Source organism: Nicotiana tabacum, chromosome 1 (genome assembly GCF_000715075.1).
Source record: "Nicotiana tabacum cultivar K326 chromosome 1, ASM71507v2, whole genome shotgun sequence".
NCBI lineage: Eukaryota > Viridiplantae > Streptophyta > Magnoliopsida > Solanales > Solanaceae > Nicotiana > Nicotiana tabacum.
The window spans coordinates 76875720-76947808 of record NC_134080.1 but is presented as its reverse complement, the minus strand read 5'-3'; the positions used below and the strand labels follow the sequence as shown (position 1 = coordinate 76947808).

Genomic DNA, 72089 nt, shown 5'->3' with positions numbered 1-72089 from the left:
GCTTTTTATACCAGTGCTATTATTGCCCTAGGAGCAGGATTTCTAAGTGATAGACATAAAGTATGGACTAATAAATGAAGTGCTGAAGCAAAAAACATAGGTCCTAAGAACATGGTTTTCTAATGCGTATATGAATCCTAAACATGGTTTCTATTGCACAATTAAGAATATAAACCTAATGACATACTTTCTACCCTTTAACAACTATAGCATGCATATTTCCCTATCTATTTTCACTATCCACCCCAATACTTGTTTACAAATTATTATAGACCATTATAGAATTACATAAGAAATGAAAAGTAAGAAGTTACAACTACAGGAAGCCTGATTTTGACTTCCTCTCTGAGTTATGTAATAAACCACCTCAAATTCCAATATTATTCCAAAGCCTTTCTCATATCTGGGTGTGTCAGAGTTCCCTAAGGACCTCAAGGGGTTCCGGCAGTGCTCACACCCAGATTGCATAACCAAGAGTAAGTGCAGTGTGGAAGGGCCAGCTCTTATGTGTCCAAGTTCAGATGGAGCTTAAGGGTCCCAAAGCAAGGCTCACGTAAGAGGGGCAGAACCTAATGTTCTAAGAGTGCGTGTGAGAGTGCTTGACATAGATTTAAGAGAGTTGAGTTGGAAAATAGTTTTGAAAATGATTGGTTTGAAATAAACTTGTAACAGCAACAGAAGAGCTGCTTAGGGAAAACCGTTTTGAAAGGGACAGGGGATAGGAGCAACAATCAACACATACAGAATATGTTCAGAGGGTAGTACAGCTTTAGTAGTTACAAACAGGGAAGTAGGGGTTGGGGGACATAGAGGACCCAAATTAGAAACACATAATTAGTCATGAATCAAGTGCATTAGAAGACATGCTAGTTGAAGGACATAAATAGGAACAAGTAAACATGCTAATTACATTTGAACAAAGGAGGGAAGAATTTTGAGTATGTTGAGTGAAGTAGTAAACAAGAAGCACCATTTAACAGCATGAGCCATTAAGTTAGTGCAGAAAGAGACAAGGGTTGACAAACAAGGGAACACATAGCGTTGAGTTTCAGTATTTAAACTAAGAACATACCAGTTGAAGAAGCAAAGTGCATAAAAAGGTAAAGCAATCAGAGCTCCACAGTCTACCCTTGGCTTTCAGCCGGCTAGACAAAGCAGTAGCACAAGTAGTAGTAGAGAAAGAGAGAGTTTGAGTGTGTAAGTGTGTGTTCTGAACTCAATTGTTCGTGTCTTTAAAGAAGAGAGGGTAGGGTATTTATAGCTTTGAAAAGAAGTGGAAAATAAGGTAACAAGTAAAGGTTTAACACAAATATGGAAATAATCATCATCAGAATCAATTAATATAAGTACTTCCCCTTAAACAAGATGTTACAGCTCAAACGGATACTATAGGGATAATTAAGGAAAGAGAATCAGTTTGAGAAAGATTGATTTTTACCATATAAGGGGTAGTAAAAGTATAGGGCATATAATTGAGTCTAGGTACATAATATACTTAATTTGGGGAAGGGATTCAGCAGGGGTGAAACATCACAGCAAATAAAGGAAGGGAATCAATCAATTTTAAACAAACGACTAAAATTAGGGGTTTATATGAAAACCTTGCAATTAACCCGTAACTTAAGGAAATCAAGATCAATCAAGAAGGAGTCATGATTCTGCACTTCGACATATAAATAAAAAAGAATGAACAGTAATATCAGACATGCAGGGTCAAACTTTTGACAAAAAGGAGCAAACTAGATGAGCATAAACATTCAGAAGCGATTTGAATAGGCCAAGGACTACTCGAAGCATGGTAATCAACGAGTCAAGTAGTCATGGCTAACACATAGAGCCAGAGTAGAAAGCCAAACTAACAGGTAAAGAAGGTCAGAAACAAGTAAAGAAAGACTTTAAACTTACAGTAATAAGTAAAGAAAAACTTTAAGAAATTAGTGTTTTGAGAAAGTTCAGTTTAAAGCGGTGAGAACTCAGAATCAGTTAAGATAAACAAAGAAAAAGGATCTAACCATAAAGAACACAATCAAACAGGTATACATACAAAATAAACAAGGACAATTCCAGGACCTCGGAAAAAAGCGAAGATACTTAGGGTTTTCAACACGATGAGTCAGGTAGAAGAAAAACATAATCAAACCATTTAAACATAGTAAAATCATAAGATAATACTGAAAATCAGAGGAGAAATCTTTTAAGAAATCCTAATCTTGAAGACGGAGAGTTGCTTTTAAAAATCGGAGAGATCTTTGAGGAAAACACCAAAAGGTTCACAACATACACAAATCTAAGACAGATCTAAAAGAAAATCAAAAAATCTTTAAAGTTATGGTTTCGGAGAACCTAGAAAAAGTGAGAAGAATTCGAAAAGTTACCGATCTAGCCGGAAAAGTCATAGATCTGACTCGAACAGCCATGGATGGCCGGAAAGAGATCATGGATAGAAGTTGAGCAAGGTCTGGACTAGATCTCTCCGAGATTTTCCATGAAATCGCGAAAACAGGCAACCAGTAGACATAGGAGACCGGTATACATCTCAAACAGCCATGAGAGTCCATGGATTGAGTGAGAATCTAAGGGGATTATGGTTGATTTGGGTGGCGGCAGCTAGGGTTTGAGTGAGATTGCAGAGAGAATTTTAGAGAAAAGGGGATTCAAGGTCGGCGGGTCGGTGGGAAATGAATTAGGTTAGGGGGTCTTTTGGGTTTAATTATGGCAGGTGGAATGGGGACCGTTGATCTGAATGATCAATGGTCCAGATTGAACGGGGTAGGTGGGGATCCGGTTTGGGCTTGGGTTAAAATAGGGTTAGGGTAGATTTTAATTAAAAATTGGGCTGGGGAATTGGGGTCCGATTTAGGTTATAATTGAAATACAAAAGGGGCTGTTATTTAAATAGCCAGTTTTCCCTTTCTAATTTATGAAAAATAGTAAATAGTTTCTGAACAAATAAATTAAAGTACTAAATGATTTAAAATATACAATTAGCAATTTAAAAATACAGGATCAAATTTTATGAATATAAAACATAATTAAATCTTAAAAAGGCTAGTATTACAATTATGTGCAATCTAGCTTTAAAAATACTAAATAAAATTATAAAAATATGTAAAATTACTTTAGACATATTTTGGCATATATATATAGAAATACAATAGAAGGGTTATCAAAACAATAATTTTGAAAATAATTATTGGGGATTTTATGGATAAAAAGGAGAAAATAAATCAATTTAAACCTTTAAAAGTATGGGAAAAATAATAAAATACTTGAACATGCTTATATATGCATATATATGATATTTTGAAGTTATTTTTCATATTGAAATATATATAGGGAAAAATTGGGTATCAACAGCTGCCCCTCTTTACCCGGGAAGAATGAGAGAGTTTTCGGGTAAAGAAATGATGGCAAATTTTGACCGAACGAAATGGTTTGAAGAAGTTAGGCCGCACCCTGGCTTCTGAGCTACCTACATATCCGTGGTTTTACAGGAATCAAGCCGCATGTAGTTCAGGATCCATCGGCGGAGTATGCCGATGAAGACCTTCCAAAAACGGACGCAGTATCTAGGGCCGGGTGAGCGAGAGGTCTTACGGGAATGGTTAGGTTCGATATGGCTACGGTCACTGGAGCGGGATCGCTCCTGCCGGGATGGTCGTCGCTCACCGTCTTACCTGCAAATAGAAGCAATACAAGTGTATACAGTGCATAAATTTAAACATGATGCAAATTCCCGTTGGACCATGAATGTTGTCTTTGGACGGTTAGGATGACGTCCTTAGACCATGATGTCCTGGGCCATGAAGCATATGATATAGGATTCGCAGGCCATGAAATAATGTTCTCAGGCTATAAGGATGGTGCCTCCGAACCATAACGCCTTTGAATAATGATATGCAAAAGATTGAAAGAGATCCTCAAGCCATGACATGGTGTTATCGGGCTATGAAGATGGTGCCTCCGAACGATGACGCCTTTGGATGAGTTGGTAATTTTTCAGCCCATGAAAGATGCAGTAGTATGATGCGGACAAGACAGAGCTTAGTTTTGCGAATTGAAGGGCAGAGAAGGCCCGTAAGAAAAGCGAAATAAATAGTACTTGAGATGGCGCTTAGTTTCGAAGAAAATTGGAGGCAGAGCTTAGCCTCGGAAGGCAAAATGATAGCCTTATGCAAAGATGCGAATGTAGATGGAGGTAGAGCTTAACCTCGCCCCTATGCAAGAATGCAGATGGAGACAACGTTTAGTCTCGGAAGGCAGAATGGTAGCCTTATGCAAATTGGAAGGCAGAATAGTAGCCTTATGCAATGCAGATGCAGATGGAGACAGTGTTTAGTCTCGGAAGGCAGAATGGTAGCCTTATGCAATGCAAATGCGGATGGAGATAGCGTTTAGTCTCGGAAGGCAGAATGGTAGCCTTATGCAAGAATGCAAATGCAGATGGAGGTAGAGCTTAACCTCGGAAGGTAAAATAGTAGCCTTATGCAATGAAGATGCAGATGGACACACCGTTTAGTCTTGGAAGGCAGAATAGTGGCCTTATGCAAGAAATCAAATGATAGCAGAGTTTTCTTAGCTGATAGAAGATTGCAGCATTGTGATTACTGGGAGCATTGTGACATACGGGACATCACTAGTGCGTGTTGATAGAAAATGTTGGCAAGTGCAACGGTTCGGAGAGTCGTATTCTTGAACAAGTTTGTTCCATGGGCGTACAGTATGTATAATGATTTTGCAATCCTAGTGCTTGCATCCAAGGAAAAATCGTGAGTTTTGCAAGGGGGGAAGTTAGTTAGTATCCCCTCCGGCCTTGCTTGACTCGTTTGGCTTTGATCTGGTGATACCGTCTGTATTATTGGGGTAGCATTGACAAAGCAGTTTCAATAATAAACGTGCATGATTTTGTAAAAGTATGACATAACTGTATAATTCAAATAGCTTTTAGATTAACCGACGACTGTGACGCAATTCAGGACATTGCAACCTCTCCTGCTATGGAATTTTGAGGGTCCTCCTCAAAATTCTACCCCAGTTTGATGGGTTGACATTTCTGACTGTTGTTCGTGCGGCGATCGGCTGAAATTACTTCGGAATTTTGAGGGTCCCCCTCAAAATTCTGCCCCAGTTTCCAATTGCGGGGGGAAATGAAATTTTATTGAATTGTGACCAAACCCATAGGGTTGCCTACATATCCCCTCTTAAACGGGAATTAGGTCAAGCGTAGTTCAATTTACATCATATAAGGAAAGCATAAAGATTACACATAGTAACTCTTGACTGCATCTGAATTAATCGGCTTTGGCCACACTTTTCTGTCCATTTCTGCAAGTATGAGGGCTCCTCCTATCAAAACCCGGTGAACCATGTATGAACCCTGCCAGTTGGGAGAGAACTCCCTTTGGCTTTGTTACACCCCATATTTTCGTACATGAAAATACGCCATAAATAAATTAATGAGAGCCCGAAAGTGAGATGTCACGTCCTACAACATTACATTACGGTGATGTCACGTTTCACAGTATTAAGTTAGACGATGTTTCACCCTGAAGTATTGTACGTTAAAATTTCGTTTTCAGTTAACCGATGTAAGACTCGAGGATGGGATCATCTTGACGTTAACGTACTTACACTATTTATAACAAGCGTTAAATAAGTGTTAGGAAGGATAAAGGGGTACACGGATTAAAGAAAACGAGTTTCGTTGAAAGTGGCCAATTTGGAATAAAATATAGGTCGAGCGATAATACCCGATAATTATGAACTAGTACCATGCAAGGTACCATATGACAACGGTAGTATAATAAATAAAGTATATATTAAGTATTTTAAAAATAAATAGAATTTATGAATTTTTTTAAATTATGCGGGTAATTGATTAATTACCGGGTAACGGAATATTACCCAGTTATCTAATAAGCGGACAAAACTTAACTAATTATGCCTAAAGAAACGTGGCACAAGGCCACTAATTAAGGAATGACTCACTACACATAACTAAGTCTTATCCAACTAGACAATTTGTCTTAAAGAAACATAAGACTTGGAAAGTCTTAGTAAGAAACATAACCAATTAGACCATTTGTCTTTAGCCTTTAATTCATGAATTTGGTTTGAAATCAAGTCCTAAGAAAATTGAAACCAAGAACGTTAAGTTCTAAAGCAAGAAACATTTACAAGGTAAAAGCTATTGTTATACTACACCAAAGACGTGAAGAGCAGGAACAAATTCGTTTCAAAAATTTCAAAGGATTCCAGTAAAATCTTATTCAACATGTTTCACTGAAGCAGAAGTTTCATTTCGTTCTAAAATTTCGCGGAACAGGTATGTTAAGGCTATCCCTTCTTTCTTTTGGCATGATCCATACGATATGAACGAAACGTGCAAATGCACAAATTCCATAAGTGACTCTACTCATAGTAGTAATAGAAATATCTATGTTCTTTAATTCCCATGTGTCATAATATTTTATCATTTGTTCATGGGTCTTAGAAAAATACGAAAGTTGAAAAGAGTTTACTTTATGATATTACTCAGAGGCAAAATGGTCTTATGACATTCCGAATAATTTTATTGACGTACTTTTTATGCACTGCATTCATGTGCACTGACCCATGACCAGATGGCGTTATATACGCGTATATATGTAAATACAAGTATACGGGATATGGGAAAAGGTTATGGCGTTATATACGCACCACCACCTGATCAGCTGGTATATGATGATGATGTTGCCCACAGTGGCTGAAATACGATTCAAACGGCGTTATATACGCATATATGGGTATGTATTCAAATGGCGTTATATACGCATATGTATGTATGTATTCAAACGGCGTTATATACGCGTATATACGCATATATATGTATGTATATATATGTATATGGGATATGGGAATGGTTATGGCGTTATATACGCACCACCACCTGATCAGCTGGTATACGATTATGACTTTGCCCACAGTGGCCGATATGATATGATGGGATGCCCTCAGAGGCTGATGATGTTATGGAACATATACCTATGCACGATATGACATTCATATGCATATGCATGATGCTGAAAGTAATTTATGATTTACAAAGTTATTCAGACTTACGGGTTGAGTCATGTACTCCATATGTCTTCTATGTCCTCTATGTATTTATTTATGTGCCTTACATACTCAGTACATTATTCGTACTGACGTCCCTTTTGCCTGGGGACGCTGCGTTTCATGCCCGCAGGTCCTGATAGACAGGTCGAGAGCCCTCCAAGTAGGCTATCAGCTCAGCGAAAGATGGTGGTGCGCTCCATTTGCTTCGGAGTTGCGTATTTGGTTAGTATGATTTAGATGTGTATTGTTTGGTATGGCGGGACTCTGTCCCGACCTATATGACATTTATGTATTCTTAGAGGCTTGTAGACATATGTCATGTACGTGAAAGATTGTACGGCCTTGCCGGCCTATGTTTTGAGTTTATAAATGATTATGTTGGCCTATTAGGCCCGTATGTCACGTGTATATGATGATGTAATAAGAAAGATACGTTACATTGGTACTCGGTTGAGTAAGGTACCGGGTGCCCGTCGCGGCCCATCGGTTTGGGTCGTGACAAAAGTGGTATCAGAGCAGTTCTGTCCTAGGGAGTCTACAAGCCGTGTCTAGTAGAGTCTTGTTTATGGGTGTGTCGTGCACCACACTTATAAGCAGGAGGCTACAGGGCATTTAGGATTGTCACTCTTTCTTCTTACTCTAGATCGTGTGGTAGAGCTCACTTATAAGAATCCAAGTTCTGAAATTCTATTTTATTCGTTATAAGATGATGCCTGCTAACAACACTTGTAATTGAGGCAGAGGAACATAAGCCTTTTGAGTTATAGTCAATGGTAACAGAGGTATATACAATTGGTCGCACCCAATCCAGATATGCCCTATGGGGATTAACAGAAGTAGTATAAGAAGATATGATGGATGAATTGGTTTCGTCAGTTGACATTTCTGTGGGATATTGCAAATATGCTAATAGATCTCTTTATGAGACACCTAGATGGTGCACTCTAAAGTAGTGCAGCCAGATATGAGTACTATAAAGACTTGCACTATAAGCCTTGAAGGGATAAATATTACCTTAGTGTGGCTCGCGTCCCTAGTAAAGCGAAAACGTTAAGTAACTTGAAGAGCCACTGGATGGAGCAAAGGAAAGCTAAAAGCGAAAGAATATCGTATTAAAGTTTTCACAAGAAAAGGGATATGCAAAAAATATATATTAGCAGAGTAATGAGAAGCTAGATAAGGAAGCATTATGAATAAGGTATGACACGTGGATGAAAACGGTAGAGTGTTACAGAACCTATGGTCAAATGAAGGAAGAGACGAAAGGTGATGGGCCTTAAGACAACAAAAGAGTATAGGCCATAAGGTTATATCCTCATTTCGAGAAATAAGTTCGTGACTCCAACACGACTACCAGAGGGGAAAGTTAATCCCCAAAGTAATAGAAATTAGTATGGGCTGGTAAACAAGATAAACTAAATATGAATTAGGGACTGAATGATTGGAAAGTACTCAGCATAATGGTAATTTTAGATTTCGTTCCGGCGGTAATAGAGTGGACAACAGAAGAAGATTCATGAGAAATTCTGAGAATGATCATTCAGGAAGACGCTTCACTAAAGCAAGCAATGGAAGCAAAGTTAATATTAAGGGAATGTATGAGCCAGTTACACTAAGTGTCACCGTCGTGAGTATGGAATGATGTGGCATTAAGTCAGAATTAAGTGAATGATAAAGGAAGAATGCGATAAAAATGAGAAAGGGATGATATGATCAAATGTTAAAGATATTCTATGGTTCCAGAACATTATGTAAGCACGACGTCAAGAAAAGGAAGTAGGGGTTCCTGCCCGGGATGCCGTTGATAGATAAGGAGTCAGTACGTGAGGTAAGTCAAGATAGAGGAAATAACCCAAGAAAGATTACATGAATATGGATATGAGAATAGGCCAATGAATAGTTAGTAGTTGATTTAGGAAGAGCCTAATAATTACTAGACAAGAAGTTACAAAAAAAATCAATAGATCGTGCAAGATAAACAGAATGAACCCCAACATAGGGAATTCAGCCTCGCAGTATGACATTATAATACTTGAGATATGTTCGTATGGGGAAGTTAAAAGGATATTGTACGAGTTCTATGGAAATAAAAGAGAGTGCCACTGGGAAGACAATCAAAATATAAGTTTAAAAGCAACCCACAAGCTCCAGGGCATGGAGGTAAGTAACTACGGATAGGTATAGGCAAGAACGGACATTAGGAGGTCCGTCGAGTATACAATGTAATAAGCCCACAGCTATACAAGAGTCAGAGAATGCTCCCTAAGTACTATAATGAAGGACTAGCTGAGGAAATGAGGAAAAAGGCTTCAACCTAAGCATAGTGACCTAAATAGAAAATGGTCTTGCAATAATAATTTCACAACAACATTGTACGTCCTCCATAAGAAAAAGGGATCTACCGTGGGTAGTGAACGAGAAGTAAAAATCAAAAGAAATATTCGAAGATCATATGAGTTGTACGGAAATTCCAGCAAGCGTGGGAGACTAAGCTAAGCAAAGTATACACGCAACAAGGAGGAAAAAAGATAAGGAAAGGTAAAAGCTTACGTTAAAAGAAAGATGAGAAGGAACGAAAGGAATTATTTGATCAATGATCCCAAGTTAGTCACGTTATTATGCACTCAAGATTTTAGAAAATTATCCATGGAGCATATATATGGCAATCATACAGCCGTAAAAGGCTCTAGTATAAGTTGAAGAGAAGGAATTAAGTTCAGGTTATAGAAAAGGATTGAATTGTTGGATGATGGTATCATGGGTATTCCATAACACCCATGAAAGGCTAAGGTAATAACTAATACCATGAGCCACAGATCGGAAGATAGCTTAAGCCTATGTAAAGACTAATCAGAAGGAAGAGGAAACTAAAGAATTACATCACCGAAGTAAATCAGGAATCTGATTATTGGACCTAGAAAAATTATAGAAGTTGTGCTGGAGAAGATGACAGAATAGCTCTTAATAGCAGAAGTTCAATAGAAACAACACAACGACTATAATCTATAATGGCTCTACAAGGAAGCCAGTTAGAAGAAGTACCAGCCTCATAAAAAGTCAGTACGAAGCTCCCACCGGATTGTGTATGCACCAAAGGTGTAAAAAAATTATAATAGAGCTTCAAGTATAGACGTGAATTGTACCTATGTGGAAGGGAGGTCATGAAAGAGAGAGAAGATACAATGTGAGATTTTAAGGTAAGAAGGAGAGGTGAACAATGTGTGAGATACTCAAAGGCAGAGTATGTGAATAGTCCATACATCGGATAAAAGGCTAGATGTGTTGGGATTCAATATCCAGGAATGACAGTGACATATCTCACAGCCTATGGTTTCTCAAGATCGAGAAACCTAAGTAAGGGAGTAAAAAAAAGAGTGAGAAATGATGTAATGTTTTGCCTGATATCCAGAATAACATAAGAAGATCAATGGTGCAAGCAAGTTGAATAAAAGTTGCGAGTAGTATAAACAGATATCTGTAGGTCGCAAGATAAGGAATGGTAAAGATACAGAGTTCTGGAAGACAAGAACAAGGATAAGAAAAGGCGAGTAAGAAGGTGACGAGAATGGATAAGTCCTCGGGATTAAGCCCATGAAAACAAGAAGAGCTTGATGGTTTCTATAAGTTATAGAAAGCTCAGTATAGCCTGAATAAACTCAAAGGAGTCTAAGACTAGTAGCATTTAGAAAAGATGGAATGCTGCCCTGATAGTACAATGAAGGTATAATTGTGATGGATAAAGGATGACGTTTAGGCTTTCGAGTGAGTAATGATTGAAGAGGCTTTCATGGATTGTACGAGATTAAAATACCTACATCAGTAAATCACATTGGGATGCCATGAGATAAGGTTATGAAAGCAGGGTATCGCCCCAGGTGGATCAAACTAATCATTTCAGATGTTCCTCGATAAAACATGAATCCTAGCAGTAATATTACATAAAATGTTAAGTTATCAAGGGTGGACTATGGATCAAAATTGGGTGAATCAATAATGGATTGATAAAAGTCATAAAGTATGAGAAGAGATTAAGCCTGTCATTCTTAAAGATGAACAGTAATGTGGAGGCATTAGAGGACATAGATTTATATGTACGAGATAAGCAATGAAAGTAACCTGAGATATGGTAGCAGACCTCAGTAACAAGAAATCGAGGTAAGTGTTATGGTATAGTATGACCTATGTAGATGCAGTAAAGTCATACGAATGGATAACCATGTCTACAAAATAAGATATAGCAGTATTCGTAAGTTCGACAAATACCAAGAAAAGAACTTCGGGATTGGCTAAAAACTAGAGGAAAAAGGAAAGAAGAGTTGCATAAGGACACGTACATGGTCTGTATCGTAGGAGCTGCATGATGGGAGGTAGCAACAGTTATGAGATTGGAAAGTATTTGATCACAAGTCATGGCATGGGAAAGAGGCCTAAAGGGGGGAATACCCTGGCTTTTGGACTTATTCACAGAACAGTTGCCTAGATGGCAAGAGGACTACTAAAGTATTCGCAAGAGCTATGGGATATGAGAACGATAAGCACATCAGTCAACATTCGAGGACGAATGGTCCAAAGGGGGGAATGATGTTACACCCCATATTTTCGTACATGAAAATACGCCATAAATAAATTAATGAGAGCCCGGAAGTGAGATGTCACGTCCTACAGCATTACATAACGGTGATGTCACGTTTCACAGTATTAAGTTAGACGATGTTTCACCCTGAAGTATTGTACGTTAAAATTTCGTTTTCAGTTAACCGATGTAAGACTCGAGAATGGGATCATCTTGACGTTAACGTACTTACACTATTTATAACAAGCGTTAAATAAGTGTTATGAAGGATAAAGGGGTACACGGATTAAAGAAAACGAGTTTCGTTGAAAGTGGCCAATTTGGAATAAAATATGGGTCGAGCGATAATACCCGATAAATATGAACTAGTACCATGCAAGGTACCATATGACCATGACAATATAACAAATAAAGTATATATGAAGTATTTTAAAAATAAATAGAATTTATGAATTTTTTTTAAATTATGCGGGTAATTGATTAATTACTGGGTAACAGAACATTACCCAGTTATCTAATAAGCGGACAAAACTTAACTAATTATGCCTAAAGAAACGTGGCACAAGGCCACTAATTAAGGAATGACTCACTACACATAACTGAGTCTTATCCAACTAGACAATTTGTCTTAAAGAAACATAAGACTTGGAAAGTCTTAGTAAGAAACATAACCAATTAGACCATTTGTCTTTAGCCTTTAATTCATGAATTTGGTTTGAAACCAAGTCCTAAGAAAATTGAAACCAAGAACGTTAAGTTCTAAAGCAAGAAACATTTACAAGGTAAAAGCTATTGTTATACTACACCAAAGACGTGAAGAGCAGGAACAAATTCGTTTCAAAAATTTCAAAGGATTCCAGTAAAATCTTATTCAACATGTTTCACTGAAGCAGAAGTTTTATTTCGTTCTAAAATTTCGCGGAACAGGTATGTTAAGGCTATCCCTTCTTTCTTTTGGCATGATCCATACGATATGAATGAAACGTGCAAATGCACAAATTCCATAAGTGACTCTACTCATAGAAGTAATAGAAATATCTATGTTCTTTAATTCTCATGTGTCATAATATTTTATCATCTGTTCATGGGTCTTAGAAAAATACGAAAGTTGAAAAGAGTTTACTTTATGATATTACTCAGAGGCAAAATGGTCTTATGACATTCCGAATAATTTTATTGACGTACTTTTTATGCACTGCATTCATGTGCACTGACCTATGACCAGATGGCGTTATATACGCGTATATATATAAATATATGTATATGGGATATGGGAAAAAGTTATGGCGTTATATACACACCACCACCTGATCAGCTGGTATATGATGATGATGTTGCCCACAGTGGCTGAAATATGATTCAAACGGCGTTATATACGCATATATGGGTATGTATTCAAATGGCGTTATATACGCATATATATGTATGTATTCAAACGGCGTTATATACGCGTATATATGTATGTATATATATGTATATGGGATATGAGAATGGTTATGTATATATGTATGTATATATATGTATATGGGATATGGGAATGGTTATGGCGTTATATACGCACCACCACCTGATCAGCTGGTATACGATTATGACTTTGCCCACAGTGGCCGATATGATATGATGGGATGCCCTCAGAGGCTGATTATGTTATGGAACATATACCTATGTACGATATGACATTCATACGCATATGCATGACGCTGAAAGTAATTTATGATTTACAAAGTTATTCAGACTTACGGGTTAAGTCATGTACTCCATATGTCTTCTATGTCCTCTATGTATTTATTTATGTGCCTTACATACTCAGTACATTATTCGTACTGACGTCCCTTTTGCCTGGGGACGCTGCGTTTCATGCCCGCAGGTCCTGATAGACAGGTCGAGAGCCCTCCAAGTAGGCTATCAGCTCAGCGAAAGATGGTGGTGCGCTCCATTTGCTTCGGAGTTGCATATTTGGTTAGTATGATTTAGATGTGTATTGTTTGGTATGGCGGGACTCTGTCCCGAACTATATGACATTTATGTATTCTTAGAGGCTTGTAGACATATGTCGTGTACGTGAAAGATTGTACGGCCTTGCCGGCCTATGTTTTGAGTTTATAAATGATTATGTTGGCCTATTAGGCCCGTATGTCACGTGTATATGGTGATGTAATAAGAAAGATACGTTACATTGGTACTCGGTTGAGTAAGGTACCGGGTGCCCGTCGCGGCCCATCAGTTTGGGTCGTGACAGGCTTCTTCTTGATGTGGAAAAATTTTCTTCAACACCAGCTGCCCTGGTGTGAACTGTCTTGGCTTGACTCTTTTGTTGAAGGCTCTGGACATTATGTTCTGGTAGAGTTGACCATAGAAAACTGCATTCATTCTCTTTCTATTTATAAGGGCTAGTTGCTCATAATGACTCTTTACCCATTCTACATAGTTGAGCTCAGCTTCCTGTATGATCTTTAGGGAAGGAATTTCTACCTCAGCGGGAATGACAGCCTTTGTTCTGTAAACCAGCATATAGGGGGTTGCCCTGATTGATGTGTGGACTATGGTGCGATACCCCAGTAGAGCAAATGATAACTTCTCGTGCCACTCCTTATGCTTCTCTATCATTTTTCTCAATATCTTCTTGATATTCTTATTGGCGGCCTCTACAGCTCCATTCATTTGAGGCATGTAGGCTGTGGAATTCTTGTGTCTGATCTTGAAAGTTTCACACATAGCTTTCATCAAGTTGTTGTTGAGGTTGGAGCCATTATCAGTAATGATTGACTCTAAAATCTCGAATCGACAAACAATGTGGTCGCGAACAAAGTCTACCACAACTTTCTTAGTTACTGCTTTGTAAGATGCTGCTTCGACCCATTTGGTGAAATAATCGATGGCTACTAGGATAAACTTGTGTCCATTGGAAGTGGCAGGCTCAATTAGTCCAATAACATCCATCCCCCAGGCGACGAACGGCCACGGTGAGCTCGTTGCGTTAAGCTTTCTTGGAGGTACCTTTATCATGTCTGCATGTATCTGATAGCGGTGGCATTTCCGGACATACTGGATGCAGTCTGTTTCTATAATCATCCAAAAGTAACCAGCGTAGAGTATCTTATTTGCTAAGACAAAATTGTTCATATGTGGACTGCAGGTCCCAGCATGAATTTCCTCTAGTAGCCTGGATGCTTCCTTTGTGTTGACATATCTTAATAATCCTAAATCGGGAGTCCTCCTATACAGGATTCCTCCACTGTGAAAGAAGTTGTTGGACAATCTCCGAAGTGTGCGTTTCTGAGTAGGATTCGCAAGCTCCGGGTACTCTCATTTTGCCAAATATTCCTTGATATCATGAAACCAAGGTTTTTCGTCTACTTCCTCTTCAACATGGGCATAGTAAGCTGGCTGATTATGGATTTTCACCGGAATGGGATCAATGAAATTCTTGTCGGGATGTTGTATCATAGATGATAGGGTAGCCAATGCATCGATGAACTCATTTTGGACTCTAGTAACATGTTGAAACTCCGTCTTCGTGAACCTTTTCCTCAACTCCTGTACATGATGTAGATACGGGAGTATCTTGGAGTTCTTGGTTGCCCATTTTTCTCGTACCTGATGTATAAGTAAGTCTGAATCTCCAATTACTAGTATCTCTTGAATGTTCATGTCAATGGCCATTTTGAGCCCTAAGATGCAGGCTTCATACTCGGCCATATTGTTGGTGCAGGGGAACTTGAGTTTGGCAAATATCAGATAATGCTGACCGGTTTCTGATACTAGGACTGCTCCTACGCCAACTCCTTTGAAGTTTGTTGCTCCATCGAAGAACATTCTCCAACCGTCATAGGATTCTGCAATGTCTTCTCCTATGAATGATACTTCTTCATCAAGAAAATACATTTTCAGGGGTTCGTATCCTCTGTCCATGGGATTTTCAGGAAGGTGGTCTGCTAGTACATGTCCCTTGATTGCTTTCTGAGTTACGTAAACAATGTCGAATTCACTCAATAGGATTTGCCATTTGGCTAGCTTGCTGGTGGGCATGGGCTTCTGAAAGATATACTTCAAGGGATCCATCCTTGATATGAGATATGTAGTATAGGCACAGAAGTAATGTCTCAGCTTATGAGCTACCCAAGTCAAGGCACAACAGGTGCATTCCAATAGAGAATATCGGGCCTCGTAAGGGGTGAACTTCTTACTAAGATAATAGATGGCTTACTCCTTCCTCCCCGTTTCATCATGCTGCCCATAAACGCAACTGAAAGCTCCATCTAACACTGCAAGGTAGAGTAGTAGAGGTCTAACTGGCTCGGGCGGGACTAAGACTAGTGGTGTTGACAGGTACTCTTTGATTTTGTCGAAGGCCTTTTGGCAGTCATCAGTCCATTTGGTAGTGGTGTCCTTCTTTAACATCTTAAAGATTGGCTCACAGATAACTGTAGACTGTGCTATGAATCGGCTGATGTAGTTAAGTCTTCCCAAGAAACTCATTACATCCTTCTTGTTCTTTGGCGGTGGTAGTCCCTGAATGGCTTTGACTTTCGATGGATCCGGTTCTATTCCTCGGTGGCTCACAATGAACCCAAGCAATTTCCCAGTAGGAACCCCAAATGCGCACTTTGCGGGGTTTAGTTTTAAGTTGTATCTCCGTTGTCTATTGAAGAACTTCCTCAGATATTCCATGTGGTCAGTGGCCTTCTTGAATTTGATAATAACATCATCTACATATACTTCTATCTCCTTGTGTATCATATCATGGAAAATGGTAGTCATGGCCCTCATGTAGGTGGCCCCTGCATTTTTCAAGCCGAATGGCATCATCTTGTAACAGTACACTCCCCACGGCGTAATGAAAGCCATTTTCTCAGTATCTTCCTCATCCATCCAGATCTGATGATAACCAGCAAAGTAATCCACGAATGATTGTAGCTCATGCTTTGTGCAATTGTCAATCAGGATATGTATATTTGGCAAAGGAAAGTCATCTTTCGGACTAGCTCGGTTGAGATCCCGGTAGTCGACACAGACTCTGACCTTCCTATCTTTCTTCGGCACTAGCACAATGTTGGCTAACCATGTCGGGTATTCTACTACCCTGAGAACCTTAGCTTTGATCTGCTTGTTGACTTTTTCCTTGATTTTCAAACTCATATCAGGCTTGAACTTTCTGAGATTTTGCTTTACCGGTGGACATGTTGGATCATTTGGCAGTTTGTGAGCCACGATGGACATACTTAGACCAGTCATGTCATCATACGACTAGGCGAATATGTCCCCATACTCCTTTAGAAATTCTGTGTATTCTTTCTTCTCTGATGGCGATAGGTGAATGCTGATTCGTGTTTCCTTGACATTTTCTGTATCCCCCAAGTTGACAATTTCGGTCTCGTCCAGGTTGGACTTAGGTTTATTCTCAAAGTTCTCAACCTTTTTGACAATCTCATCAGGTATGTCATCTTCCTCTGAATCGATGTCCATTTGTTGCGTTGTCTCATTGCATGTCACAGTCGTTGGTTCATCAAGACAAGTAATAGTAATGATGTATAAGTAAAGTAATGAGATAAAACAATAGCAATAAGTGTTAATTCATAGGAAGAGTCAAAATGCTTTTGATAAATTGAATAACTGTTTTGCACATTCAAGATCTTATTGCGAAAAGAAAATCATTTAGTAAATAAAACAATGAATAATGCTTGTTTTAGCCTTGCTACCCCGAGGCTCGTCGGGCTTTGGTTGTCCTGATGGTCCAATTGTTGAGATATGCCCCTCTGCTCACATCCTGTATGGAAGGGTCTTCCTCCCCCTCCTCCTCGAGAATGACGCAACAGTCCATATCACTGTCCTCTAGAAACAAGTTCTTCACTGCTGCGAGTGATTCTTCTTTATCTAACCTGTAAATAATGTCAACCTGTTGTAAAGTCTGCTCCAGATGCGGTATTGGCTGCTCTAGTGGGTAGTAAGGACCGCGCCATGGTGGCGACCAGTTATTGAATTCTTCCCAAGTGTAATCATATCCCAGACTGAAGGTAGTGCCATGTTTCTTGAGTTTTATGGGCTTAGAGATTCCTTGGAGGTTCCTGCCGAGCCCTTTGCCAGGTTCATACCCACTCCAATTCAGTATACTCTCGATTTTGCTATCCCACCATTTGTCTTTGTCGATAGCATTGACCCGTTCGATGTGGTGGTAAGTTTCTCCACCTAGCTTCCTTCTTCCCTCAAATGCCGGAATGGTCTGGCAACTGTATATAGGGTTGCTACCGTCGCTGTGAATGATCACTTCCTAGTGATTCCATTCGAATTTTACTACTTGGTGCAGTTTTGATGCTACGGCCCCAGCATCATGAATACATGGTCGTCCCAGTAGCAAGTTGTAAGATGCTGGTACATCTATCACCTGGAAATCGACCTCGAACCAGGTTGGTCCCATTTGCAAGCATAGAATAATCTTACCAGTGGTGGACCTCTGAGAACCATCGAAGGCTTTCACATTGATTGCTACATCTTTTATCTCGTGCAGTCCTTTTCCCAACTTCTTGAGTGTTACCAGCAGACAAATGTTGAGACTGGAACCTCCATCGATCAGGATTTTGGTAATGAAATAATCTTCGCATTGCACAGTGATGTGAAATGCCTTGGTGTGCCCCAACCCCTCAGGTGGCAGCTCGTCCTCATGAAAGGTGATTTTATGGCTTTCCAGCACTTGTCCTACCATGTTAGCCATTTCCCCACCAGTGATGTTACTTGGTATGTATGCTTTACTTAGCACCTTTAACAGAGCGCTCTTGTGCTCCTCAGAATTTTACAGCAAAGAGAGAATGGATATTTGTGTTGGCGTTTTGTTTAACTGGTTGATGACCGAATATTCCTTGGCCTGTATCTTCCTCCAAAGATTGTCAGGACTTGTCTCAATGAGGTATGGCCGATTGGAGGCCTACTTGCTTTATTCGGCTAGATGTTTAGGGGTATAGACTCTACCAGTTCTTGTCATACCCTGTGCTACAATGGTTTCTTCAACCCTGACCTTGCCTTTCCTTCTTGCCTCGGCTGTATAGTCCCAAGGTACAACGTTTGTATAGAATGGTATCATGGTTGACATCTCCATTGGGATCGGCGCGACTATCCTTACTCCGAACGGAACATGTGCCTTGGGTGGCAAAACTGCAACCTCAAATGGTGCAGGTGCATTTGCTGGAGACATGAATTCAACCTCAATTAGTGCATGTGTCTTTGCGGATGGTGCTGTTATCACATCTCCTTTTTACCCACACCCCGTAAAGGGCATAAATATAAGGGAGTTTTTCCAATTAAAGGACAATCGAAACGGGATCATTTATTTATTAAAAAATTAGAGTCGCCACTTGGGAGGTTTATGGTTTCCCAAGTCACCGGTTTAAAATCCCGAATCGAGGAAGAGCTTGACTCTGTTTAGCAGTCTGCGAACCAGAAATTCGGGTAAGGAATTATGTTAACCCGGGAAAAGATGTTAGGCATTCCCGAGTTCCATGGTTATAGCATGGTCACTTTGATCATACTTGGCTTATTAAAATTATTTAATTACTGATTTTAGATCTTATGTGCATTTACCCTTTACCACTTTTAAATTAAGAAAATTATATGGAAATGAGTCACGCGCACATGTACCCATTTGTTTGGCGCGTCAAAAATCATGTCACGCGAACGTGTCCACAATTAATAACACATTATTATTATTAAGAAAGTTTGACCAAAGTTGCGCGAATGCATACTCCGGTTTTGTTTTTACAATCATAATCATGTCACGCGAACGTGTCCACAATCACGGTGGTATATTAAACGCGCTTAAAGGCTTTGAATATTCATTTTACGTTCTTCCTTACGAGTTTGAAAACTTTGCAAAGTTAAGGGCTAGCATAAATGAATTTTAAAAAAATGACTGTAGTACAATTGGACCCTTTTTTGAAAAAAAAACGAACAACTAAAGTTGGCTCATTTACTAGTTCACAAGCTACTCCATTGTGCCTCCCTACTACTACACCTGAATTTAGATTCATATAAATCAAAATTATACCTTTGACCCCAAGCGCTCACAATCGAACCAACTGATGATGAGAAATGAAACACAAACAAATCATGGAAAACAACCAAGCACAGAATGATAAAAATTCAAGCCAAATAAAATCAACAAAAAAAATGCGATTAAAAGAGATATGCCATGAACTTTGCTGAAATGGAAAAGAAGCGGACCTTTGAGGTCAAAACCTTTCTTCACTATATTGAATTGCAGAAAGAAAGTGTAGGCTACAACTCAAAGGAGAATAGGCCATCGAACGGAGTTCGAACAGCCTCGACGGAACTGCGACCAGACCTCGAAACATCATCACCTCGACGTACGACTGGAATAGACTCCTTGAAAGACGACCTCCGACAAAATCGAAGCTCGCCGGAAAACTCGAACTAAACCAGAACGATAAAGCCAACAGTCTCTGTGACAAAGAAAGACCCTCATTCCTCTCGTCTCCCTATAGGTGAGTTTTTTTTTGTGAATGTCTGCGTTTCGTCCAGAAGAAGAAGACACGGAGCTGTTGGTTCTCTTTTGGATTCTAGTCAGGTGGAAGACGATGGGGGGGTGTTCTGCGGGTTTATGGCGGAAGATGAAGGATGAAGACGATGAAGCTCACGGCAGCGGCTGCTTCTCCATCGTCTTAGGTCTTCTAGGTCTTCATATGTTAGCTTTGCTGGAGAAAATGAACTTGTGGGGAAGGGGATCTGTTATTTCTTTCAACAAGAAGCCATGGATGGCTGCTTCAAGAAGATGATGAACGAGAGGGTAGGGTTCAAGCCATGGCTGATGTGTGTTCTCGGTGTCTCATGGTAGTTTCAAGCCATGGCTGCTGGCGGGTCCGTTGTGAAGAAAATATTCGGGGAAAGGGGGGTTGTCAAAGAAGACGACGTGAAGGGGTTGGGGTCGTTCTGGTTCGCTGGGAAAATGAAGAAAGGTGGGGAGGGATTGAAGCAGATGGCGCGCGGGGGGGTCTCGTTTTTGCGCAGCTGCTCGTTCTTTTGTTTTCAGCGTTGTCTCCTCCTTCTTTTTAGTCTTAGGCTTTTTCTTTTTATATTGTAGGTTTTTTGGTAGGGTTTTTAAGTTAAGGGGTATGGGCCTAGGAATTATGGGTTTGGCAATTGTGAGCTAGGTCTAAAATTAGGCCTAAAAATGGGTGGCTCGAGCCCAAGTTCTACTCTTTCGCTGCGAACGAGATTAAAAATACGGGCTCATTTATTAGTTATTCCTACTATTCAAATAATTATTAAAATAAAACTAACCATTAAAACAAATCTATTTTTGGTATTTTCAAAAATCATATTAAAATAAAAATACGATACTATTTTTGTATATATTTTTTTAAGATTAAAAATGACTACAAAACATTAATGAACCTATTTTTGTAAATTTTTGTTTTCTTGTAATAAAATAGAGTAAAAGAGTCAAAATTACTTAAAATATCTATATTTTGCCTAAATTAAATATTTTACGCTAATAAATAAAAAATCTTGGGGAGGGTCAAAAATCACATGTCTACAGCTGCCCCTCTTTGACTGGAAACGTGCAGAGTTTTCAGACAAAGACTGACTAGACAGGTTTTTGACCCGACCCTTATTTGGAGAGACCAAAGCTAAGAGAGAAGGGAATATCTGGGCTAGTATCTGGGCTGCCTACATATCCTTGGCTATAAAGGAATCAGGCCACGTGTAGTTCAGAAATGAGTGAGATGACGGAGTATGCCGAGGTGGAGATCCGGTCGAGGTGCCATTCCACCGAGGTTCCGGTCCTCAGTCCTGCTATTACATCAAAATCAAAACATGAAAAAGACTAGCTAAGCCCATCAATTACGAGTTACAATATTCCTATCTATAAGTCTTTTGAAGCTTGATCTTGAGTCTTGAGTGGTTCTTCATGCAGACTTTAGATTTGAACCTTAACGCTAGCCAGTTGCAGGTGCTAGCTCGTTCTTCTTCAGATTTTCGGACCAAGACCGGACATGTAGTGCTTGTGACCTTGGCCATGTCTTGAGCAGCTCACATCCTTCATCAACTTCTGCATTTGGATTAACTTGTTGCCTTTCTCTCTTTTCCTTTATTGATTAACTTCTGTTAATCATCTAGAACTACTGACTCGCATTCTGGACGCAAGCTTCTTTCGTTACTGACTTGAATTGCATTTTGAATTGAATTCCCTTTTTTCCAAGTGGGCGCCTGATTGCTGAACTTGAACCGTCTTACCTTGTTGCTTGACACTGTTTTCCCTTGCACCTTGAACCATTTTCCCTGAAACTTGAACTGTCTTCCTTCGAAACTGATTTCCCTTGAAACTCGAGTTGTCTTCCTTCAACACTGCTTTCCCTAGAAACTTGAGTTGTCTCCCCTTGTTCTCCAGGTGGGCGCCTGATTACAACAAAATAGACAAAACAAAGAAATTTTTTCTGCCCCAGTTTGCACTAGGAAGATTTGTGAGTTGTTAGCAAAGTTGTAAACCACTTGTACTATTTATGCAATGATGAAATTAAACTAAAGAATATAGTAGAAAAACTGTAAACTAAGCTTGACTAAAGTAAAACTGACCCTATTCTCCAGGCGGGGCTCCCTGACTGCTAACTTGAAATGTATTCCCTACTCTCCAGGCGGGCTCCTGACTGCTAACTTGAAATGTATTCCCTGCTCTCCAGGCGGGCTCCTGACTTCAACAAATAGATAAAACAAAGAAACTTTCCTGCCCCGGTTTGGTGGCTGGGCACAGATGTAAGTGTAAAATGGATCACATTGCCAAATATCAATAAGAACTTGAAAGCTAAAACTTGAATTGTACTCCCTTGTTCTCCAGGCGGGCTCCTGATTGCTGACTTGAATGTATTCCTTACTTTCCAGGCGGGCTCCTGATTGTTGACTTGAAAGTATTCCCTGCTTTCCAGGCGGGCTCCTAACTTCAACTTGAAAGTGCTCCCTGCTCTCCAGGCTGGCTCCTGACTTCAAGATAGACAAAACAGAGAATTTGAAAGCTAAAATTTAAATTGTACTCCCTTGTTCTCCAGGCGGGCTCCTGACTGCTAACTTGAAAGTATTCCCTGCTCTTCAGGCGGGCTCCTGACTTCAATTTGAAATGTATTCCCTGCTCTCCAGGCGGGCTCCTGACTTCAACATAGACAAAACAAAGAATTTGAAAGCTAAAACTTGAATTGTACTCCCTTGTTCTCCAGGTGGGCTCCTGAATGCTGACTTGAAAGTATTCCCTGCTTTCCATGCGGGCTCCTGATTACTGACTTGAAAGTATTCCCTGCTTTCCAGGCGGGCTCCTGACTTCAACTTGAAAGTGCTCCCTGCTCTCCAGGCGGGTTCCTGATTTCAAGATAGACAACACAAAGAATTTGAAAGCTAAAATTTAAATTGTACTCCCTTGTTCTCCAGGCGGGCTCCTGACTACTAACTTGAAAGTATTCCCTGCTCTCCAGACGGGCTCCTGACTTCAACTTGAAATGTATTCCCTGCTCTTCAGGCGGGCTCCTGACTGCAACAAAATAGACAAAGAAAATTTTTCTACCCCAGTTTGGTGGCTGGGCACAGATGTGGGTGTAAAATTAAGTCATATTACCAAGTATTACTAAGAATTTGAAAGCTAGGTCCCATTATCCAGGGGGGTCCTGACAACTCTTAATTAAATGTCAATTTTAAATCTATGTTATATCTTCTAAAGGTGCGACTTCTGCTAAATCTTGTTATCTAAGAGGGTTTCTAAACTATTCCCCATTATCCAGGAGGGTCCTGAAAATCAAAAGTCAAGTTTTATCTTAAGAGTGACGACTTTTATGGTTGAATTATACTACCCTACAGCAAAATTTACGCTAAATGTTGCTATCTAATTGAAATTTTAAAGCTAAGTCCCATTATCCATGAGGGTCCTGAAAACTCCTAATTAAACCCTATCTCGAACATGTAAACTTCTAAGCCAACTTATATTCCTTTGGGATGCATTTATGCTAGATTATGCTATTTCTAAACATTTAAATTAGGTTCCATTTTTCTGGAGGGTCCTGAAAATCAAGAATCAAACCTGTTTGTTGACTGCCTTTCTCCACGGAGGGTTTCTCTGAAACAACCGAAATTTCCTGCCCATGTTTCAAATCAAAGAAAAATCTTATCAGTTTAAAAATGTGGTGGTTAGTTTGTGGCCTTGACTTTGAGGGCGGTTGCTCCTTCACTTCTCATGATAACTGATTTCCCCTCGAGAACCTTGCTTGCTTATGGACTAGCCACTTTCTCTACCATCCTTATCACAGAAAATGCCCTTTCTCCGTTCAGACCCAATTCCTTCTATTTGTTGCACTGCTCATGAACTGACATTTACCAACCTTTGTGTTTTACCAAAAATACCTTTGATCCGTTAACCTAACACCCTCCATATGTTGTATCGTGCTCTTGTGTTGACGTGTACTGCACCTTTGTGTTTCTCATGAATTCCAAAGCACGACAATTGCCACCCACTCATTGCGCATGTTGTTTTTCTTGATTTAAACCACTGTCCCTAGCCTTGAGGTCTGTTGCTCCTTCACTTGCCACGATAACTTTGATTTCTGCTCGGAGGACCTCGCTTGTCACTAATTAAACACCTTTTGTTGATCTTACCACAGAAAATACCTTTGATCCGTTCACCAAACCCCTCCATCTTGTTGCATTGTTTATGAATTGATATGTACCAAACCGTCGTGTTTCACCGAAAATACCTTTGATCTGTTCAACTAACACCCTCCATCTGTTGCATTGTTCCTGAATTGATGTGTACCAAACCTTTGTATTTCATAAGGATCCCAAATTATGTTGATTATTACCAGCTCAATGCGCTTGTTGTTCTTTCCTGACTTATGACACTTTGATGTACTGGCCAAATCCCGTTTTGTGAAATTGAAAAGTTGTTGGAAAATTTTGAAGTCATTTCTCACTTATTTTGACCAAACAGACTCAGGAAGAGGAAGTAAACAAGGCAAAAGGAACAGAGTAAAGGGCAAAGGAGAGAGATAATTCCTAACAAGAAAACTACAAAGTAGAAACCTATCAGATGTGGATACCAACTCTAATGACCATGACATGCACCTGTAGCCTATTCTGTTGAGCAAGTCTGATGTTCAACCCATGTTATACCTCTGAACCGTGAAACTGGGCTTCAATGCTCCGATCATCCAATCTGATTCACAATCCTTATTCGACTTGTAGTGCCCGAAGGGTTTTCACCATACCGTCGCCTTACGGTGCCCGCGAGGGTTTTCACCAATAAGACTCTCTCATTTTTGGATTTCTCTCAGCTCTCGTTGCCCTACGGTGCCCATGAGGGTTTTCACCAATAAGACTCTCTCATTTTCATTATTTTTCTGCTTGGACCAGAGTGTTGCCCCTGATATGAATTACCTCTTCTTGCTTGACTTGGCATTCCTCGAAGACTAATCGGAAGGCCTTTCTTTGGACCGTAACGTGGGCTTTTGGATAGGGTTAAAAAAGAAAGGATATCAAAGGCTCAAAACAATTCACGTGGGTTCAACATTACAACTTTCGGAACCAGATTTTCTTACACCAACCATAACTTCTGCCCCAGTTTCTTGCTTGGGAACTTTTGGATTTTTATTTTGATGGGACCGAACCGTGAGGCTGCCTACGTATCCTTAAAAGGAATCAGGTTGAACGTAGTTCATGACATAGGAATTGCTCTGTTGTTGTGATTTTTCTTTTCTCTTTCTCTCTTCTTTTCTTTTCTTTCTTCCTTTTTCTCTTTTTGTTGATTTGTTTTTTTCTTTCTTCTTTTTCCTCTTTTTATCTTTTTTTTTCTTTTCTTCTCTTTTTTTTTCTTCTCTTTCATTTTTCTTCTCTCCCTTTTCGTTCTTTTCTTTTCTCCTTTTCCTTTACTTATCTTTCACGCTTGTGTTTCTGATCTTTGCTACTGATTCTGAAAGAGGGGTATGAAAGAAAATAAATGAGGCTCAAAGGGGTAACTAAGAATAAAGTATTTAGATAGCAGAACAAAATGCCTTCGTCATTCCAATCTCCAAAACATGTCAAGTGCAAACTATACAATTTAAACAAACCAAGGAAAACATTTGTAACATCTTTTGATTGCACTAGATTTGATAACCATACCCACACATTCGCCTTCTACATTTGTTATATACAAAACACCATTGGACAAAATTCTCACTCTCATTACCACGAGCGGTCCCCTACAAATTTGGGACAAACTTGCTTTTATCTTCGAATTGATGCGGCAGAATGCATTTCAATAGGGTTTCTTTATGTTCTATCTGCCCAAGTTTCACATAATTCGGGCTTGAAGTGATCTCAAAATGCCTTTACTTATTTCCCTCAAATGTCCCTAAATCTTCAACATTGTTTCATTGCTTCGTGATTAAACTGACTTTTAAAACCAAGCTGAGAATTACGCGTACATGTCACGTCACTAGAGTCAATAGGCAAAGAACTATAAAAGAAAAGAGAACTAAACGAAAATGACTAGAAATCACAGAAAACAAAAAATTGCATTAGACAGATGGTGACCGGGTTTGGACAATAAAACAAACAAACTAAACTGGGGCTACAAACCTAGAACAAACCTAGACAACACTAAGCAGGCTACTAGACTAAACAAACTAGGCAAAATAAGAGGATAGAAGGGTTTGAGTCACAAGACAATATCTGGATTACAACCCTGAAATAACCCGGACAACAGAAATGACAACAAAATAAACCACCAAAACTCCTCCCTGGCTAACCAAGACAGGAGCGTCTTTCCAATTGACAAGCTCGGCATCTTAGCCACTGAATTCTGCATCAACATTACTAGGACCTGCACAAACTTCCATCACATTGTTCTTAACAAATTGCTTTTGGGTTCCCTTTGCTGGCTCGTTCTTAAGATCAACCTCTAATAGCACTGAAAACTTTGTAGCGCATGGGCCTTAGAGTATCTCAGAAGAATTTTCATATTCCTTTTCAAAACAAATCATACTCACCATATGCGTCTCAGGCGATGGACTTTGGCTAGTGTCTGCTGCATCTGGATTTTGCACGACAACGTCACCTACATCAATAAGCTTCTGAATTGCTTTCTTTAGATTCCAACACTTCTCTATGTCATGCCCCGGGGCATCTGAGCAATATGCGCACCTTTGAGAAAAATCAGACTTCTTTGGAAGAGGGTTTGGCATTTTTATCTGGATCGGCTTCAACATGTCCAATTGTTTCAACCTTTGGAACAAACTGGCGTATGACACTCCCAATGGGGTGAAAGCCTTTTCTTTTTTCAGCAACCTCTCATTCTTAAATTCTTGATTAGGCCGGAAACCTGATCCAGGGGGTTTTCGATAGGCTCGTGGGGGTGGATAGGCATTTTGTGGAGCTGGGTACTGAGAGAGTAATGTACGATTTTGGGAGTTCTGTGGAGAGAAGTGGCATTGAGGAGGAACGCCTGGTGCATCAGGATATCCATAGGGACAATGTCGAGGCTGGAAGTGTTGATCGGGAAAGCCCATCGGATCATCTTTTCTGTTTCTCTTTCTTCCACCCAAGCTTACTGGGATGTTTTGAATGTCTTTCGAACAACTCATGATTTTGCCTGACTTGATTCCCTCTTCTACTAGCTCCCCCATTTTTAACACATCTTTAAAAGGCCTTCCCAAGGCCGGGATCAAATAACTGAAGTAAGTGGGTCCATGGGCTTGTAGGAAAATCTCAACAATTTCTTCTTCACCAATCAGGGTATTGACTCGAGCAGCTTGCTCCCTCCACCTGAGCCCAAACTCCCTAAAGCTTTCCTCCGGCTTCTTTTCCATTTTAGATAGGGAGGAGCGATCTGGGGTAACACCCGATCTGTATTGAAAGTATCGAACAAAATCTTGAGCCATGCCACCCAATGTAGGCCAATTACCAACATCTTGACGATTATGCCATTCCAAAGCTTCCCCAGTCAAGCTCTCACTGAAGTACGCCATCAACAAATCATCTTTCTCGCCAACACTTCTCATTTCACTGCAATAATCCCTCAAAAGGGCTACCGGATCTCCACACCCATCATACAAGTTAAACTTTGGCACTTTAAACCCCGCGGGCAAGCAAACGTCAGGGGACACAGACAGTTTTTTGTAAGCCATGCTACCCTGGTTCCCTCTTTCTTGTTTGTTCTTTAAGGATTGTCTATGCCTTTCAGCCTCCTGGGTATCCCATCTCGCCTGTTTCTTCCTGTGAACTCTTCATTTACAACGTGAGGCCCATCCCGCGGACCGTGCTTGTATAAGTTAGGAACCTTGTGGGCAACCTCTGAGGGGTAATATTGGGCATCATGAGCTTTGAGTGGGTGTTCATTGTTGAGGATGGTGGATAAGACCGGAGGGCAATTTTTGGGAAAGGTAATTGGAAGATGAGTGATGGAGCTACTAAGACGGTTGGAAAAGCTGTGATAAGCGGGTAGATCTGGAGAGTATGGAGGATCATCTGGCATTGTGTTCGGAGCTTGGGTAAGGACGGCATCTAGGAGGCTAGGTGGTGGCGGGGGTGGTACCTTCCCAGTCATCCAAGCCTGATACATGTCAGCCATGTATTGTTTTAACATATTTACCTCTTCAACCAACCCATTGTTCTGTTCAACCAACTGCTTTCGAGCGCCGCTGTCAACCAACTTAGTTCTGTTGTCGTCTGCCATTGCCTTTTGACCTTATGTTGTAGAGAAGAGCTACCACTTTAAAACCACAAACCAACCACCCTTCCATCATGAATATAACAAAATAAAACTATCACGTTTGCGTTAGGGCATTTAACATAAGATAATCTCACTTTATGTGCAATGCACCTAGCCACAGTTATCGGCTCTAAAATGACTTCGAGGGTACAAAAATCAGTTGGCATCATCCCAATTTGTTTATTTCAACCTCTCTTTTCTTTGCTTTTCTAGCACTTGCTGGCTTGCCCATATTCCTTCATTTCTCTTTATTTTTTTATCATCCCCTTTTCTTTCTCTCATATCTCACATCTCACGATTTCACCTCTCTTTTCTCTTTTCTTTTTTTTTCTTTTCTTTTAACAGTTTAAAAAAAATGATTCGATCGAACCATATGTAGGTTGCATACGTATCATGACGCCGCATGAATTAGATCTTTGCGTAGTTCTGAAAAATCCGAAATAAAGTAAACAAACCAACGTTCTTATTATTTTTTTTGACAATCTGATGAGATAAGAGAAATAAAAGAAGCAAACCCCTTTTTTGAATTTTTCTTCTTTTTGAAACAAATACTCTACGGAAATTATTAAGGAACAAACTCTAGAAGAGAATCTTTTTTGAACTTGCATTTGATATCCCTGAAGAAGGATTTCGAAGCGAGAAATGAACAAGATAAACGATATTTTTGGATTTCAGTTTTTGATTACCTAAAGGGAAAATTCTAATGATAAACAAAAGATAAAGTATTTTTTCTATGTACAATATCCTAAAGTTCTAATCAGAATAAAAGAATTTTTTTTCTCATTTTTCACTAATTTCCCAAAGAGACACCTCAAAAGAAAATCTTTTTGGATTTTGGAATTAACACCCTAAAGAAAGCTTTTAAAGAAGTATTAAAAGAAAATTTTCTTTTTTCGAATTTTGGTCCTAATATACTAAAGGAAACTTAAAAACACTTCATTTTAAGTCCTAGATATTAATTGCCTAAAGGAAAAACAACCTCAAAATTTTCTCATTTCTAGAATTAGCATTCTAAAGAAAATTTATAACGAAATATAAAATGCAACATCTCTTTTTGGATTTTTGAGTTACAGCACATTTTTCAAATAGAAAATAGAAAATAACAATAATAAAAGACTTGATATTACTGTACAAAAGTAGAGAGTAAAAGACGGCATAAAGTGAGGAACAGACTCAAAACATAAATAAAACAAATCTCCTTAAGCAACTCCTGACTGAGCGATTCTGACTGGATGGTCACGGGAAATCTGTCATGCTCAAACTCCGGTAAATAAATCTGCATCTTTGAGAAAACTGAAACCATCACTATGTGAGACAATAACATTCCCTACTAGACATATGCAAGACATGGTTGAGGCTATTTTTGGCAAAATGGCTTATTTGGCCAAAAGGTGGCTAGAAGTGTAAAATTTGGCTATGACCCCGAAAAGCCAAGAACCTAAGATTTACTAGGAAGACCGGACCCTATGTGGGTTGCCTACGTATCCCGCCCCGAGAGGCGAGAATCAGGTTCGCGCAGTTCGGGCAAATTGGATACGGGCGAGAATAATCAAAAAAACCACTAATTCATAGAAATCACATTTTTCTTGCTTTTTCTTGAAAAATGATGAAACATGCAAAATCTTTTTGGATTTTCTTTTTCTCTCTTTTTTTTTTGATTTTTGATTTTTTAAAAATGATGAAAAAGTGCAAAATCTTTTTGAATTTTTCATGTTTTTTTTTGTCTTTTTTCTTAAAAATGTAACAAAAAACATAACTAGACCCTACTTGCATTATTTTTACACTCCTTTCTCTTTTTTTTTCTTTCTTCTTTCTTTTTTCATTGTTTTTTTTTTCTTTTTTTTTCACTTCTTCATTTACCCTCAGTTATCATTGGTCCGCCAAATGTCCCTTTTACCCTTGAATAAATGCAACATGTAGCACATAGGATGCATCAAGATGGTCTGTTATTTCGGGCATACCTGTCCTAGACGGACCCAACCCCTGTATTGAGTCCCCTAAGTCAAATGCACATGATGCAAACAAACGTTCCTACTAGGGATCCGGCATGAGGCTATGTTTTTTCTAGGTTTAAATCCTGGGATTTTGGTCTAGACTTGGGGTACCCGAGCGGACAATTGGGGCCGAGGAGGGGGTGACGTACCAGGAGCACTGAAGTCTACCCGGCCTTGTCGCTTGTCCAGCCTCGTTCTATTTGGTATAATTTCTACAGAAAAAGCGGGCTACGTGAACGTATGCACCATTTCCAGAAGATTCAGATGGGTGGCGTAAGAAGACAGTTATATACAACTCAAACAACATCAAAGCGGTAAACAGATAGCATTTAGCACAAAAGGTTCACATAATACAGTAATATCAACAATAAATAAAGCCAAGTAAAAATCATGTTAACAAGCTCGAATTCTTGAACCCTGAACTAGAGATTCTGGGTTCGTTCCCCAGCAGAGTCACCAGAGCTGTCACACCTCCTTTTTACCCACACCCCGTAAAGGGCATAAATATAAGGGAGTTTTTCCAATTAAAGGACAATCGAAACGGGATTGTTTATTTATTAAAAAATCAGAGTCGCCACTTGGGAGGTTTATGGTGTCCCAAGTCACCGGTTTAAAATCCCGAATCGAGAAAGAGCTTGACTCTGTTTAGCAGTCTGCGAACCAGAAATTCGGGTAAGGAATTCTGTTAACCCGGGAAAAGATGTTAGGCATTCCCGAGTTCCGTGGTTCTAGCATGGTCGCTTTGATCATACTTGGCTTATTAAAATAATTTAATTACTGATTTTAGATCCTATGTGCATTTACCCTTTACCGCTTTTAAATTAAGAAAATTATATTGAAACGAGTCACGCGCACGTGTACCCATTTGGTTGGCGCATCGAAAATCATGTCACGCGAACGTGTCCACAATTAATAACGCATTATTATTATTAAGAAAGTTTGACCAAAGTTGCGCGAACGCATACTCCGGTTTTGTTTTTACAATCATAATCATGTCACGTGAACGTGTCCACAATCACGGTGGTATATTAAACGCGTTTAAAGGCTTTGAATATTCATTTTACGTTCTTCCTTACGAGTTTGAAAACTTTGCAAAGTCAAGGGCTAGCATAAATGAATTTTAAAAAAATGACTGTAGTACAATTGGCCCCTTTTTTGAAGAAAAAAACAACTAAAGTTGGACCATTTACTAGTTCACAAGCTACTCCATTGTCCCTTAGCCATTTTCAGTAAACAAACCCAACGCCCCTTTTAAAATTAATTAACATTCATGACCCAACTGTACCAAATGCTCTGACTAAGGCATCTTACGAATTACGCTATCTCAAATTTAAACAAAGTATGTGTGCCTCCCTACTACTACACCTGAATTTAGATTCATATAAATCAAAATTATACCTTTGACCCAAAGCGCTCACAATCGAACCAACTGATGATGAGAAATGAAACACAAACAAATCATGGAAAACAACCAAGCACAGAATGATAAAAATTCAAGCCAAATAAAATCAACAAAAAAACTGCGATTAAAAGAGATATGCCATGAACTTTGCTGAAATGGAAAAGAAGCGGACCTTTGAGGTCAAAACCTTTCTTCACTATATTGAATTGCAGAAAGAAAGTGTCGGCTACAACTCAAAGGAGAATAGGCCGTCGAACGGAGTTCGAACAGCCTCGACGGAACTGCGACCAGACCTCGAGACCATCATCACCTCGACGTACGACTGGAACAGACTCCTTGAAAGACGACCTCCGACGAAATTGAAGCTCGCCGGAAAACTCGAACTAAACCAGAACGACAAAGCCAACGGTCTCCGTGACAAAGAAAAACCCTCGTTCCTCTCGTCTCCCTATAGGTGCATTTTTCTTTGTGAATGTTTGCGTTTCGTCTAGAAGAATAGGACACGGAGCTGCTGGTTCTCTTTTGGGTTCTACTCAACTGGAAGACGACGGGGGGTGTGTTCTGCGGTTTTATGGTGGAAGATGAAGGATGAAGACGATGAAGCTCACGGCAGCGGCTGCTTCTCCATCGTCTTAGGTTTCCTAGGTCTTCGTCTGTTAGCTTTGCTGGAGAAGATGAACTCGTGGGAAAGGGGATCTGTTATTTCGTTCAACAAGAAGCCATGGATGGCTGCTTCAAGAAGATGATGAACGAGAGGGTAGGGTTCAAGCCATGGTTGTTGTGTGTTCTCGGTGTCTCATGGTGGTTACAAGCCATGGCTGTTGGCGGGTCCGTTGTGAAGAAAACGTCCGGGAAAAGGGGGGTCATCGAAGAAGACGACGTGAATGGGGTGGGGGTCGTTCTGGTTTGCTGGGAAAATGAAGAAAGGTGGGGAGGGTTTGAAGCAGATGACGCACGGGGGGTCTCGTTTTTGCACAGCTGCTCGTTCTTTTCTTTTCAGCGTTGTCTCCTCCTTCTTTTTAGTCTTAAGCTTTTTATTTTCATATTGTAGGTTTTTTGATAGGGTTTTTAGGTTAAGGGATATGGGCCTAGGAATTATGTGCTTGGAAATTGTGGGCTAGGTCCAAAATTAGGCCTAAAAATGGGTGGCTCGAGCCCAAGTTCTATTATTTCGCTGTGAACGAGATTAAAAATACGGGCCCATTTATTAGTTATTCCTACTAGTTAAATAATTATTAAAATAAAACTAACCATTAAAACAAATCTATTTTTGGTATTTTCAAATATCATATTAAAATAAAAATACGATACTATTTTTGTATATATTTTTTTAAAGATTAAAAATGAATACAAAACATTAATGAGCCTATTTTTGTAAATTTTTGTTTTCTTGTAATAAAATAGAGTAAAAGAGTCAAAATTACTTAAAATATCTATATTATGCCTAAATTAAATATTTTACGCTAATATATAAAAAATCTTGGGGAGGGTCAAAAATCACATGTCTACAGCTGCTTCAAACTCAAGTGGTATAGACATATTCACCGCAGCGTCCTCAGATGGTTGGATCTGGACTATGATTGGATTGAGAGTAATTGTTGGTTTCTTTGGGTCATCACCTTTTGCGATCAACCCGATTGATCCTTCGGGATCCCAGTCATCTTCTATTTTAATCATGTGGATACCTCCACCCTTATGGTCTGGCAGAGGGTTGTTGCGGACATTTGGAGCGGGTTTTTTTGCCACAATGATCTTATTATCAATCAAGGACTGTATCTTGTCTTTCAAGGAGCAACATTCATCGATGGTGTGCCATTTCATGCCGAAGTGGTATGCACAGGATTTGTTTGGGTTAACCCACTGGGAAGGATTTTCAGGGGTTGCAGTAGGGATGGGGGTGACATAACTATCAGCTTTGAGTCTCTCATATAGCTGGTCGATGGGTTCAGCAATGGCTATATATTGTTTCGGAGGTCTCCGATCAAAATTAGATCGAGGTCTAGGGAAGTTTTGGCGTACAGGGGGTGATTGATAGTGGGATGGTTGAGCATTATAGGTTTGGTAGACATGAGCAGGTTGGGAGTATCTGGGTAACGTAGGTTGATATGTAGGAGGTGGAGATGACTGATAAGTTGGTGGAGGAGCTTGGTATGAAGGTGAGGGTGCTTGGTAATTTGGAGTTGGTTGGTATATGAGTAGAGGTGTTGGGTAAGTTTGGTATTTGAGGAGAGACTTGGTCCTTTGTGAAACCATCATGGCTCCTACGTCCCTTTTCTTGGACACACCACCGGACTGTAAGGCCTTATTTGTAGCTTGCAAGGCTTCAAAGTTTGTAACCATACCGCTTTTGATACCTTCTTCAATTCTTTCACCCAATTTGATAATGTCGGAGAACTTGTGGTTCTCAATCATCATCAGTCGTTCATAGTACTGCGGGTCCTGAGCCCGGACAAAGAACTTGTTCATTTTCTCCTATTCTAAGGCAGGTCTGACCTTAGCATCTTCGGACCTCCAGCGAGTAGCATACTCGCAAAACGTCTCTATGGGCTTCTTCTTCAAATTCTGTATATAGAACACGTCTGGTGCATTCTCTGTATTAAACCTGAATCTGTCCATAAAGTCAGATGACATGCCTACCTAGCTTGACCATTTCTTGGGATCTTGGCTGATATACCAAGATAACGCATCTCCCTTCAAACTCCTCATGAACAGCTTCATGCGGATCCTTTCATCCTTCCCTGCTCCAACCAGCTTGTTGCAATATGTCCTCAGATGAACCCTTGGATCACTCGTACCATCAAACATTTCAAACTTAGGAGGTTTGTACCTCTCAGGCAGTTCGACATCAGGCTGTATGCAAAGATCCTCAGAGTTCAGCCCCTCGATTCCTTTGCTTCCCTTGATGCCCTGAATCCAGCTTGTCAGTTTCTTAAGTTCCTTGGCCAAGTTCCTAATAAGCAGATCCTTTTCATCAAACTCAGGTGTGCATGAGATAGGTTGGGTGGAGTGTGGCATGGTCTCCACGTAGATAGGAGTGTTATGGTGGCCTAGTGTATGGGTATGGAAATGGTTATTTGTGGAGTTTTGAGTTTCTGGGATGAGTAGTGGAGTGTTTTTTGGGGTATGACAAGTGTTACATTGGTTCTTTGGTGGAGCAACGTGGTGGCGAAGAGTGGGATGATTCTGTTGTTTTGGGATGTTTTGAGGAGGTGTAGGGTTTTGAGTATTAGGGATGTTGACATCTGGGGTGCTGAGGGAAAATGACAGGCTTGCCAGATTCCGAACCTGATCGAGATCTTCTTGGAACTTTAGCAGTTTCTGTTTAAGTTGTGACACATTATAATTTGGAATCGGGACACCCTGGCTATCAGTGGCCTCTACCCGTTCAACTGTGTTCTCCTTCCTAATGTTGGTCAAATCTTCCATCTTGCCATTGTTCTTGCTTTTGATAGGACTAAGAGGAGGAGTGGGTGGAGGGCCCCTGGATCTTGTGAAATAAGATGATGATGCCAGAATGCATGAACTAACCTTTGGGGAAGGGAATAATAAAACAAAAACAAAATAAAAATAAGAAACAAAAAGGTAATTAAGTTAGTGAGGATTATAAAAAGTATTGCAATATTTAAACACATTGTGCGGGAATGTAAATCGTGTCCTAATTTAGGAGCCTCTTTGTGCCCGAGGTAGGCCTAGCGATAATTTGGAGAACTTAAAATGCTAAATGCCTCATTTTATTGATAAAAATAGACGAATCCCAAAACGACACTAAATAAACAAGAAATAAAAGTCACTAATGGCTATTAGTCTTATTACATCCATAAAGCGAAAAAGGTGAACTCCTATCTACTTGGTCCCAAAAGGACCTTCCTCAGGTTGAATGCTCACGTTGATCAAATCCTCTAGCTCGCATAGGTTCACCAGTAAAAATGCCTTTGCCAGGTGTTCTCCTTCGTTTCCCTTAGCGTTTTGGCAATCGGCGACTCTCTTCCTCACTTTTCTTTCCAACTCCAGCAGACTGTATTCTAGATATTCCAACTTTTTGCTAGCTTTGGCGGCCCTCACTTTCCACTCATTGATTTGGTCATTTGATGGAAGACTCCTCCACCAGTCTAGCAAGAGTGGGAGCGTGCTAATCTTACCAAAACTGGGGACCTCGTGCCTCATTTTCTACAAAACAAAAGGGTTAAGATTATACCCCCACCGGACTTGACTATTTAACATCAACAATTAGCATGAAGCATTTAGTTCTCCAAATAAATACACAGAACGTGATGATGTCCATTTGGGTTTAGAGAAACCCAGTGGACTTGGACAAGGCTATCTTAAAGGATCATTATGTGGACAACATAAATGACCCAGCTAGGTTTGACCATGTTGCATGCACAATTTAAAATAGAGTAAGGTTTCTATGGGGTTTTAGACTGGTACCCTTGAGCGGACAACTCAAGGGGGAAGGCATGGAACTATTGACTGCACCGCTGATCGACTAGTTTTACCGCAAATATGCCTTTCAGAATTTAGGGGGTAATGATATAGGAAGAGCGCAATCACTCATCAAGCATTGCTATAATATTTTTTGGCACGAGTGGAGTATGATGTTGAGCATGATGATGCAATAATTAAAAGCATGTTGACATGTATTTGCACGATAAGAAAGCGATAAATACAACAGTTTTGTAATTTAAAGCGGTAATAAAGGAGGGAAACAAGAAAGATATGTTAGTTTTGCTTTTGAAGAAGAAATTAAATGCATAAAGAAATTAAACAAATAATTGCACATAGGGAGGTACAAATTCACAAGAACAATCTAAAATGGTAAAAGCCTAAAAATCCCCAGCAGAGTCGGCATGCTGTCGCGCCCCCTTTTTCCCTCCGCGGAGAGGAGTCCGGGTTTCGACATTCACGGGGTGTAATGACTCATTTCCTTTTGGAAATTGGGTATTGTGTTTTTGAAGAGTCGCTACCTAACGATTTTTAAGGTGTGTTAGGGCACCTACAGGGTTTATCTACAACTATGTTTGATAACCAGAGATAGGGTAAGGGCTTGAAATTATCCTAAGGGGAAGATGTTAGGCACCCCTCAGGATCCACTAGTGGGGCTCCCGACCAGATAGTTTTTTGTGAATTTGTACAATTAGCAAGTAGGGCTCAAATAATAGGGGATTTAAGTTTGCGAGTGTTTGAAAGTGACTAATGAAAGCAAGGTTTTGAAAAGAGTTACAATCTAAGCATGCTTATGAATGTAAAGGGGTGTCGTAGGTTTATTTGTAATATGAATCACATCAATGCAATACCCGGTATGACACTCCTCAAAAGAGAGGATACACGTGGTATTAGCGCACCAGTCATCATATCCATATCTACCCTTTCCCGCCCCGTAAAGGTAATTAAAGCGAAGGTTGGTCTCGACTCTTATTGCATGCTGCTACTCGTCCCTTCTTATAAGTCCCGGAGGAATCTAGGACTCTTATCCTATAAGGAGGTTCTAGGCAGACCCTCAGGTTTAAAGGCAAAATACTAAGGCGACATACAAGACAAGTAGGACTGCATTTAAAGGGGAAAAACAGACAGAAGGCTCAGTTATACCTCCACAAATAATGCACATAGACAACATGACTTATACACAGTTAAGGTCAGAATTTAAAATCCTAAGCAGGCTGTTTAAGTGGTAACATCAGAACCAGATTTATTACATCACTCAGAAAAGAAGTCTGAATCAGGTTTGCCTACTGATTTTAATAGTTGACAATTAAATAAAAGGCAGTTCCAGTTTTATTTAAGCTATTACCTAGGGCTTGCCTAGGCGCAAAGCGAGATGCAGCAGTTGTTCCAAATCATTAAGACAGTTTGAGATTATTTTTTTACTCAAAACATGTTGTTCTAGTTGTAGAGATTGTTGCCAATTTTATTCAAAAAATATCACAATGTGAAAATTATTACTCTACTACCCTTTTCGTGAATCAGTAGTTAACTAGGCGTTTCTTAAACAAAAATGCAAACAGGATCCTAGAACATGGTATCTAATATGCACATGCAAATTGCAAGATTATTGAAAACAGAATCCTTAAGGCATGATTTCTAAGTGTACACAAGAGTTGCAGAATTTTTGAAATAACAGCTTTTTATATCAGTGTTGTTATTGCCCTAGGAGCAGGATTTCTAAGTAATAGACATAAAGCATGGACTAATGAATGAAGTGCTGAAGCAAGAAACATAGGTCCTAAGAACATGGTTTTCTAATGCATGTATGAATCCTAAACATGATTTCTATTGCACAATTAAGAATATAAATCTAATAAGATGCTTTCTGCCCCTTAACAACTATAGCATGCATATTTCCCCATCCCTTTTCACTAGACACCCCAATAATTGTTTACAAATTATTACAGGTCATGATAGAGTTACATAAGAAATGAAAAGTAAGAAGTTACAACTACAGGAAACCTGATTCTGACTTCCTCTCTGAGTTATGTAATAAACCACCTCAAATGTCAATATTGTTCCAAAGCCTTTCTCATATATGGGTATGTCAGAGTTCCCTAAGGACCTCAAGGGGTCCCGGGCAGTGCTCACACCCAGATTGCAAAACCAAGAGTAAGTGCAGCGTGGAAGGGCCAGCTCTTATGTATCCAGGTTCAGAGGGAGCTCAAGGGTCCCAAAGCAAGGCTCACATAAGAGGGGCAGAACCTAATGATCTAAGAGTGCTTGACATATATTTAAGAGAGTTGAGTTGGAAAAAAGTTTTGAAAATGATTGGTTTGAAATAAATTTGTAACAGCAACAGAAGAGCTACTTAGGGAAAACCGTTTTGAAAGGGACAGGGGATAGGAGCAACAATCAACACATACAGAATAAGTTCAGAGGGTAGTACAGCTTTAGTAGTTACAAACAGGGAAGTAGGGGTTGGGGGACATAGAGGACCCAAATTAGAAATACATAATTAGTCATGAATCAAGTGCATTAGAAGACATGCTAGTTGAGGGATATGAACAGGAACAAGTAAACATGCTAATTACATTTGAACAAAGGATGGCAGAATTTTGAGCATGCTGAGTGAAGCAGTAAATAAGAAGTACCATTTAACAGCATGAGCTATTAAGTTAGTGCAGAAAGAGACAAGGGTTGACAAACAAGGGAACACATAACGTTGAGTTTCAATATTTAAACTAAGAACATACCAGTTGAAGAAGCAAAGTGCAGAAAAAGGTAAATAAATCAGAACTCCACTGTCTAGCCTTGGCTTTCAGCCAGCTAGACAAAGCAGTAGCACAAGTAGTAGTAGCAGTAACACAAGTAGCAGTAGCAGTAGCAGTAGCAGTAGCAGTAGCAGTAGCAGTAGCAGTAGCAGTAGCAGTAGCAGTAGCAGTAGCAGTAGCAGTAGCAGTAGCAGTAGCAGTAGCAGTAGCAGTAGCAGTAGCAGTAGCAGTAGCAGTAGCAGTAGCAGTAGCAGTAGCAGTAGCAGTAGCAGTAGCAGTAGCAGTAGCAGTAGCAGTAGCAGTAGCAGTAGCAGTAGCAGTAGCAGTAGCAGTAGCAGTAGCAGTAGCAGTAGCAGTAGCAGTAGCAGTAGCAGTAGCAGTAGCAGTAGCAGTAGCAGTAGCAGTAGCAGTAGCAGTAGCAGTAGCAGTAGCAGTAGCAGTAGCAGTAGCAGTAGCAGTAGCAGTAGCAGTAGCAGTAGCAGTAGCAGTAGCAGTAGCAGTAGCAGTAGCAGTAGCAGTAGCAGTAGCAGTAGCAGTAGCAGTAGCAGTAGCAGTAGCAGTAGCAGTAGCAGTAGCAGTAGCAGTAGCAGTAGCAGTAGCAGTAGCAGTAGCAGTAGCAGTAGCAGTAGCAGTAGCAGTAGCAGTAGCAGTAGCAGTAGCAGTAGCAGTAGCAGTAGCAGTAGCAGTAGCAGTAGCAGTAGCAGTAGCAGTAGCAGTAGCAGTAGCAGTAGCAGTAGCAGTAGCAGTAGCAGTAGCAGTAGCAGTAGCAGTAGCAGTAGCAGTAGCAGTAGCAGTAGCAGTAGCAGTAGCAGTAGTAGTAGTAGTAGTAGCAGTAGCAGTAGCAGTAGCAGTAGCAGTAGCAGTAGCAGTAGCAGTAGCAGTAGCAGTAGTAGAGAAAGAGAGAGAGTTTGAGTGTGTAAGTGTGTGTTGTGAACTCAATTGTTCGTGTCTTTAAAGAAGAGATGGTAGGGTATTTATAGCTTTGAAAAGAAGTGAAAAATAAGGTAACAAGTAAAGGGTTAACACAAATATGGAAATAATTATCATCAGAATCAATTAATACAAGTATTTCCCCTTAATCAAGGAGTTACAGCTCAAACGGATACTACAGGGATAATTAAGGAAAGAGAATCAGTTTGAGAAAGATTGATTTTTACCATATAAGGGGTGGTAAAAGTATAGGGCATATAATTGAGTATAGGTACAGAATATACTTAATTTGGGGAAGGGATTTAGCAGGGGTGAAACACCACAGCAAATAAAGGAAGGGAATCAATCGATTTTAAACAAACGAGTAAAATTAGGGGTTTATACGAAAACCTTGCAATCAACCCGTAACTTAAGGAAATCAAGATCAATCAAGAAGGAGTCATGATTCTGCACTTCGACATATAAATAGAAAAGAATGAACAGGCGTATCAGACATGCAAGGTCAAATATATTGACAAAAAGGAGCAAACTAGATGAGCATAAACATTCAGAAGTGACATGAATAGGCTAAGGACTACTCGAAGTATGGTAATCAACGAGTCAAGTAGTCATGGCTAACACATAGAACCAGAGTGGAAAATCAAACTAATAGGTAAAGAAGGTCAGAAACAAGTAAAGAAAGCCTTTAAACTTACAGTAATAAGTGAAGAAAAATTTTAAGAAATTAGGGTTTTGACAGAGTTGAGTTTAAAGAGGTGAAAACTCAGAATCAGTTAAGATAAACAAAGAAAAAGGATCTAACCATAAAGAACTCAATCAAACAGGTATACATACAAAATAAACAAAGACAGTTCCAGGACCCCGGTTAAAACCAAAGATACTTAGGGTTTTCAACACGATGAGTCAAGTATAAGAAAAATATAATCAAACCGTTTAAACATAGTAAAATCATAAGATAATACTGAAAAATCAGAGGAGAAGTCTTTTAAGAAACCCTAATCTTGAAGACGGAGAGTTGCTTTTAAAAATCGGAGAGATCTTTGAGAAAAACACCAAAAGGTTCATAACATACACAGATCTAAGACAGATCTGAAAGAAAATCAAAAAATCTTTAAAGTTAGGGTTTCGTAGAACCTAGAAAAAGTGAGAGACTTCGAAAAGTTACCGATCTAGACGGAAAAGTCATAGATCTAACTCGAACAGCCATGGATGGCCGGAAAGAGACCATGGATAGAAGTTGAGCAAGGTCTGGACTAGATCTCTTCGAGATTTTTTCATGAAATCACGAAAACAGGCAACCAGTAGACATAGGAGACCGATGTACATCTCAAAAAGCCATGGGAGTCCATGGACTGAGTGAGAATCGAATGGGATTAGGGTTGATTTGGGTGGCGGCGGCTAGGGTTTGAGTGAGGTTGCAGAGAGAATTGGAGAGGAAAGGGGATTCAAGGCCGGCGGGTTGGTGGGAAATGAATTAGGTTAGGTGGTCGTTTGGGTTTAATTATGGTAGGTAGAATGGGGATCGTTGATCTGAATGAATAACGGTCCAGATTGAACGGGGTAGGTGGGGATCTCGTTTGGGCTTGGGTTAAAATTGGGTTAGGGTCGGTTTTAATTAAAAATTGGGCTGGGGAATTGGGGTCCGATTTGGGTTATAATTGAAATACAAAAGGGGCTGTTATTTAAATAGCCAATTTTCTCTTTCTAATTTATGAAAAATAGTAAATAGTTTCTGAAAAAATAAATTAAAGTACTTAAATGATTTATAATATACAATTAGCAATTTAAAAATACAGGATCGAATTTTATGAATATAAAACATAATTAAACCTTAAAAAGGCTAGTATTGCAATTATGTGCAATCTAGCTTTAAAAATACTAAATAAAATCATAAAAATATGTAAAAGTTACTTTTAGCCATATTTTGGCATATATATAGAAATACAATAGAAGGGTTATCAAAAAAATAATTTTGGAAATAATTATTGGGAATTTTATGGATAAAAAGGGAAAAAATAAATCAATTTAAATCTTTAAAAGTATGGAAAAAATAATAAAACACTTGGACATGCTTATATATGCATATATATGTTATTTTGAAGTTATTTTATATATTGAAAATATATAGGGAAAAATTGGGTATCAACAATATGAGGTGACGAACGTATATTTATGTGCCAGGGTTAATCTTGCTCGGGGGTGGATTATGTTATATTTATGTTTGTAGAATTTTGTGACATTTTGCTTAATGACTTGTTTGACTCTTAGATACTAAGGACATAATATTAAATGATAGATATAAAGACTTAGTTTGTTATAACTTGATCAAACTTGATGGAAATTGTAAGAATACATTGATGTGTCTAATTCGGTCATCTCTATGTGAAATCACTACTACATTACTACAACCGAATTTCTTGAGATGCTAGGCTCTATACTTGTGTTGTGGATCATTTATGAGATTCGTGGAAGTATTTGAATAATACGGTTCTTGAGGGTTATTGAACCATTGTTGACTTGGAAAGTTATGATTTGGAATGTGTTTGGAATATTCGTTTAAGCACTCTCCTTGATGTTATTTGTGCTTCCTGCCTTATTTGTCATTAATACTCATATGCTTGGTAAGAAAGAGTGTAAAGCACGAAAGGAGACTCGAGGTATGGGGAGATCCGGCTAAGGGACACCTACCTCGAGGAAGCTTATCAAAGGCCTGACGCGACCTGCATCGAGGACAACATAATCTCGAAGTCAATCAAGAAAGAGTGGGAATTTCTCAAGGAGACATAGATCCGGGCATTAATTATAGGATAAGGGTTGTACGAAATAGTACAGGTCCATACTAGACCGTTATATACATGTACCAATAGGATTTTTAACCTTTATGAGCAAGGTACTATATTGGGGTTTTCTCCTCCTATATAAAGGGGACCCCAATCATTTTGTAAAGATCAGATCATTCACAGCAATAGAACATTCTTATTCTTTTCTTGTTTAACGTGATCAGCAATTACTCTTCAGCTTTATTGTCTTTACTTTATTGTTCATACTTTTTTGGTCTCAGCTGACCTCGAGTCCCTGGATAGACAAACTCGAGGCCCCTACTGCTTCAGCAACATTGATTTGGTTCATTATTTCTTCTCACTTAAGCTCAATATTACTTGTTTAATCACTAGTAATAGAATATATCATGTATCTTTAAAACCACAAATTATCTTTAATTGTTACTCACATTTTTTGGGTAAATAATATTTGATCATTCTGTAATCATGGCACTTGAATTTTTAAGTGAAAGAATAAAAAGCATTAAACCCAATATCCATTTTAACCAAAAAGACTAAGGGGTCGTTTGATTGGAATACGATTTATACCGGTATAAATTATGCCGTTATAAGTTATATTGGGATAAGTTATGCTGGGATTAGTTATACTGGGATTGTTGTTTATTCATTATTTGGTATGTTGTATTAAGAATGACAATTGCATAATTTCTAAAAAGAATGTATAAATTATACCGACGCTAATTACCCCACCTTCTATAAGGTATAAGTTATTTCAGTGTTAAAATTAACACCGGAATAACTTATATCTGATTTGCTAACCAATCAGAATATTAAGATGATATTAATTTTTTATATCACCCTTATACTTTCTTGTACCTCATACCAAACCACCCCTAATAGAAGTCCAGTACCTGAACCGTAGAATCTCCTTATCTATGCTAAACAAATGCCATTGAACGAATGAGGTTTTTGGTAAACATAGTTTAAGTTTAATGTTTTCTATTTCTGACTTGAAAAATCAAATGTCGCGTTATTAAAAAATGACGATTATATTTCTTTCTGACTGTAGTAATCTTTCGAGTAAAGTACTAAATAAATAAATAATTTTTAATATAAAAAAACTTTATTTATCTATTTTTAATACTTCAATTACCGTTTAAGCAATTTACTCGTGGCAAACACAAAGGTTAAGAAAATTCAATTTTGACTTTCAATATCTCAAATACCTTCCTTGGAAGAAAAAACAAGTGGTTACGTATTAAAAAACAAATCTTCAATCTTGAAGTACGTGCCACAAGGAAATTTAAGCCTATCGCCCACCTCCCAAATTCCCATGAATTGACAGTTAGTACCGGTCCCACAATTTCCACGTCATCAGATAACACCGAATTCCATCACCCGCCGCGTCACCCTAGCTCTCCCTCCTATATATAATGAAATTACATGAATCAAGATCATTGATTCCTGCTAATAGACTTGCAAAAAAGGGAAAGCGTACTGTAGCAAGCAAAGGTTTCGTACTGCCAAAATGAACATGTCACAACAATCACCGTCACCGTCCGCTGACCGGAGGTTGAGTGTTCTGGCGAGACACCTTGAACTGTCGTCCTCCGCCACCGTCGAATCCTCTATCGTCGCTGCTCCTACCTCTGGAAATGCTGGAACCAACTCTGTCTTCTCTCACATCGTTCGCGCTCCCGAAGATCCTATTCTCGGCGTAACTCTCTCTCTCTCTCTCTCTCTCTCTCTTCATCCACACACACACGCACTCACTCACATAACATATTAAGTATATGCGTGCTCAAATGTTCTGTATGTATTCATTTGTTCCGTATCAAATGTTCTCTTGTTATAAGCTGAATTTTAGAGGAATTGTAGTGCTATTTGCTAATCGAAAGAGCTTGATACTCATTCTCTTCCTATTGAATTAAATATTCCTTTTTTCTTATGGATGATGAATTTAAGACTTTTTTTTAGTCCGATCACTACGAAATTTCGATTTCAAGTTGATAGAAGTGAAAAATGATGGGGTTAACATATCAATTGAGCGAATAAAAAGAGAAATTCGTGTGTTGATATCTTCAAAAGTGTATTTAAATGTAGAGATATATTGTGATTTAGTTTCTGTTATTATCTTTGTCTTTTTTCTATTGAAATTTGAATATTATTTGTTGAAGTCTTCGTGACATATCTTGGTGTTATGTTTTGGTTATTAGGTCACTATTGCTTACAATAAAGATAGTAGCCCCATGAAGTTGAATTTGGGAGTTGGTGCATATCGCACAGAGGTGATCATCCTTTTTGGATTTTGTATTTGCGCTATTATGGTCAATGGAGCACTATTATCAGTTGCTGGATAATCATCCTTTTTGATATTTCCTTGATTGAAATCTAAAAACACGAATAAAAAGATATTTACTGATGGATCTGTGTTTTGGTTTCTTCAGATTGACGCATTTCTGTTAATTGAAAAGAATTGTGATTGTTTTGGTGATTGTGGTGTTATTTTAGCTTCATACAGTTAATCCGACGCCGTAGTGTACTAGTGTTTGGCTGATGTGCTGCCAAGAGATAATGTTTAAGATTATGGTTTGCCATAATTGATAAAATTTAATATTAAAAGTACTTGGCTGGATGTTCTGCGTTTGCATAACTTGTAATGCATATGAAAAAGTTACCTTTGATTTTCATAATTAGTGAGAAAACTCAAGTAGCTTCCGCATTCCTGTCATTGCACTATCAAACACATTAAACGGTTTCCGACATATCTACCTAGTTTGGAACTTCATGATTTCTATTTTTCACACCTTGTAATAAATGATAATTCTTGGATCTGTGGTGTCTTTGTTCAAAAGATCACAGAGAAGATTGCATTTATTTTTTGTAGTCTAGTTGGCTCAGAGTCTGTCAAACACAACTTGTTACATCGCATTTTACCTGTTAGTTAAGAAACTTGGGTCATCAACAAATTTGTCATGAGGTGGTTATTTCTTGGGGCTTTGTGAATTGCTCTCAGCAATCTGCTAGCTTTCTTATGTGGACTCAAAACAATGAAGCTCTTGAGTTGATGTGTTGATTTTTCAATCAGAGTAAAACAAGTTCTATATTTGGCTGTGAGAGTAAAGTGGGAGCTATTAAAATTCCTAGCTGAATTTATGTTTCTTAATATCTTAAATCCTTAAAGGTAGAGGGAGAGGAAGGAGGTTTATTGATGAAGGGCTAGTAGTTGTGTATACTTAGTTCTTTTTCAAATTTCATAAGTATCTCTTGATGGTTTTTCTCGCTGACTGTTGAATATGGGGCTCCACAGTTTGTGTTGCTATATTGAAATGTTTCAGCTAATAAAACTAACGTGTTTCTTTTTCTTTCTCCCTTTTTTGGGGTTATCAGGAAGGAAAACCTCTTGTTTTGAATGTTGTAAGACAAGCAGAGCAGCTACTAGTAAATGACAGGTACTTGCATTGCCATTTCATGGAGTATGAATAAAATGTTTCCTTAATTCTATGTGATTAAACTTCAAGATTTCTGCAGGTCTCGCGTTAAAGAGTACCTATCTATTACGGGACTGGCAGACTTCAATAAATTGAGTGCTAAGCTGATACTTGGCGCCGACAGGTATAAAAGTTCCTGTTCTCTGTATAGTGTTGCCGATAAGATATGCAGGGAGATAAAGCATGTATTTTCCTGTTGCATAGGATGATATCTTCAGATAATAAGGCTCCATTCCAAGTGTTTGATGGCTTGGTAGATCTTTGTGAAGCATCTATTAACATTTGGTCACATTTTTTTAAAACCAACTTCCCATCCCATCCATGCCATTCCACGTGTCAGTTATTCATGAAAATGCTGTTCACTTGCATACATGTTACTGCCGTTGTGTTGATTTCCTCAACTCTACTCATAATTTCTCTGTGTGGTCGCATTCTGGTGATCTGATTTATCTGATAATATCTGTACATGTTTTGAAATTTGGGTAGTGTCTCTTTGATTAGCGTGTAAAGCAAGCAACTCTTGATGCGTGTGATCAAGTGTATTGCTGTCTAGAGCTGACAGATGTTAAATTTATCTTATGCGTTTCCAAGATCTTCCAGATGTTCTATGTAATCTTTTTAGGCCAGCTTAAACTTTGACTTGCTTCATATACATTTATGTTAAAGGAGAGTTGTTAATATACTTCAATTTTTCACATTTTTAATTCCTCTTTTTACCTGTGGTCCTCACGAGCTCTTACTTTCTTTGCTTGGTACAGCCCCGCTATTCAAGAGAACAGAGTAACAACTGTGCAGTGCTTGTCTGGCACAGGCTCATTGAGGGTTGGAGCTGAATTTTTGGCTCGACATTATCATCAAGTAAACTGCTACATCTTCCTAACCTACCTTTCATTTTCCTTCGTTTTCTTAGCCTTCGTGGGTAAACAATCTTCAAAGTTGAATTAACCTTGATGTAACCATTCCTGCAGCGCACAATTTATATTCCCCAACCAACATGGGGAAACCACCCAAAAGTTTTCACTTTAGCTGGATTATCGGTAAAGAGTTACCGCTACTATGATCCAGCAACTCGTGGACTCAATTTTCAAGGTATGAAACACTTCCCTACAATATAATGATGTAACAGGATATTGTCCCATTAGATATCTATGGCTATGCTGTTTACTATTACTCTCTTCCAGGATGATGGATGTTCTTTTAGTCTTATTCTGGTATTTGATTACAAATTATCACAAGTCTGAATCAAGTTGTGGATGGATGGTTTCACTTGTTTGATTGCATTGTAATCCAGCAAACTTGTAAAGTCATCGTCATCTATGCTTTTTCTTTATACCTTTTTCTGCGAGGAAATAAGCGAAGAGAGATGGAGATATAACTTGATAATAATGGAATGCAACAAACGCCTAATTTAACATATTAGGGACCAACTAACGTCTACATTTGACATTAGCTCTTAACATTTTGACTTTTTAATACCTTACCAAAAATAAAAAAGATTGACATTCTAATGTCGCACGGAACCAAAGGTGGGAATAGCTGATAACATAGAAAAGTAACCAAACAAGTCCTGGAATCTTGTCAAAAAAGAAATTCAGTTGTCGAAATGTTCTTGAAAAAAGTTACTGCAACCGCAATGGTCGGAAGAATAGGAGGAAGAAATTCAATAATGCGGGTCAAATAGAGGAGGTGCCACTAAAAGGCCATTGGAGAGGGGCCGGGAAACACCATCTGAAAGAGGTACAGTGGTACCAGAAGGATTATCGAATGCTGATGCATAGAAACGAGTCAGAGATTGAAACAGTCACTGGAAAGAGGTTTGATGTTGTGACAGCAGTCACAATAAAGAAAAGTGGTGCAATCAGAATGATCACTGGAAAGGCTAGAATTGTAGAACTATCATAAGAAAGTGAATTGTGGAGGGAAATCTCTGTGAAAAGACAAAATCTATTTAGGTCCACAAGATCATAGAGGCTCTAATGCCATGTGAGAAACTGAGAGAGTGGACGGAAATAAATAGATTACTTGATAAAATACAATCCATACGTTTAAATCCGAATGACTAACTTTAATTTTAACACAACTTTTACATCTAAAAGTATGACACGTGACATTCTAACCTTTCGTGCTTGTGTTCACAACTTTGCATATCGCCGACTTGTTTACAAGAACTTTCTTTTTCGTACATGACAGGTTTGTTGGAAGACCTTGGATCTGCTCCATCGGGAGCGGTAGTGCTACTTCACGCTTGTGCCCATAACCCCACTGGTGTTGATCCAACCATTGATCAGTGGGAGCAAATTAGGAGATTGATGAGATCAAGAGGATTGTTGCCCTTCTTTGATAGTGCATATCAGGTAAGAGATCATCAACAGATGTGCAGAGCACTTTGGCTGTTGGAGTTGTTGCTGTGTGAGCATTTAAAAGTGATGTGGTTTGTTCAGTATATGTCAATTAACCTTGATATTCAAACTTTGATATTCTAGGGCTTTGCCAGTGGAAGCCTAGATACAGATGCACAGTCTGTTCGCATGTTTGTGGCAGATGGAGGTGAAGTACTTGTTGCTCAAAGTTATGCAAAGAATATGGGGCTTTATGGTGAACGTGTTGGAGCTCTAAGCATTGTACGTCTTAAAGGACAATGGACAACTGTGCCTTATTTCTGAAAATTTATATCTCCAGTTGGTCATTTGTTGCATTACCTTTATTTTTCTCAGATTGATTCTCATGATGCATAAACTGTCTTACTGTTTTCATAGTGGCCTTCTTTTGTGATGTTAAAATTTGGTAGTTATGAACTGTTTAAAGCTTATATAGCTTACTTCCAAATAAATAACTGTGAGCCTTGGACATCACATATAAATTATTTTATATCACGGATTCGAGCCGTGGAAACAACCTCTTGCAGAAATGTAGGGTAAGGTTGCGTATAATAGACCCTTGTCATCCGGCCCTTCCCCGGACCCCTGCGCATAGCGGGAGCTTAGTGCAACGGGTTGCCTTTTTTTCATCCTGAGGCATAAAAAGTTTGTAATTTCTCAAGAATGAATAAAGAGCCTGTTATAACAGGCAATTTGCATATCATATGGTGTTGTTTGTCGCACAGTGATGACATATTTATCACACAAATGAAAGAAAAATGAAGGATATAGTTCTGAACCCTCAGTTAAACTCTGCTGACAGTTATAATTCTTCAAATTTTCTCAAATCTGTAGGTCTGCAGGAATGCTGATGTGGCGAGCAGAGTTGAGAGCCAGCTGAAGTTGGTGATTAGGCCAATGTATTCCAATCCGCCCATCCATGGTGCGTCAATAGTTGCCACAATCCTTAAAGACAGGTAATATATCAACCATCAGGAAATTGCTTCTTGGGACCCCAAAAAAGCCATTTCCTTTCTTTCTATATGATAGAATCCAGTGTATGATCAAAAATTATGTTTAGTCATTGTTCTGCAAAATAAATCACTAAATTTCTGCAGAAACATGTACCATGAATGGACCCTTGAGCTGAAAGCAATGGCTGATAGAATCATCAGAATGCGTCAGCAATTATTTGATGCTTTACGTGCTAGAGGTAAATTTGCTGCATTATTTTCACGTATGCGTGCTCTTATTACATGTTTCTTGCTGCATCGACTTCGGATATTTTTCTCATTTTTGATAATTTCGGTTCAAGTGTCATTATAAATGCTACATGTTCGTGGCGTATACTTCTACATATAAAATATGCTGCAACTTGTTCCAGCTCATTTGTCTAGATAATTTATCAAAAGGACCAATCTTCACCAGCTGACTCTCCTGAATGAAAGCTTAATTTAGGAAAAAGATTAAGCAAACAAAACATGGAATTCGACAAATTCAAACATTTCTCCAAATCTTAATAGATCTCGATCCTCCTTAGTGCTTTCATCAACTTCTTAGGTAATTCACCTCTTAACTTTGGCTCTGACTGGGTTCTCTACCTTTGGAAAACCATCCCCAAAGATGTCCCTTAGATGTCCCTTGCACGATCCTTTTGGGGACATGAACTGTTGGATCAGGCAAGAAACTATCCCCCAATAAAGAAAAATTGTTGGATCAGATTTTTTCCTGATAGGTTGCATTCTTTCAGCATTCCCCTTAAAGTTTGTGATTTGGACGTTGTCCTCATTGTGTTACAAAAAAATGTCATTGGAAACTTCCATTTTGGCACATCAGGTGTTAGAATCATCATGTCTTCATAAATTGGCTATAGACAAAGTCTCATGTCGTCAGCTCCTTTCTTCAGTATCAGGCATTCTTTAATCAATGTAAGTGTCGAGCATTGCATGAGTAGGATACTTATTTCTATTTACATGAATTGATGGGCAAGTCGGGCATTTTTTAGTCGACTTAAAGGTCAAGCATTGCATGTATAAGATATCTATTTCTGTTGAATTCAATTGATTGGCAGGTACACCTGGTGACTGGAGTCACATTATCAAGCAGATTGGAATGTTTACTTTCACGGGACTTAACTCAGAGCAAGTTGCCTTCATGACCAAAGAGTACCACATCTACATGACATCAGATGGGTAATATGTCATTTCTCAGCAAAAAGTACTGTATATCATATCAGACTACCATGTCTCCTCCACATCTGATATGTGATTTTATTACCTCGTAAGAATTTCTACCCTCGGATGGTAAAACAGAAAGAGGGAAGGGAGTTAAAATCTTTTCAGCCATCAGTTAGTTCTTTTCTTGCAGTATTCTTGCTACCTTAGCTTTGATGAACGCTAAGAGAAATGTGGCTGTATTAATGAACATTTCTAGAGCATGGTTCTTTCTAAGTTTGTATTTAATTGTGGCAACTTCAATTAAGCTTGGGATATCAGATAATCCCAAAGCCTTTGACATACATCACATATTTCATTTTGCAGACGCATCAGTATGGCAGGTCTGAGCTCCAGGACAGTTCCACATCTAGCAGATGCCATACATGCTGCTGTCGCTCGGGCTCGTTGAGTTTGTTACTGCCTACTACTGTTTCCTTCCGGTTCTTCTGAGTTGTTCGCTGCTATCATTCTGGTTGACTGACCGAGTATCTTCTGTTGTTCAAGTAAATTCGATTGCAATTCCCTCTCTTTGCGGGTATATGGTCGTTCAAGCGTAATAAGTGGTTTCCTCTTAAGTTGGAGTTTTGGGATAAACCTATATTTGTAATAACTAGAATAAACAGTGTTTGTTTAATGTAGCAATCCTCTTTTAATAATCTCTCCAGTCTTAGCTGCTAAATAGGTCTATAAGCGTACGTACAATTGTTACAACCAATTTCTCTTATTTTAATGAAGTTAAAACTCATTTGATTATCATCTTATCTTAGTTAAGCTTATCTCCCAGAATTGACACATTCTGCGCTTCAACAGTAGTATTTTGAACAGTCTGCATTAGTTGAAACATGGGTCCATCGGGGAACTTCATTCGCCTTGTTCTCTGTTTAGGTCCATTGCCTCTTTTTTCTCTTTCTTCACCTCCATCGAAAGAAGTAAACTTTGGGCTGATGAGTTGCTTAATATTTCTTTGGAAGAATTCTAGTCGACGTTTCTGATTCATGTCTTGCTTGCTGAAGGATTCGTGAACTTGCTACGAGCATTGAAAGTATTTGGGTCTCATTCTTGCTATCAAAGTAAATCTCAAGAAAGAGGAATACAATTACATGTGATAATGGAGTCTGTCAATGGGCGGTGGCGTTATTTGATAGGTGACGGAGGCATTTGAACACCGAACCTCTGAATGATGTAACTCTACTTTGTAACCCATTTTGGGTGAATTATTGATGAATTATATTTTGGTTTAGACTACATGTAAACTTGCACTAAAATGACACATGATAATAGAACTATTCTAAGTTTACCACCTTTTACCTGTAAGATAGGCAGTAGGGCACAGTGATTAACCCATACATTTGTCAACTTGCACTAAAATGACACATGACAATAGAACTAGTCTATTCCGTGAGTTGCTAATTTTTTCTCACCCAAATAAATCTACACTATCATGCCTCTTGCAAAATGAAGCTTCAAGAAAAGGCTTGTACAAATTGGTTTCCTTATTTAGCAAATGGAATTAAAGCAAAATAATGTTAAATGAAATAATAATGTCTAATCCATATCTTTTGACAAACAATTGGACAAGTATTTGTATATAAGGCCAAAAAATAAAAAAATAACCACAGGTATACCGATATTTATATATATTACAGCGAGAAGTTCTACCCTGAAACTTGCTGCTACCTGCAGCCTTTCAATAGGTAGGAGGAAGGACTTGCAAAACTGTTGTTGCTGGTGCAAAAAATTTCAGTTTCCTTTCCCTTTCCAGGGGATCCACATTCACTGAAATCAAGAGTACGCCTCTCACTCTGCAAATGAACAGACAATAGGAAAGTTAAAAATTTCAGTTATCTTGACTAGGAATTTACAGATGAGCAGCTTCCTAATTTTTCATCCTTCAGGCCCACTTAGGCTGAGAAACTTTGAACATGACCAGGAATTTACAAGAAAGCTGTTACTGTAATCCAAATGCCTCATTTTCATTTCGGAAAACGGCCAAAAATGTCCCTAACCTATTGTAAATGGCTCACAGATACCCTTCATTAACCTTTTGGTCTAAAAATACCCTTAACGTTTTCTTTGAGTTCAAATATGTTACTAGGAATTTACAAGAAAGCTGTTACTGTAATCCAAATGCCTCATTTTCAATTCGGAAAACAGCCAAAAATGTCCCTAACCTATTGTAAATGGCTCACAAATACCCTTCATTAACCTTTTGGTCTAAAAATACCCTTAACGTATTTTTGAGTTCAAATATACCCCTAAAACTGAAGGAATTCTGTTATAACTAACGGCTCAAGAAATTAAACCCACAACTCCCTTAATCTCTTCGTATTCTGCAACTCCATGTTTTTCTTCTTCGTAAATTTCCTTACTCCAATTTTATTTTGTCATAATCTCTTATCATTTTTGCATAAAACTTTATTCATTTGTACTAAAATTTTGTTTCTTTTGTCCGATAATTATGTTTTACCTTTGCCAAGCGGAATTCCAGTATTTTTGGGCTAGTTTTGGTGCTTAGCATTCACGGAAGACTCCCTACCTGTGATGAATTCATGAATAGCATGCTCAAAGTCATCACTGTATTCATGAATAGCTCCCTATTTTGACTATCTTTTATAGGTACTTCGGAGTTGACTTTCAAAAACCATTAAGTCATCATAGATGATAAAGAATGTAATTTGCTAACTCCATCAATTTGTAAGTCTTTCTTTCTTTCTATTTTTTAAAGTCAACATCTTAATTAATGAATCTGCTAATTAGACAATGTAGAATTGACCAAATTTCGATAGAATGGTATCATTTTGAATATAACCAAACACTGGGCTGGGAAAAAAAATGCATGTACCAGAAACTTAGAATTCATGGATCGGTATCATTTTGAATATAACCAAACACTGGGATGGGAAAAAAAATGCATGTACCAGAAACTTAGAATTCATGGATATTTATGAAGAAAAGGAAGCTCACTTGGCTGAAGAAGACAAAATGGAGTTGCAAAACAGGAAGAGGAAATGGGTTATGAATTTAAGTTGAATTTAACAGGTAATCGTCAACTGGATTGAATTTACTAATAATGGGTGGACTATATCTGTTAGCTTCAGGGGTATATTTGAGCCCAAAAAAAATGTTAAGGGTATTTTTAGACCAAAAGATTAACGGAGGGCATTTGTGAACCATTTTAAATAGGTTAGAGGCAATTTTGACCCTTTTTCAATTCTAAAATAACTATTTCCATCCATAATCATACCAATAGAACTTCATATGTCCAAAATATAAACTTACTACTCATTTCTTGTAGTCTTAAACTTGCCATGACATTTTAAAGTCAAATTATTTTCAAATATAGAAAGGTGTCATCCTTTTGGTACAATGAAAAAGGAAATAGTGTCATGTAAAGTGGAAAAAAGGGGGTATATTATTATTTCTACTCGAATAACAGTATTTTCCTTCAATTTCATTTTTGTGGAGTTTTTTTAAAATAAAAATCGATGAGGAAAGAGATGTTAAAATTCTCAAAAACTGCATAATTACTATATCTGAAAACACATAATGAATTAGAATAGGATATTAAAAGTTTGTCGTTGCTGGGCACAACAATGGGATTGGACATACCATAACATTTGCTGACAAAAGAGAATGATTTTCATCTGCTTTCTGGTTTTTGGAGTTCCTCCCCCGTAGGATCGACTCTGGAGTTTCACCTCCCAAGACCTCCTGGGCATCTGCAAATGCCCCTGCAGTCTGCTCACTCAATTGCTTCATTAATCCAATAGCATCATAGCTTCTGTCACCTGGGCTCATAAACAGCGCAAGATCCTACAAAAGTTTCAAAGTACTTAAGTGTGAGCATGGAATTTCAACATACTAAAAGAGCAAACGTAAAGATATTAGTCACACAATAGAACATATAATGTAATTTACTAAATCCTGTTTACCTCAAAATTAAGTTCATTATCAAGTCTTGGGCTTGACAGAAAAGAGTTGATGAACCATGGAGATTTCCAAGCTGAAGGAGATTCAATACTCCTTTTATAAGGCGTTTCTCCAGATCTGATATGAATAGGGTCAATGGCAATTAAATTTGTAGGCCCAGAAATGCAACGTGGAAAGGATGAAGAGAAAACAAAGGAGAAAGCATAGGGTAAAATGCTTCAACGGTCTTACATGCTTACAGTCTCAGCGCCAACTCCATTTCCTGAAGTTTCAGCTGAGTTGTCCAAGGCTGTTGGTGCTGGAGCAGATTGCATTGATGTAGTGATGACAAAACTACTTCCGTCTTTCTTTCCACGTATACGAGGAGAGCAAATAACAGAAAAACATGAAGTCTCAAATGAAGATGAAACAGAACCTTGATTTGATGCAGCTTCGAGTCGTCTAGCATACTGATTTCCTAGAGCTTTACTGCAGAGATTTGTAGCTCTACCAGACTTGGCTCCAAAACGATCAGGAGAGAAGAACAGGTCACTTGCGTTCAGTTCAACCAGAACTCCAGAAGGTTGTTTTATCTGAAACAAGCAGAGCATAAAAGTTATATCCAATTAAAGGATTCTCTGTCTAACAATTTGATCGGGTCTTACGAACACATCCGAATAAACATACGGTTGTCATAACCATATTAAAACTGTCGATGAATTTAAGCATCAACCGAAAATTAGATTGACTATAAACAAGATGTTACAGTATCTTGCAACAAGACTATAAGACTAGATTGACTATAAACAAGATGTTACAGTATCTTGCAACAAGACTATAAGACTAAAGCACCAGCACGTTAAGAATAATGGAAACAAAGGAAACGGAGACAGTCAGGATGCTTGAACAGAAAGGAAGGAATTTCTCAACATAGAGCTCCAGTTTTTTGGTTGTATAAATTTTTCATTAAATTATTTTCGGATATTTAAAATCGATTGGTAATGCTAAATACTGACACCACCACCATTCTCAGAAAACACAAAGTGGTGCCAAAGGAAAAAAATATGACTCAACTCACCTTTCCAATTGCACTATTGGCTCCACCCTTTGTGCCCTTCCTTGTTACTTTCTCTTTATAGTGAACTTCACCTCCATCTAACTGTCTCTCGCTGGAAAGTCCATTGCGTACCTTGTCCTCCTCCTTACTTCCATCTTCAGTTGGATTTATGTTTTCTTTATCTTCAGATGAAGCTTGAAGTTCCAACGTCTGATCCATAGTTAGAGAAGACTTTGTTGCTTTTTCATTTGCAGCCTCGTCAAACATAACATCTAGTCGAGAAAAATCCTTAGACAGATCAGAGAATGATTCTTGACGGAGATCACTTCCAAGCTTCTTTTCACATCTCTTTTCTGACAAAGGTGACACCAAATCACGGTGTCGCTTCTTTAATATGGAAGGTGTGCTGGTGAAAGTTTTGGCAGCACTTCTCAGGACAGCATCTGGACTTCCATCTCTAGATGGTGAATCCCACAGCCTAAATGGAGTAAGACAGTTCACAGAAGTCATCATCAACTGGCGGATGCCAAGAGGGCTATACTCTTGCTGTGCATCTGCACCAGATTGTATAAGATCACAACTGAAAAATGGAATGTCCAAGCTCGGAAAACGAGGAGGCTCATAGTATAAGGCTCCTCCATCCTTCTGCTCTTCTGGTACGCTCGAATTTTCGTTCACCAATGGACATGTTTGAATAGTATTTGAAGGAGTTGAGCGAAAATCATTGACAGAAACTAGCTGTAGAGAATCTTTAGTTTGATCCAGTTGCTCTTCCAGGAGAGGATCGTCCATTATGTTGTCACAAGGAGTACCAGATTCAAAGGGATATAGAAAACCATCAGAGTTACTTGTGTGGGACTCCTGTGCTGGGTTTCCCTGCGATGGATTATGAAAGTGATTTGCGGCAGTACCAAACATGAGTGAGCTTTGCTCTGAAGAAAACTGTGAAGGAATAGAAAATGGTTGACCGGATGAAGTTCCCATAACATGTGAACACAGAGGGTTGCAGCAATTCTCTATAGACATATTTCCACCTTCAGAGATCTGATAGTTCGACGATTGGCAAATCAAAGAATCTGCAGTTTCATCAGCACCGTTCATACCAGTTTCAGAGGGAATGTATTGTGGAATTCCTGCCTCAGGGTATACCATCCCGCAACCCTCCACAGAGGTAAACATCTCATTGGGCTTATCTAAACCCACAACCATGCTTCCGACATTAGTCATTTCATACTTCACTGCATTTTGCTGTGGAAAGGTAACCATTTCGTGATTCCCATTACCAGTTAAACACTGCATGAAGAGCCCTGAAGAATCCTGCATCAACTCCAGCGGAGAAATATTAGGTATGTCATCTGGATTAAACTGCCATTCTTTTCCCATGGATGCTGCCCAGTCATGTGAGAAGTTATGCTCCAGGAGCTTGGATTCGTCAAGTTCACTAGGCACTTCTGCCATTGAAAAGGTAATATCTTCAAAGGCTGGGGTATAGTATTCAGAGCATGGTGCTGAACTGGAGCTTGGGTCCTTCCTATAATTTGAATCCTCCAGCAACTTGCCCTCCTCTCTTGTATGTACAAATGTATTGCCCATGTCACTTGTAGACTGGGAACAGCCTGCAAGATTTGACCCTTGACTGCATTCTGAAGCTTCCTCCATTTCGATTCCTTCTTTACGAACACTGTCATCTTCACTACTCTGTTGCAACTTCGTCGAAGAAGGGATTGATTGGTTCTGACGGTTGACATTAGGCAGAGAAGGGAACTGTGCAAGTAAACCGGATGCCAAATACGAGTCCAATTTCTTTTTGACAGAACTATTCCAGTGATTTTTTATTGCATTATCTGTCCTGAAAATTGTAGCAAAGTCTTTACATGTCACATAGAATAGTGTAGGAATGCTCAGTGATGACAACTTAAAAAGAAAATGGAACCAAAACAATCTCTTGTTCTATAAAGAGAGTGGCCAACAGCTTGAAAGTACCTTCCAGGCAAATACTTTGTTAACTCTGCCCATTTATTCCCGTAAATTTGGTGGGCGCGAATCAGAGTCAACTCCTCCTCCTGCGTCCAAGCTTCCTTGTTTATTCCAGGATTCAGATGATTGTGCCACCTGGAAAGATCACTCTTAATAGTTATTATAGCAAATTCACTAATATAAGAGAAAAAAAAATTTAGAGCTTCATATTCTTGAGAAACAACAACAACAACAACAAACCCAGTGTAATCCCACAAATGGGGTCTGGAAAGGGTAGTGCGTACACAGACCTTATCCCTACCTTCAAGAAGGCAGAGAGGCTATTTCCGGTAGACCCTCAGCTTAGGAAAGGTAAAAGGAAGGGCAACAACAAGCACACCAATCAGAAAACCGAAGCGAAAATACAAAACTAACACTAGGTACTTCAATCAGAAAACCGAAACAAAAGCAACAACAAATAATAACAGAAGTCAAAGAATACGAAAATACACAAGTGACACCTAGTCATGTACTAAAGCTACTGTTACAAACAAGGACAACGCTCTGCTACAAACAGTCACCTGCAATTTCAATTATGCTAAAAGAAAATGGAAGGCAAATGACACCAGAAAACTCCTATGAGATCTAAGGACATATGTAGTGCCAAGGGCATATTTCCATGAAAAAACAAATATTCTTCTACGGAAAGAACAAGATGCCTCTTATCATGCCATTGACATACATATCTATAATTTATGGAGACTTGTCAAAGTATAAGTTGAGGAATAGCATCTAGCAGTTAGTGAAAATGGTTAGGATGGGAAAACAGCAATCAAGTTGGTTAAAAAAATGTTCATTGTGAGCTGGCTGCATACGGGGGCATCTTATGAGGTTAAGAGGGTTGCTAGGAGTGTAAATTTCTCATTTAAACTGAATTAAACAAGTTAGGAAGAATTAGGAAGTTGAAATCCCACAAGCTGCCTCACACAAACTCTCGTAGTCACAGCAGAAATTTGGAGAAAATTGACACTAAACAAAGTGAAAAAAGAAGAGCAATACATATACCATTTAGGAAACAAAAGAATCAACTACTTGCTTACCTTTCTCGACATTGTTTTCCAATACGTCCCGGCAAATGTTGAGCGATGGTGGACCACTTTTTGGGGCCATATTTCTTAACTAATTCAACTATTACTTCATCCTCCTGCAAGTAAGTCAAAAAGTAAAATAGTTAAAAGCAATATAAAGGACATGGATGCCGAGTGTTCCAGAATAATCACATATTATGCAAGCATATGAACTTACCTCTTTAGACCATGGACCTTTGACAAGTTCAGGATTAAGAACTTTCTGCCACCGGTGCAAGCATTGTACATCAGTCCGGTCTTTAAAACATTCCGCTGCATGGAGTAAATTTCTCAGATCAGTACATCATCTTCATGTCCTTAATGCTGAAGTAGCAATAAGCTGATTTTATGTCAAATAGTCTCTGCTATAACGACTGGGTGTGTCATAAAACTTCAAATGCAGTTGTAACTTGTAAGTTAACCGATTCAAACATAGCATATGTTATAAGTTATAACAAGGAGAGACTCCGATCCAATGCCTCAACAAATGAATCCAGCAAAACATTTCTACAGAAAATGATAGTGAGAAAGGTTTTTTTATTCGACAAATTGGGAAGACCAACTCATTTAACTAGAACATCTCTAACTCAGTTCAATCAATTTATTCATTAATTGAGCCAGGAGATATGTGACTACCAGCTGCTTCCTCTTATCAAATATGGATACTATGGTAGAAAATATGAGTAGAACAAGTAGGGAAAAATGACCAATTGAACATTTGATGCAGAAGACAATGGCAGCGAATCTCTGAGCTATCAGGTTAGAGTTGCTCCAAACCGACAAGGTTTACTTCAACTAAGTACTACTATTAAGATGCGCATAAAGAATGTGTACTTAATGTCAAATGGAGAACAATCTGGAAGCAACGAGTTAACTGTTGCTTTAAAACCTGTTATGAGAAAACTGGCGTTGCGGAGAAACTTCATCGAAGAAAAGGCTGAAAGGAGGGGCATTTGTTTTGTACTGACCCAGGACCAAAGAGAAGAGAGATGTTTTTTTTATTTTATGCTGTGGGATAGAGAAGTAAAATAACCGTAAAACAAGTTAAAAGCAAACACTCTATTTCACTCTTGGAATATGAAAAGTTTTCTCTTTAAAAGCTTCCTTGTGTAGATTCCTGCGATGAATCCAAAAGAACCCACAAATATAAACACACCATATCCTATTCCTGAAAAGAAAACAGCCTCCCAAAGATGACCTCAAGGTCTTATTCTTGAGCTATGATCAACTTCCAACTCTTTCAACTCAAAGTAAATGTTGATTTCTGCAGGTCTGACCAAAATGAGAAGGAACCAAAGTGAACCAAGAGGATGTTTTTGGCCAGCATTTCTCAGAGACTTGTACGTTAATTTACTTAGTCCATCTTGAAATGTCCACTAATTGTGTCTTACACATCGAACAGCAGCCCTAGTTTGGACCTTTATTTCGTGAACTACGTTTGACTTTTTTCTTTTTAACACAAAGTATATGTTGACACTAGGCATAAATGTAAATAAGGTCTTTCATCCTGAAATTATGGTTTCGCACATTATAGCAGGTCAAAACAAGGAGGAGCACTGGTGCAGACTGCAGACATCATTGAAAGGGCTTGAATGTAAGCTACTTAGAGAAACAGTTCTGCTCGTATGACCAAAACCTAAGAGAAACTGGCAGTTTACCGAAGCTGATAAACAACTTTTATTTCCTGCGGCCATAAAGTCACCACTCATTCAGAAAAACTCACGCTATTGTAAAAACAACACATCAACTTTCTGACTGTATAACTCAAGTAATCCACTAAGAAATTCCATATTTTCATTAATCCACCTGCAGAGGCAGTCTTGTTAAAGTGGACGAGAGATGGCGTTTGCCATAAGCATCTTATGTTAAAGGTGAAACTAGAAAGATCAGCAGCGTGCCCCATGAGGCCATGAATGTCAGGCACATTATGTTGTTAAATAACTTGATGATGCAACTTTACCTATTTTTTTCCAGTTTTTGCCCTTAAAACGTTGGACAGCTTTGCGTAGGATCTCGTCCTGAAAGAGAAAAGGATTTGTGTTGTTAAGATATATAAAACAAAAGGTTGAAATCTATACTGAAATTGGTCATACTACACCACATGTATGTAGAAAACGAAAATCGAAACCTAGGGATTTCAGAAGGAGCCTTAGAAGTCAAGAACTAATGCATATAAAACTTCAACTAAGATGTCCAATCAATAGGCATCTACCACATAGGACACTTCAAGCGTTCTTTCTACATAGTGAATTCTCAATCAAATTAAATCCTTGCTATCATGTAGATTCAAATTGAGTACCGTTGAATGTATAGATCATGAGAAATTAGCAATAGACCCTTCGAAGAAAAGGGGGAACCAGATATTTTTGGGCTATATTTATACAAGTTAAGGAGGCTATCTGCCGCTGCTAGGTAGGAAAATGGACAAAAACAGTCAGGCCCATATGTTTCACTGTGCCTGCCAGCATGCTTTGTGATATTTGGAATGAAAGAACAAGAGAAGGTTGTATGTCTATACGTACTATTTTTAAGGACAAACTGAAAGATGTACACAACGTAGATAATCCTTTTGAGTTCCTACATGCTATAGTAACTATACAGAAACTGTACAATACACTCTCCTTTTTTGTATCACACGCTGTACAAATCAGCATTTTCTTATTGCTATATCGATGAAGAGGGTGTTTGGTTAGCATTTTCTTATTGCTATATCGATGAAGAGGGTGTTTGGCTAAGCTTATAAGCTGGTCAAACCGGCTTATAAGTACTTTTTGGCTTATCTACGCGTTTGGTAAAATTAAAAGTGCTTATAAGCCAAAAGCAATAAGTTGGTCTCCCCCAGCTTATCAAATTTCAGCTTATAAGCACTTTAAGTTTGACCAAAATATTTACTATTCTATCCCTAAAATACTTCTTTTTAAAACAAAACTCTTCGTATATTCAGTTCTTCAGCTACATATTATTAATTTCAGCACTTTTATCCAAACACATAACTGCTTATTTTTTAAATCAGCTTCAGCACTTAAAAGTGTTTTTCAGTACCTAATGCTTATCAGCTACTCCAAATAAGCTAAGCCAAAAGGGCTCGAAGTTATGTTACTTATCAAAAACAGATATTCCTGGGCTTTATGTGGAAACAGTTACCTGAAAGAGTTACCGTACAAATTCAGTTTCTTTTATGAATATTAAAGAAATACCATAAACCTATTTAAAGTTTTAAAATATGTAGCAGCTAGCAGTCATCACTAATGCCCTCTTAGCATAATTTTCTACTACCCAAAAGCATGGACAGCTCAATCAACTATGTCACAATGCAAACGAGTTGGGATCAGTGATATGAATCCTATCTCTATGTATATATTCTTCCCTATGAGGATTCATCAAAATTTGATTATTGTAACTCCCCCCTCTTTTGTTTGTACTAGGGACCTATGCCTCATAGGCATGGACAAGAACTTTTAATTAGGTTCAACCATTTTGACCATATTCATATTGTTATAGTGCTTGTGACAGTTTCCATCCTAGGAACGTATTACCACCATCTCCCAACGGAGGAAAAGAAAATTTTAGTAAGGAAAAAGAACAAAAAGGAAAAGCACATGCATTTAAAAAAGTAACTATCCATTGCTTACCAAAATGAAAGGAAATAAATAAAGAATAGCTTGAATGAAAGAAATTTCGACTTTTTTTCGATGGAGGAAGTGCCCACTTACTTCTTCAGTAGTCCACTGCCCCTTTGTCGAACGTCTCGTAGGACCACTAGTTCTCCTGTTAATATTAGCACCAGATGAGAGGGTAGTTCAGTATTCAACACGCTATTCAAGTGAGATTTATTGAGGTTAGTAATCTGTCTCAAAATTCATCTCAATAGCCTTGTCATGCCCTATCCACTAAAAGACGGAAGGGTTTGTGTAACATAGCAGTTCGATAAAGAAAGTGCACAAAATCACATAATGGCACTCAAAATATATGGTATGAAAGAAGCAATGGTCCAGTGCTTTGAAAATTACCCATGCAAAGGCCGAACTCTTTGGAGACTACTGCTAGTGCCATCTGAAGGAGTGCTTATTCTATCACTTTCCATAGTTGTTTGACACAAAGGCAAATCTGCATAACCCGCCACCCAAAGGTTGATAATTCTCTCCAGAATGTCTTCTCCAATTCATTATATGCCACCCTAAGATGTTGGATCTCCTACCTGCATAACAAAATGCATGGCTCATATTAGGGCAAAAACAACAACATTGTGATTGCTAAAAAGCATGAGATAACTATTAAAGAAATAATAACCATTCAAAGAGGCCTCGACTGCCTCATTTATCATTATGCCACACCTGCTCTTTCATGAACAAACCAAAAGTCCCAGTTTCAGCAATTAAGTATATTTCATGCTAATTCTTATAGTTTTGGAAGTAAACTAGCTTTTAACTTTATGTTGTTCAATTTGTGCAATGTCCTAATTGTATATAGTTCTAAAGAATCCATTTCACATGAAGTTTATTTAATTGAAAAGCAAGAAATTCGACAAACAAAGGAAAGAAAATCCAGCATATGAATTCCTACTGAATCGACGAAAGCATAGAAAACGTCCACCCTTCTTACCATTCAAGTATTCTAAGCCATGTGGGGTCAATGAATGCTATACAATCAACTTATCCTTTTGGGTGTCATGATCAGAAAGAAGAGAATATAGCATACAATTTAATGTGAAATGACAAGTTTTAATAAGCTAGGTTGTAAACGTTGAACTGAATTTAAAACTTTGCTGTCAACTCATTAATATTAATTCTTTTTGTCTTTCTTTGAGGTCTAAATTAATATTGAGATTTAATTCTTAGCCCCTTTCAATTTTCTTCTCTTGATTAATAAATTTCAAAAATCACCTATGCACAAATACTAAAACAAAGTAAAGCCGCAGCTCTCTTAATAAATATAGTCAGCTTCCTTCAAACTGAAAAAGTGAAAGCCATATCTATAAAAGCTACATTATCATCGACGCCACAAATCATAAATTGAGGGTTCAGTAAGAAAACACACAAATATAGGTAAAGAATACGCTAAACGAAATCAGCAAAATCAACAGCAATCTCAAGAAAGATCAAGAATAAGAAATTACTAAAATGACCCAACAAAAAGAATCTGATCAAACTCATTGGTTTCCTTATTAATTCAGGTGTAATTTTTAAAATAAAAATCAAATTAGGGTTCAAAGATACAACTTTTCACAAAATCAGGATTCAAACTTTATGATACCCAAATACCCAAGAACTCATTAATTAACAAATCACTCAAACCCAAAAAAAGATAATTAAAGAAAACCAATTACCCATCAAATTTTTCAAGGAAAATAAAAAGATAGTAAAAAAGGTCACTTACCGAACTCAGCTTCAAAAAATCCAAGAAAACCAATGGAGTAATAAAAACAAAACACATTTGCAGATCCCAAATACAAAAAGGACAAAAATTCAGAGATGACTTGTAAGATCTGCAAATGCACTGATAAAAATTTAGAGAGAGAAAGTCTAGTCCAGAGAGAGAAAGAGAGGTGGGAATGTGGTGTTGTTTGAAGAAAATAATGAGAAAAACGGTCTCTTAGGAAATTCAAATGTTAAGGGAGGGCGGAGTATAGGGTTTTTAAGGTTTCAAAAACATATTTGGGACTGGTCAACGGTGGATAATTTGTATGTAAAGTAATCTCAGCCGTCCGATTGGTTTTATTTTTGATAAGTTTTCAAATTTTGTCAATGTTAACGGGCAAGTTTTTACCTGCTACCTGCTTTTGCTATTTCCTCTCTCTTTTCGCTTTTTAAAAAGCAGGCAAAGGCAACTCTTTTTTTTTTTCTTTTTTTCAAGGAGGCTAGATTTAGTAAGAAACTAAATTTAGCTCCAAGAAATGCCAATTTATAAGATTGTCCCTCCCATTTTATATAACGTTTTTTTTACTGTGCATAAAGTTTAAGAAATTAAAAAAAATTGAAGCTTTTTATATAAAACTAATAGATATTAGTGGCTACAAATCATAAAATGTGAAGTACATCAAAATACGAGAATGTATCATTTTTTTTAAATCCATATTCACCATAAAAAAAAATACATCCCAAAGTTTTATTCTTCCAACATTTTGAAATTTAATGTTTTCAAAGAAAAATTTAATCGCTTAGAAGTCGTAGCATACACGACGTAGGTCATTATTAAGATATAAATTGCGACAAGTTTAAAGGGGACTAAGGGTGTGTTTGGTATGACAGAAAATACTCTCTGAAAAATATTTTTTCATTTTCCACTATTTGATTGCACAGAATAATTTGAAAAATATTTTTTTTAGGTATTACATTTTTCTGAAATTGGAGGAAAATGACTTCCCTAGAAAAAAGTTAGGAAAACATTTTTCAAAAACTCTACCTACCCTTACATCTAACCCCAACCCCCTCCCCTTCTCTCCCCTAGCCCACCTCTCTCACCCCCTCTCTTCAAAAAAGTTTTTTTTTCAGATTTTAGTTTTTTTTTCTTTTCTGTCACTACCTACCCAGCTAACCCCCTCCCCCCCCCCCCGAATTTTTTTTAAATTTTTCTTTTGTATTTTTAATTTTTTGAAAAAAAAATTACAGCACCCCACCCCCCCCCCCCAAATTATTTTATTTTTTGTATTTTTAATTTTCTATTTTTTCGTTTTCTGCACCACCCACCCACCCCAATCCCCTCAGCCCCTCTCACCCGCGGCAAAAAATATTTTTTTTTATATTTTCAGTTCTGGTTTTTTATTTTTTAGTTTACAGGTTTGAAATTTTACGAGTTCCAAAGTTATGAGTTTGCATGTTTATGTGTTTGGAAGTTTGCGGGTTTAGAAAATATGGAGTTTACGAGTTTAAAACGTTATAGGTTCAAAAGTTTACCAGTTCAGCCGACCGACGAGTAACTAGCGGCGGAGCCACGCCCTGAAGAATTCATTCCCGAAGGGTGCGTCCTTGACTCTGACTTCAAGGTTGAAAAGACCCCCTAGGCTGCGGGCCGATGTGAGCCAATGTCGGCTAAGACGAGGAAGTTTTTTCTTTCTGCGGAACAGTTTTAGATGTTTTGACCATTTTATTTTTGTGAACAAGAGAGAACAAAGATTGGGATATTTGGTATTTTGGGAAGACAAATAAAGAAACTCAAAATCTTGAAAGTAAAAGGTTCTATAGAAGGCAAAGGAATATGAAGATAGAAAGTAAAGTTTGGGCAAGACAAGGAATATACATTTATAGGTTGAAGACGACGGTTCAGAATCGATAATGGCCGACAATAACTGATAGGCATTAAATGCCTCGACATCCGAACGGACGGGACATTTCGGTGCCCAGTTATCGCGGACGTCATGGTCGGGCTCGTCACTTATGTCATGGAAAACCAAGGGGAAATTCGAAGACTCAATTCGTTTCTTGTCATTACACTCCAAAAAACGAGGGGACTATCTGTATATAGTCAAAGTCGGGCAAGCCTAATTTTGTATGACTAACCGAAATTGGGGTGACAGATCAAGGCTCAGTCTCGGTTATATCAAACCATGGTACGAAGATGGATCGGTGAGCTTGTGGATCAATGACCGATCAAGATCGAGACCAGCCGGGATCGAGACTAAAGCGAGAAAGAGATCGAAGGGAGCCTGCTAAGCCGAATAAATGAAAGCCGAGATATCCGTGATCGGGCAAGGACCGCGGCACGTATCAAGTCAGGACTGGTTATTTAGTCTATTATGAGATTTGCTTCTGTAATTAGAATTGTACCATAAATAGAATTCCTCTACTATATAAAGAGGGTCCTGGTCATTTTGTATTCATCATACACTCATGCATAATCAAGCAATACATTATATTTTTTTTCTTGCAAGCTCTATTGTTCAGTTCATACTTTTCAATAGCACACTCAGTTGTTTCGAGGGTGACTTAGCTCGAGGGCCATAGTTGTTCATCACAGTGGTTTTCTTTATTTTACTATTAATTTCTAACATTAATTCTTATATTTATCATTTTGTGCCAAGTAAAATCACATATCCTTAAAACCACTTATAAGTTTAATTGTTATCCAATTTTAAGGGTAAACAGTTTGGCGCCCACCATGGCATCGATCATACGATCAATGTTAGGCAAGGGAAAAGAATCCTTGGGGCATGCTTTATTCAGGTCTTTATAATCTACATACATTCTAAGTTTGTTTCCCTTCTTTGGGACTACCACTACGTTTGTTAACCATTCGGGATACTTTGCTTCTCGAATGGATCCTATTTTGAGAGTTTGGTTATCTCATCTTTGATGAAAGCGTGCTTTACCTCGGACTGAGGCCTCCATTTCTGTTTCACCAGGTGAAACTTCGGGTCCAAGCTTAATTTATGAGTAGTGATCTCTGGTGGGATCCCTGTCATATCGAGATGGGACCAGGTAAAATAATTCATATTAGCTTTAAGAAATTGAATAAGTTTTTTCCTTAAGCTCAGGAGTTAACCCCGTGCCCAGTTATACCTTTCGATCGGGCAGATGCTCGATTAGTATGATTTGTTCCAGCTCTTCGACTGTTGATTTGTGGCATCAGAATCATTGGGGATTATAAAGTATCGAGGTATCATATAATCATCATCCCCGTAAGTTCCTTGCTCCTCCGGTTGGCTCGAGGCTGGTGGTTGTGGTTGACCTCCTGCTTTACCTTTGAATATGATCCATTTGTTATTGAAAGTGTCGGTATCGGTATCACTTCATCGATTGCAAACATTTCCTTAGCAGCAGGTTATTCCCCGTACACTACTTCAGCACTTGATGAAGCATCGAGGAAACTGCCCTCATGTTATGGATCCAAGGCCTTCCGAGCAGGGCATTGTACCTCATGTCACCCTCGATTACATGGAACTTTGTTTCCTGGATGGTCCCGGCCATGTTCACTGGCAAAATAATCTCGTCTTTGGTGGTTTCGCTCGCCATGTTGAAGCCATTAAGTACTCGGGTTGCGAGCACAATTTGATCTTGTAGGACGAGTTATTTTATGACCCTCGATTGAATAATGTTGGCCAAGCTACCTAGATCAATCAAAACACGTTTAACTTGAATTTTAATCATAAGGACAGATATTATCAGTGCGTCGTTATGAGGTTGTTCGAATCCCTCTTGCATCCTCGTTCTTCTCGTAATCAGTCACGTGTTCACTTTTCCCTTGTGATCGTCACCTTGGTGCATTTAAATATCGGTCCTTGAGGAATATCGATCCCTCTAACGATCATGTGAATCACGTGTTGTGGCTCTTCCTGCTCGTGTTGTCTGTTCGGATCCTGTTTTTGAAGTGGTTCTTGGCCCGATCACTTAAGAATTCTCGAAGATGCCCCTTGTTGAACAATCGGGCTACTTCATCCCTGAGCTGTCTGCAATCTTCTATTTTATAGCCATGGGTGCCATGATACTTGCATATTTGGTTTGGGTTTCTCTGGGCCGGATCGGTCTGCAGAGGTCGAGGCCACCTGGTATCTTTGATACGCCCAATGGCCGATACTATGCCAGAAGCATCTACGTTGAAGTTATATTCTGACAATCGAGGTGCTTCTTCGGACCCGACATCCCTATCGGAACCACTCTTGCTCATGAGACCTCGAGAGCTTCTTCCCTCATCATTCCTTCTATCATTCCGAACGAGGTTGCGTCCAGGCCCGTTATTTCTCCGATCTTCACCGTATGGCTGATATTTAGTCTCTGTTCGACCGTGGTTCCCGGTTGAAGTCCATTTTAACTCTGTCCATGGGCTTGTTAGGATAAACCGAACCGGTTGGATCCCCTAGTTGATCATCCTCGACCCTGATCTTTGACTGATACCAATTATGTACATCAGCCCAAGGGACAGCTAGATATTCGATCAAATTCTTCTTCAACTACTGTGAAGCTACGGAACTCCGAGTGTTGAGACCTTGAGTAAAAGCTTGAACAACCCAACCGTCGGTGACCAGTGGCAAATCCATTTGTTCCATTTGGAATCAAGATATGAATTCCCTGAGCATATCGTTGTCTTTCTGTCTTACCTTGAAGAGGTCCGACTTTCTGGTAGCGACCTTAATGGCTCTGGCGTGTGCCTTTACAAAAGCATTTGCAAGCATATCAAATGAATCAATAGAATTATGTGGTAAATTATGGTATCATATCATAGCACCCTTCGATAGAGTCTCCCCGAACTTCTTCAGCAATACAGACTCAATCTCGTCATCTTCCAAGTCATTTCCCTTGATGGCGCACATGTATGAGATGACATGCTCATTTGGATCTGTGTCACGTTATACTTCGGGATCTCGGTCATACGAAATTTCTTGGGGATTGGCTTCGGAGCCGCACTCGGGGGGAAAGGTTTCTATACAAACTTTTTTGGAATCTAGTCCTTTCAATATCGGTGGTGCCCCCGGATTTGGTCGACCTTGGAGTTATAAGTTTCCACTTTCCTCGATCTTCTTTTCTCCTGTCTCGATTCGCTTTTTCAGTTCCTCCAGCATCTTTACAATAGCAGGACTGATTTCTGATTCTCCTTTATTCGAGATTGGCACTGATTCGGCTCTAGGAACAATTTCTTATGATGGCTCGGGCTCGATCCTGCTAGGTGCACGATTCAGATTTTGGAGTTGCGCTATTGCATCCTGTTGAGTCTGCAGTATTTCGAATATCATTTGAAGGCTAATCCCACCTTCTTCACTGCTTTATGCATTCTGATCGGCTGTTCGAGCATCTCTGCAAATGCTATTTTCAGGATCGACTGGTAATTTCCATTAATGGCAATATGGGAGCTGACGTCGATTGGGTCTACAGGCCGGGGCTCCATCAGGGTTGATTGGAGGTACTCCGTTTCCCGGGGCGCTATGTTGTCGTTCTCGCCATGGAGACCAAGGCCATTGTCTCTGTGTGTGGGTGATACTTGAGAGTTTGACATGTTGATCCTGGAATCAAAGACACTTCAAAAATAAGCGTACAATAGTGTGTGTTACGAAAATTGTACCAGGCAACCATTATTATCCTTAGCCCCACGGTGGGCGCCAAACTATATATCCTTAAAATCACTTATAAGTTTAATTGTTACCCAATTTTAAGGGTAAACAAATCTCTTACTAGAGATATAACGCTTAAATTAGCAAAAAATTGTGTCTAAATTTTCAGCAAAAAGGTATCGCTCCCTTAAAGGCAATGTAAGAGCTTAATGATTAATCTTCAAATCTTAAGCATTATGCAAGATGAAAATTTTATCTAATAGAAAAATTGTGTAAAGATCTTCAAATATTAGACATAGTTCTCGATGAAAACTTTTGTACAATGAAGTAAAATTATACCAGCGTATATTTTAATAAAATTATATGAAATCTTTAAGGAAGTATGTACTAATATAATTTTTTTAATATAAGTTGTGCATAAAAGTTTTAAAATATTTAGTCAAAATTTCTAGACTTATTATTGGTAATCTTAGAAACTTTACATGATTGTTATAGAGGAGTAATTTTATAAAAAATGTACTGCTAAAAAATAGAGGTTTTTGTTATAAGTAAAAAGTTGTTATAGAAAGATAAAATATCGTACTCGAATAAGAAATTAGTTTCGAGAAAAATTAGGCTTTGTAGTGAAAACTATTATATAAGAATATTGTTATTAAGAGGTCCAATCTATATTATATTATATTAAAAGAAGAGTAGTGAAACATGTGGTTAAGCCAAGTGACAAGCTAAAATGAAGTCATTTGGCAATTTTAAGACAACATTAAAAATTTGAATTATAAATAGAAACATATTTAATGGAAGTAGTCGTACAAGATTTTCTATAGGTGTGAGCACGTGATTTTTGCCCTATATGAATTACTCCCATAAATCCAAAACAAAACAATTTCTTTCAGTATTTGCAATTTTGGAGATTTTCGTGGCATTTTCTGGTAGTTGTTTGCATTTGTCTGTGCATTTTTATTTTATTTAATTAATGAAAATTACAAAAAAATATGTTGCATTTGCATTTAGGATTTAATTTTACATTTTTAGGATTAATTGACAAATTATTTTATAAAAAATAGGAAAAATCACAAAGATAGTTTATTTTACACTTTTAATTTTAATTTTGAATTTTAGTAGTTTTTCCTTTAATTTGGTTTTAAATTATTTATAATAACAATTATTAAGGATAATTAATTTAATATGGTAGGATAATTTGGTTTACAATTTAATTTAGGTTTTAATTTTAATTTTGGAAAAAGAAAAAAAAGAATTGAAAAGGAAAAGAAAGAAATAAGAGGGTTAAATCTGGGCCGAAATCAACCCAGATTTCCCCAGCCCAAACATAATCACCCATGTACCCGGCCCAAACCCACGACTGACCCGGTCTGGATCCCCCCTCAAACTAAACGACGCCGTTTCGATCAGTATTGATCTGAGTCGTTGATCTCCACTTGATCGAACGGCTCGGAACTAAAGCTTGGGGAGTATTTATATGTCCGAATCTTCCCCCCCTCAAAACCCTTCTACTCAACACCCCACCAGAACACCCAAGCTTAACCCTAACGGAGCCGCCCCAATTTCCACCACCATCCACCGGCGGCGCCACCTCCAACCACTCCCAAAATGACACCTCATAACCATCAAGAGCCCCTCATTCCAAATTCCCCTTCCGTTTGCCTCGAATCAACCCAGAACATCTCGAATCTGGTTTTGAAAGAAAACCCTAGCGCTGCCCTTGTGCTCTCCGGTGGCGCCACCGCCTTCGTTCAGCCCCAAACTAACACCCCACAACCCCCAGGATCCCCTCATGCCAAATCCACAATTACTCTCCTTCGAATCGGCCCGGAGTTCCGCGAATCTCGAATCTGAGGTCAACCCCAAAAGTTCAAAACCACACTGCCATCAATCCTGGTGCATGCATGGGCAGAAGGCACCGTTCTTCGAGGTCTGAAGTTCGGATTCAAGGTTCGACCTTAGCTTTGTTAGGGCTTTTATCTCCGATGGATTCCGAGTCTAAATCGGTAAGCCATTTTCTTCTCTTGTCTTCTCTTCCTTTTGATTGTCTTATTCTCTTCCTCCTCCTCTTTTCTTTAGTTTAAACTTCTTATACCAGTCTGACTGAAACTCGACTAATCTCTCGAGTTTAGATTAGTCTTCCGGTCATTGTCCTTCTCTTTCTCATGAAAGTTTGTTTTCTAATATCTTTAGTCCGTTGTGTCAATAGCATGGATAACCTTCTGATCTTGTTTTCTGTTTAGCCATCCAAGTTATTTTAATTAAGTTACTTCAACTGAGTTAAAACATTGCCTAG

The 72089-nt window shown here is 38.6% G+C and overlaps 2 protein-coding genes across 3 annotated transcripts; one reads left to right on the top strand and one right to left on the bottom strand.

The window, feature by feature from the left end:
- Positions 1–44150: 44150 nt before the first annotated feature.
- LOC107825707 (aspartate aminotransferase, cytoplasmic) lies at positions 44151–51519 on the top strand. Of its 2 annotated transcripts, XR_012708682.1 has the most exons (13): positions 44151–44419; positions 44919–44990; positions 46093–46154; positions 46234–46317; positions 46952–47051; positions 47162–47282; positions 48384–48547; positions 48677–48814; positions 49406–49527; positions 49669–49763; positions 50387–50478; positions 50622–50742; positions 51091–51519. XR_012708682.1 is itself a non-coding variant. In XM_016652595.2 (12 exons), the coding sequence occupies exons 1-12, from the start codon at positions 44231–44233 to the stop codon at positions 51173–51175; spliced, it is 1353 nt and encodes a 450-aa protein (XP_016508081.2). In that variant the 5' UTR covers positions 44153–44230; the 3' UTR covers positions 51176–51519. The 2 variants fall into 2 exon arrangements, 1 of the variants encoding a protein (XP_016508081.2); XM_016652595.2 differs by lacking the exon at positions 50387–50478 and having other exon boundaries at positions 44153–44419.
- Positions 51520–52241: 722 nt separating this feature from the next.
- On the bottom strand, positions 52242–64416 carry LOC107825706 (transcription factor MYB3R-1-like). The gene is made up of 12 exons (XM_016652594.2): positions 64192–64416; positions 62826–63013; positions 62529–62583; positions 60776–60833; positions 58994–59088; positions 58789–58892; positions 57716–57844; positions 55754–57581; positions 54928–55268; positions 54699–54813; positions 54376–54579; positions 52242–52568 (listed from the first exon to the last, which is right to left on the bottom strand). The coding sequence occupies exons 2-12, from the start codon at positions 62897–62899 to the stop codon at positions 52440–52442; spliced, it is 3132 nt and encodes a 1043-aa protein (XP_016508080.2). The 5' UTR covers positions 62900–63013; positions 64192–64416; the 3' UTR covers positions 52242–52439.
- Between the last annotated feature and the right edge of the window lie 7673 nt (positions 64417–72089).

Bases quoted from the DNA above. Each gene is read 5' to 3' on its own strand.
- LOC107825706 (XM_016652594.2), bottom strand. From the start codon at position 62,899: ATGGAAAGTGATAGAATAAGCACTCCTTCAGATGGCACTAGCAGTAGT. The intron at 60,834-62,528 runs GTAAGTGGGCAC...TTTCTCTTTCAG, and splicing joins GGCAGTGGACTACTGAAGAA to GACGAGATCCTACGCAAAGC. The intron at 59,089-60,775 runs GTAAAGTTGCAT...TACTCCATGCAG, and splicing joins CAAAAACTGGAAAAAAATAG to CGGAATGTTTTAAAGACCGG.
- LOC107825707 (XM_016652595.2), top strand. From the start codon at position 44,231: ATGAACATGTCACAACAATCACCGTCACCGTCCGCTGACCGGAGGTTG. The intron at 44,420-44,918 runs GTAACTCTCTCT...TTTGGTTATTAG, and splicing joins CCGAAGATCCTATTCTCGGC to GTCACTATTGCTTACAATAA. The intron at 49,764-50,621 runs GTAAATTTGCTG...ATTGATTGGCAG, and splicing joins TGATGCTTTACGTGCTAGAG to GTACACCTGGTGACTGGAGT.